General features: G+C 42.5%; 4 protein-coding genes across 7 annotated transcripts; 2 read left to right on the plus strand and 2 right to left on the minus strand.

The window, feature by feature from the left end:
- Window positions 1–1,260: 1,260 nt before the first annotated feature.
- CCT2 (chaperonin containing TCP1 subunit 2) lies at window positions 1,261–14,625 on the plus strand. The gene is made up of 16 exons (XM_035335991.1): window positions 1,261–1,435; window positions 2,290–2,364; window positions 2,823–2,888; window positions 2,987–3,098; window positions 4,025–4,101; window positions 4,948–5,060; window positions 6,267–6,469; window positions 6,669–6,769; window positions 6,856–6,983; window positions 8,318–8,421; window positions 10,185–10,304; window positions 10,939–11,067; window positions 11,156–11,259; window positions 12,134–12,233; window positions 13,590–13,731; window positions 14,347–14,625. Exons 1-16 carry the CDS (start codon window positions 1,433–1,435, stop codon window positions 14,375–14,377), a joined length of 1,608 nt encoding a protein of 535 aa, XP_035191882.1. The 5' UTR covers window positions 1,261–1,432; the 3' UTR covers window positions 14,378–14,625.
- Window positions 14,626–17,461: 2,836 nt separating this feature from the next.
- On the minus strand, window positions 17,462–18,295 carry LRRC10 (leucine rich repeat containing 10). Its single transcript, XM_035336011.1, has one exon. The coding sequence runs from the start codon at window positions 18,293–18,295 to the stop codon at window positions 17,462–17,464; it is 834 nt and encodes a 277-aa protein (XP_035191902.1).
- A 5,430-nt stretch (window positions 18,296–23,725) lies between these two features.
- LOC118172227 (cathepsin E-like) lies at window positions 23,726–30,996 on the plus strand. Its single transcript, XM_035335997.1, has 9 exons — window positions 23,726–23,885; window positions 24,034–24,211; window positions 25,334–25,451; window positions 25,817–25,935; window positions 26,110–26,309; window positions 26,969–27,091; window positions 27,761–27,905; window positions 29,756–29,854; window positions 29,939–30,996. The coding sequence occupies exons 1-9, from the start codon at window positions 23,830–23,832 to the stop codon at window positions 30,116–30,118; spliced, it is 1,218 nt and encodes a 405-aa protein (XP_035191888.1). The 5' UTR covers window positions 23,726–23,829; the 3' UTR covers window positions 30,119–30,996.
- A 1,553-nt stretch (window positions 30,997–32,549) lies between these two features.
- Window positions 32,550–54,615, minus strand: BEST3 (bestrophin 3). Of its 4 annotated transcripts, XM_035335957.1 has the most exons (10): window positions 54,401–54,609; window positions 50,896–51,065; window positions 49,088–49,182; window positions 48,303–48,536; window positions 42,912–43,066; window positions 42,110–42,187; window positions 41,561–41,713; window positions 38,628–38,708; window positions 37,419–37,570; window positions 32,550–35,252 (listed from the first exon to the last, which is right to left on the minus strand). In XM_035335957.1, exons 2-10 carry the CDS (start codon window positions 51,045–51,047, stop codon window positions 34,346–34,348), a joined length of 2,007 nt encoding a protein of 668 aa, XP_035191848.1. In that variant the 5' UTR covers window positions 51,048–51,065; window positions 54,401–54,609; the 3' UTR covers window positions 32,550–34,345. The 4 variants fall into 4 exon arrangements, with proteins under 4 accessions (XP_035191848.1, XP_035191855.1, XP_035191865.1 ...); XM_035335964.1 differs by lacking the exon at window positions 41,561–41,713 and having other exon boundaries at window positions 54,401–54,615; XM_035335974.1 differs by lacking the exons at window positions 41,561–41,713; window positions 42,110–42,187 and having other exon boundaries at window positions 54,401–54,612.
- Between the last annotated feature and the right edge of the window lie 11,956 nt (window positions 54,616–66,571).

Here is a 66,571-nt window from a genome sequence, read left to right on the forward strand (position 1 = left end):
TAGCCAACAAATTAATAAATCCCTGGAAATTTCGGGAGTTGTTTTGTTTACAGAATCTCTGAAGAAACGTTTCTCCAGCTGTGCCTTTGTGAAAGGCTTTGTTATATTAACCCAAGAAGAAATTATAGATACTACAACTCCAGTCACCGGCACAAATACTTGCACAGGATATTTTTAAGTATCTGGGAGCCAGCAGAGGAATACCAGTTGGAATTAATTCCCGAGGGACATGTCATACAAACCATTTTTAAATTTTTTTTGGTATGACCAGGTAACAGATAATTTGTGTGCGGAGAAACCAGGAGGACCAGGTTTGTATGTGATCCCACACATCTGCAGTACCAGACACGTATGTCATACCCAGAGCATTGGCAGCAGATTTTTTTTTATGTCTTTTAATGTGAAAACAAGATTTTATTGAGTGGAAGAGTGCAGGGCTCGCAGGTCTAACTCTGCTCCCTTTTGAAGTGTTCAATTTCAGTTTTGGGCCCCTCGCTACAAGAAGGACATGGAGGTGCTCGAGCGAGTCCAGAGAAGGGCTACGAAGCTGGTGAGGGGCCTGGAGAACAAGTCTTACGAGGAGCGGCTGAGGGAGCTGGGCTTGTTCAGCCTGGAGAAAAGGAGGCTCAGGGGTGACCTTATTGCACTCTACAGATACCTGAAAGGAGGCTGTAGCGAGGTGGAGGTTGGCCTGTTCTCCCACGTGCCTGGTGACAGGACGAGGGGGAATGGGCTAAGGTTGCGCCAGAGGAGGTTTAGGTTGGACATTAGGAAGAACTTCCTTACCAAAGGGGTTGTTAGGCATTGGAATGGGCTGCCCAGGGAAGTGGTTGAGTCACCATCCGTGGAGGTCCTTAAAAGACGTTTAGATGTAGAGCTTAGGGATATGGTTTAGTGGAGGACTTAGTGTTCGGCCAGAGGTTGGACTCGGTCATCTTGGAGGTCTCTTCCAACCTAGATGGTTCTGTGACTCTGTGATCTGGGTGATGCCATAGCACAAGTCCCGGAGGGGCTGTGAAGCTCACTGGACACCAGAAACTGAATTTAAAGTTTTTGGTACTAAATTTCATTTGAATTTAAAGTTTTTGCCCTGTTCAAGAGCTGACATCCAGGAACTCGACAATTTTTTTTAAACTGGGGCGACCACAAACTGCTTTGGGGCAGGGTCAAGTTTGCCTAGAAAACCGTTTTTTATACAAATACAACGGAAATGCGAACGGAAGCCGCAGCTCTCGGCAGGCAGGTTTGCAAGGCGCAGCGGCAGAGACCCGGCGCTAATCACAAGCGGTTAATTAGCGCCCCTGGGGCGCGGACTACATCTCCCAGCGTGCCGCGCGGCGCCTGCCCGGGACGCCATTTCCTGCGGGCGGCCGGGGCGCGGCGGGGCTGTGCGGCGTGGTGCGATCGCTCTGCGGCGGGGACCGGCGGCGCCATGGTGAGCGCCGGCCGCGGGGACGGGGCCCGGGGCCGGCCGGGAAAAGAGGGAAGGGAAGGGGCGTGGAGGGAACGGCGGGGGCGGCCTCGTGCCCTGCCCGCGCCGTGGGGGGAGCGGGGGCGGCGCCGCCGCCGCCTTGGGCATGGAAGGTTCCAGAGCGCGGCCGTTGGGGGGGTGGCTCCTGGCGGGGCGCTGCCCGGGGGGGGTGTGGGGGCTGTGGGGGTGCTCGCAGCCCGCCGTGTGCCGTCATGCGCGGCGAGATCGGGGGGAGGCTGCTGGTCTGCAGAGGGCCCTGCCAGCCTCGGCCGTCCTGCGGCTCTGTGGAGAACCGCGGGGGCCGGTCCCGGCTCGTTTAGGGCCTTGGGTTCTTTGATGATGCCACTCTATACTCTCAAACCACGTGTTTGATACTCCTATAACATAATTTGCAACGAAAAGCCTGAAAAAAAAATGAGGGCCTAACACAAATATTCAAGTACTAAAATCCTCGTTGTGCACACTGACCAGATTTATTGGGTTCCCCTGGCCATCAGCACAGACACTGCCACAAAGTAATGTGCTTGCAACGTCCTTTCAGGCCTGGAGATGTAATTACCAGACAACACGGTGTGCAGTCCTGTGGTAAATTACAGTCTACCTTACAGTCTCTCCGTTACATGAACAGATTTTTAAGAAAATGTCAAACTGTTCACCTCAGATAGATTTTCCAGCACTGTTCCCCTTGAATATCAAAACCAAATGGGGTATGAAAATAAATCATTTCAATAGCACAGGCATTGTTTAGGTTGCTAGTGACAGATGTTTGCTTTTAAAATGAAGTGATCTATTAAAGAAGTATTCTGATGCTGTTTTAGGCATCCATTTCCCTTGCACCCGTGAACATTTTCAAGGCAGGTGCTGATGAAGAAAAGGCAGAAACAGCTCGGCTGGTGAGTTTACTGTCTAAGAAATCAGTGATGCCCTGGGTAATTCAGTTTTGTGGGTTCTTTTGTTAAATGTTTTCCCATTAAATGTACTTACAGTTCATACTGATGTAGAGCTTTCTTTGTCTCTTTGCGTTTTTTCTTGTTGCATGTTTCTGAACAGAAGGTAGGAGAACTGTTTGTATGTACAAAGTAGCTATATATAGCTCAGAAGGTTATTTGTTGGAAGGCTTTTTGTTCAGCCATGAGACATGGCTTTATGGTTACTGTGAAAATTAAGTGTGTATGATCTGCTTACCAAAATACAGCCCTTTAGAAGTAGGGGTTGGGCCAGGTGGGCTCCAGAGGGCCCTGCTGGCCTCAGCCATTCTGGGATTCCCCTTGGAAGATAATGGTCTAGTGTTAACTACTTATATTAAAGTAGAAATGAATCATTTTCTAATATATATTTGCTTTCATTTCAGTCATCCTTTGTTGGTGCAATTGCTATTGGTGACCTAGTCAAGAGCACTCTGGGGCCTAAAGGCATGGTAAGATAGCTGCACGTTCTCAGTGGTCATACTTGTTAATTTAGTTTTAATAGGTATAGTACACTTTCAAACACTGTTCTGTATCTTGCATCATGTAGGACAAGATTCTGCTAAGTACTGGGAGAGACAGCACGGTGACAGTGACCAATGATGGTGCAACCATCCTGAAAGCTATTGGAGTTGACAACCCAGCTGCCAAGGTCTTGGTTGGTGAGTTTTTAACAGCTTGTCATTGTTGCACTTGGAACTTCTTCATTTGCAACTTTATGTGTAGTTCTTACTTGTTTGTAGAAAAGTATTCTTTACATGGTATGCAAAAATGAGGGGAGGGGGAGAAAAAGCCCTGAAATAGGGAGACTGAGATGTTGCAAGAGTTGTGGGACTCTGAAAAATAAATTTGAGGTATGTGCTGCTCGCAAAACTATTCTGATGTCTCCTTATTTTCCCTCAACCCTTGTTTGTCCCTGGAGCCAAAAGGGATGGCAGACAGCTGTGTCTGTCTTAGGAATCACAGAATGGCTCGGGTTGGAAGGGACCTTAAAGCCCACCCAGCTCCAGCCCCCCACTGTGGGCAGGGACACCTCCCACCAGACCAGGTTGCCCAAAGCCCCATCCAGCCTGGCCTTGAGCACCTCCAGGGATGGGGCATTCACAGCAACCTGTGCCAGTGCCTCACCACCCTCTGACTAAAGAATTTCCTCCTTGTATCTAGTCTAAACCTACCCTCTTTTGGCTTAAAGACATTCCCCTTTGTCCTATCACTCTACTCCCTGACAGAGTCCCTCCCCAGCTTTCCTGCCGGCCCCCTTTAGGTACCGGAAGGCTGCTGTAAGGTCTCCCTGGAGCCTTCCCTTTTCCAGTCCTCAGGCATGGGGAGAGAGGGGCATAGCTCTTGTCCATTGACAGGCTGGTAGTGGTGTCCATTGCAAATGACGATAAGGAATTTCATGGATGTTGAATCTGAATTCATCTCAGGTTTTTCTGACTTACAGTTTGACAACCTCTTTATTGAGGAGTAAGGTGTTTTTTTTTTTTTTTTGTTCCTTAAACTAACATGAGATAAAAACACTTGTACTTTATAGCAGTTAGAATGGTATTTTGAATCAAAACATGAATACAATTACTTCCTCTTTTAGATATGTCAAAGGTTCAAGATGATGAAGTTGGTGATGGAACTACGTCTGTCACAGTGTTGGCAGCTGAATTACTGAGGGTGATGTATTAAATTTTTCCAAATGTTTTTATATCTGGCAGTGTAGTTCTATGACTACACCATCCTGAAACATGGAAGTGTTGTTCTGTTACAGGTCATTTTCTGGATTTTGCCCTAAGCAGTATACAGCACTGCTTAACTGTGAGGTTCAGTCCTCTGAAATCCTTTTCCACAACGTTAAGGGGAAAAAAAGGCTTGTTAAATTCTGCTGTTGTGCTCACAAGACTTGAATTCATAATGTTCCTTTAAACACCACGTACTGAAGACTGCCAAACTCTAAATTGGAAATTACTATGAAAGAGATATGTCAGAAGCAAGGAGCTCAACAAGGCTGTGCCAATGAATCTATGATCACAGTTCCTAGATCTGAGATGAAGAAGTCTGAGAAATTATCCCATCAGCTTACCAAGTTCCTCACAAAAGTTTTGAAGGAAAAAAAAAAAAAAAAAAAAAAAAAAAAACACTTGAAGATGTTTTGTTTGTTTCCCCACAACTACATCTTAACTTGCAGTTATAAGTGAACATGAAACGGATCTCAAACATGAAGTGAGAATTCACTTCAAGTATGTGTCTGGTTACTGTTCGTATTGGAGCTAAGATTTTTTTATTAATCAAAAATTCTAGAAGGTATTCCAAAGGCAGATCGTATTTGCCTAGATTGGAGGAAAAAAAAAAGTGCCAGTATGGTGGCTAGAATTTTCTCCCTTTTTTAGGTCTTCACTTTAATTTGATTGTTACAGTTCTTGTGCTTTTGGTGGCATTCAGAATTTTCTGATTGTAAGTGCCTTTCCTAGTTAGTGTAAACGTGCTGCGGAAGAAAGCTAATTATTTATTTTATTTAAATAGGAGGCAGAATTGCTGATTTCTAGGAAGATTCATCCTCAGACCATCATTGCAGGTTGGAGAGCAGCCACAAAAGCTTCAAGAGAGGCACTTTTGAAAGCAGCTGTGGATCATGGGTTAGTAACGTACATTGGCAGTAACTCTTTATAACCATTTGAGATTAAAACTCACTGGAGAGAATTACATAGCATTGGAAAATTCTTTGTGGTCTTTTAAGCTGAATGTATGAATTCAACCGTTACTGAAAAGAAGGCTACTTTTGAGTTAGATGAACTACAGAAGCTGTATGAAATTATTTAAAATTGCTTGCAACATGCAGAATCAGAAAATAAGCAGTAATTTTCTTCTTAGGACAAAAGTCTGAGCTGTTATTTTTGATTTCATACTCTGATTTTAACTACGTCTATTTTCTGTGCGTGACAGAGAGCATAGACTTTTTCAAAGCCGAGTGGAAAGGTTTTGTCCTTAGAACAGTTGATCTAAACTACTTTGTAGTCAAATTACACATCACAGAGTACTAGTTCAGTTGTGTAGTGCAAATGGTAGAAGGTACTATGAAACAGAATTTCTTTAAAGCTTTAGTATGGCAGAGAAGAAGCATCAATGTCTAGTTACATAATCTAGTCTCAAAATCTGAGGAAGCAGTTCCCTGGTATCTGACTGAGTTGTGCAATTTCTTATTCTGCCAGGAAGATGTGTAGATTAAATGTTTTGCTGTATTTCATAGCCAGAAATCTTAGAGATACCATCTTGACATACCAACTTGCTGATAGAATGCCTGTTATCGTGGTATTTGACCAAAATGGCAAAAAGCAGGTATGTCATTGTAAAACTGAATTGATTTTGTTCATTGTTGGTTGTCCTTAATTTCACAAAATACTATCTCAACAAAAATGAGGTTAAAATCTAATTAAAGTCAGCATCAAAAAATACTTCACCTGTGGTTTCTTCAGCTTCAGTATGAGTATGGATCTTCTGCTTAGTGTTTTGAGATAGGCATATTTGTTTGCCTCTGTGTCATTTAGGAAAAATGCAGGTGTCAGAATGTCATCCCTTAAGCACATAAACCTGTACGATGTCTGACTCCCAGGAAATAAACCTCTTCTCACAAGGAACTCCTAATCTAACCGGGGTTTCAATAGAATGTTGTTTCTTGGGACACTGGAGGAATTTTGTCATTCCTCAGAACGGAACACAGTACAGATCTGGTACAGATACCTGTGGGTCAGGAGGAGTAGGGAGAGACTCACGGTGCTAGGAGAGTGATATTGGGGGCTTTCAGACCCAGACCTGCCCATATAAGTGTACTGGCTTTGTTGTAGTGATGATGAAGCAAAGTTCCGTGAAGACTTGATGAACATTGCGGGAACGACTCTCTCATCAAAGCTACTTACTCATCATAAAGATCACTTTGTCAAGCTGGCTGTAGAAGCTGTTCTTAGGTTGAAAGGTTCTGGTAATTTGGAGGCTATCCACGTCATTAAGAAACTTGGTGGAAGTTTGGCTGATTCTTACTTAGATGAAGGTAAGTCTTTGTATATTTGCTGGAAGTGTGCTTAAGAAATGAAATTGTTAAAAGTTGTACATGTCTATACAAATTTGTTCTAGAAAACATTGTTATTACTAAAATGAATAATAATGCTACTAATTCTTTTGCAATAATTTAAATGAACTGTTCTCCTTTTTTAATACGAAGTCTTAAAAATCGTTTTCTAACTATACAGGGTTTTTACTTGACAAGAAGATTGGTGTAAACCAGCCAAAAAGAATTGAAAATGCAAAGATTCTTATTGCAAATACTGGCATGGATACAGATAAGATTAAGGTATGTGACAGAATGACTGTCGTGAAACAATATTTTCGTACATGGAATTCATTTTTTTTTAACTGAATTTGTTTTCTTTGGTTTAGATTTTTGGCTCTCGTGTCAGAGTGGACTCTACAGCAAAGGTAGCAGAAATAGAACAGGCAGAAAAAGAAAAAATGAAGGAGAAAGTAGAGCGTATTCTTAAGCATGGAATAAACTGCTTTATTAACAGGTATGTGTTCTTGAAAAAGGGCTAGAATTTATAATGCAGTTGCAGAATAACAAGATCTTAACATTGTATGTGTGTGAAGAAGTTTATTTATGCCCGTTATCCCTAAAATTAGGTGATCTTACCCAATACTTCATGGAGTCATTTCAGTGAGGCCAGAGTTTTTTTCACATTCCCTCAAGTGCGGTGCAGTGTCATCCCTACCCACTGCTGCTTTTTTATTTTTTTTTAAGGCAGAAGTGGTGTTATTTCATCAGGGATCCATGTTTAAGTCCAGTGAACGTCACAATCTAAACTACATGTTTTTGATAACAATGCACTTCTCTTTTAAACTGTCACAGTGCAAAGCATTCACGTATTTAATAATGTGAGAAATGATTTTGCCTTTCAGTAATTCTCATTTGAGTGGTCCTGTAGTCTGCTAGGAAGCTGGTTAATTAGCACCACATCAAAGGATAGGAATATAAAAGTTGCACTGTTTACAACAGTAGCAAAGATTCACACTTACGGGATACTGCACATCTTAGAACTCCAAAATCTGTGTTAACAGTTTGTAAGAACTAGTGATGGATTTATAAATCTGTCTCTTCATCTGTGTTGTGTTTCATTCATGTACATGGTGTTGTAGTGCAAAGTGAGTGAGGAGATGCTTGACAGGATGCTCTATGGATCTAAAGTAGAATCTTCTCCATACATAATCGGCAATGCTAACTGTCCCTTTGAAGGTAGATTAGGAGCATCTTTCAGACAAGGGGTGTCCGGGTTCAGCTAAATTTCTGTTAGCACCCAGTCTCTAATTTGGAGGGGAAAAATAATTTGGTCATTGACCCTGCTTTGGGGAGAGTGGAATACATACAAAGAAGCACATGCTCTTCTCTGTGGCCCGCTCTCTATGTTACAAGACTGGCCATTTATTGTTCCCACAGAGCTGTATCCTGTTTGGATTTTATGTTGGTAGGGAATAAAAGAAGTTACTTTACATGTTGTAGTGAGTCCTGCTAGGATAGGCAACTAAGTGGCTAGCGGGCACTTAGGATTGAAGAACTCAGAATTTTAAGCATTAATGGCGTGTCTTTGAGGCAGTGTATTTCAAGGCTACAGTAAGTTGAAATTTTTTGTAGCTTATGTTTTCCTGTCACTGCTGTTGGTTTGCTTCTGTGTGGGTGTAACTGTCATGTGGCTGGTGCCTCACAAATGGACTGTTTGGGCAGCTTGCAGAAAACTATGTCCATATTACTGAGCATCAGGTGTCTTTTGTTACTCTGGTAGCAAAGGTTTTAGTCTTTTCAAAGGTTTGTTCTTTCTGCAGTGTGAAGATGTGACTGTTTTAATTGCAGGCAGTTGATCTACAACTACCCTGAGCAACTCTTTGGGGCTGCTGGTGTCATGGCAATTGAGCACGCAGACTTTGCTGGTGTGGAGCGCCTGGCTCTTGTTACAGGTTCGTGGAGTACCTTACTGGGTGCAACTTGGAGGGGCACGTTATTTATTTGGCCTTTAGTAAATGCTAATGGTTGATCACCTAAGTTTTACTTCCTTCTTACTACTAAGCTGATCTGTGAGTGTGAAATGTATTTAGCATAAGCTTTAATTTAGAGGACTTAAATACAAACATATATGGAAGATTCTATGAAATTAACCATAAGTAACTTGGAAATTAAGCTGTTGATTTAACTACTGTGTAACTGTTAGTATTTCAGGAGCAGGTATAACTTGTTTTCTATCTTCAGTGTATTAGACTTGACTTGTAAAATGTCTTTTTCGATTCTGAATCTTCCCTGCACAATGATTTAAACACGTTTTGTCTAGCAACTGTGAATGAAGTAACATCTTACTAACTGGAAAATAAAGTTTATCCAGTTAGTATTTTTCTTTCCTGTTTTAACAATACTTTATGATTAAGTCCCAGCTTGATAAACTTTTGAAATGTTTGTTTTTCTAGGGAAAAGATAAAAGCTAGCCACAGAAAATGTAGGATGATAAACCAACAAATTAATTTATGCCATCTTGATATAAAGGGCTGTTGTTTGATTGTAGTACCAGAGGAGACTAAAGAGTCATGCTCTGTTAAAATTGTGGGCCTGAGTCATCAACTTGAGGTGGACCTCAAATAACATAAGCAACTTGGACACTTTTAGTAGTGGTCAGTGTAAATGTGACTTTAAGAACTGATCAAAATGAAACAAGTTCTGGAATGCTACAGATGATCCTTATTGCCTGAATTCCAGTTAGAGGTAGTTAGCTGGAACATATTAAAAAGAACTAATTATGGTAGTGATCAGTAGAATGGAGTTTACGTTGCAGGGAGAAAGGAAAAGATACTGACTAGTTTAGGATAGCAAAACTAAAGTTGCAGTTGTGTGCAGCTGTCTGTAGGTACCTTGACATTAGTGAGAGAAATGTTGCTTATGTTCTGGAACAAATTCAAAACAAATTTTATAGGTAGAACAGGTGGACTGTATTGGACCACACTGCATCAAATAGAATAGCTGAAAAAATGTGACAAGCTCGTAGTAAGGACAAACTCAACTGCAAATCTGATGTTTCCTTGTAGAGCTACAGCTAAAGCAACGCTATTAAGCTAATATGGGTTAATAGACCGTCCATGGGGAATGGATACACGTAAATGGTTTTCTAATGGGAATAGGAAAGTACTAGAACAGTATTTCATCCAGGGACATTCTGCTCTTTGTAGTGTCTATTTTCTTTATGACATGGGAGTTTACAAATGGTGCATAGCATGGCTGCTCTGACATGCTGCAAGATTAATGATTCGGGAGAGTGATGGCCAGTCATTTTCAGCTGCGTAATCAGGAAGGCAGAATTAATGCTAGCACAAGCACAAGTTTCAAAACAACAAATTTTGATTTAGTAGTTTATGAACACTTAATGAGTAAATAGTTTTAAAACTTTAAACAGATTTACATTTTAATACCATCACAACAACAAATATTCTCTTATCTGGGCAGAACTCAAAAGCATTACAGCTACTGCAGTTCTTGTGACATAAAACAAAACATTGGTGGTTTAAGAACTTGTCAACATCAGTAAGAAGTTGACATACTTTGACGTTGGAAAAATATGGTTTATTACTATTGTTACCTTGAATTTATTTTTGTGTAATTACAATGACTTTTTTCCTTAATTAGCCCTTTCTTCACAAGATGCTTTCATTTTGACACTTCAATAATCTAACACTTGTAGGTGGTGAAATTGCATCAACCTTTGATCACCCTGAGCTGGTAAAACTAGGAAGTTGCAAGCTTATTGAAGAAGTCATGATTGGAGAAGATAAACTCATTCATTTCTCTGGTGTGGCAATGGGTGAGTGTTTTACCAGGAATGGCACACTGTAATATCTGTGTTAATGCTTTGCTAACGCTGTTCAGTTACCAGGATGGCATAGGTAATTTGTAATCATTCAGGTAGCCATTTTTCTGAAAGCCTTGCTCTTCAGAGAAACACTAAACCTTCAAAGATAGGTGTTCGTTGTTGAAATTGTTCATTTACGTAATGTTCAACATTTTCATAAATACTTGCAGGGGTGGGACCCAAAATTTCTGCTTTGTGTGATTGATGAGGAAAAGTAGCAACCCATTGTACTTTGAGAACTTGATAGCTTGTTCTAATAAATGTGAATAGTGTAAGCGTCTCAAAACTACACCTTGGGGGGAAAAAAAAATAATTTTCTACTCAATTAAAGAAGATATTTTATAGCAGTTCACTGATAAAAGCAATAGCGTAAGGTACATTGCTTCATTCTACCTGTGAAATGTCATCATGCTTCCGTGCTTCTTCCTCCACAAAGTGATCTCTTTATGTAAAACTTGACTGCAGTGATAGCAAACCTGTTACTAATGCTTTGTGGACGCCTGTCATGTTAACATTCTTGGTCTGGCTCTTGTTTTGCTTGGTTTGTTTGTTTGTTATAAATCTTCTTGCATTTGAACTTCTTTAGGTGAAGCTTGCACCATAGTTCTGCGTGGCGCAACACAGCAGATTCTAGATGAAGCAGAGAGGTCTTTGCATGATGCTCTCTGTGTTCTTGCTCAGACTGTGAAGGATACCAGAACTGTTTATGGTGGAGGTGAGTGTTAGTTTCTTAACACGATGTCTATTATGGCCATAGTGTAATTATTCAACTCATAAAACACTTGATTGTCTTCAATGAATAGGTTGTTCAGAGATGCTGATGGCTAACGCTGTTGCAGAACTTGCCATCAGAACACCTGGCAAAGAATCTGTTGCAATGGAGTCCTTTGCTAAGGCTTTGCGAATGGTAAGTTTATTCAGTCAGATTGCTGGACTAATACATGTAAAATTTCAAGAGCCAATTGATTTACTAACTTCTGACATGAGGTGGTTGCTTCCCTCTCCAACTTTAGGTTTTCTAAAACTAAAGAAGTGAAATTTAGCAATGTACAGATGGATGAATGATGGAAAAAAAGTTACTGTTTTCTATCTGAGGAATAAAGTATTGGTATTTTAATAGTAGTCCTATAAAAGTCCTTGGTTCTGTTTAATTGTATTCATTCTCTAGTACTTTCTAGAGTTTTCTAGACTTGTATTGGAAGTTATATCTTAGCAGAAAATAGAATACCACAAGAAAAGAAGTTTATAGAATCTTACTGTGCTAACAACAGACTGTCAATTTGAGGAAAATGGCCTTCCAGCTTCTCTATTTTAAATTAGGGAAAACCTTCCTTAGGAAATTAAAGACTGTAAGAAAGCATTTCTCTTAAGAAAATTAAAGAGTGTAGTAAGCCTTGGCAGCATGTGCAGTTTTTATTAACAGAACAATCTGCTGGTTAATGCTAACCAGCAAGCTATGGTCTGAAAGTAAATCCTCCAGTTGTAGTCTGAAACGATCAACAGAGACAATTTCTTTCTGTCCATGTAAAACAAGGTGACAAATCTGCTAACAGGCTCTCCTCTACTGTCTTACAGGGCCTTAAACAAAAGGGAATAACATCCTTAGAAGGGCAGTTTGATTGTTTTTTCTAACTTCTGTTCAGTGTAACAGATCATATCATGTTGTTGATACTTACTCTTCTTGAAACTGAGTAGTACAATAGCAATATCAAAGTGTGTGTGTGATGCAAAATAGGGATCAGTGTCTGTTAATGAAAACCAACCTGTGTTTATCCCCTTAGATCCCAACGATAATAGCGGATAACGCTGGCTATGACAGCGCTGATTTGGTGGCTCAGCTCAGGGCTGCGCACAGTGAAGGGAAGACTACTTACGGACTTGGTAAGGAGTTTGATACTTCTGTTACTGGGTTGCTCTTTGTGGGGGGGGGGTAGATTGACTAAGCTTGGTGTGGTTTAACCCAGCTGGCAGCTAAACACCACATAGCTGTTCGCTCACCCTCCCCCCTCCCTCTCTGGGGTGGGGGAGAAAAACGGGAAAGTGAAGCCTGTGAGTTGAGATAAAGACAGTTTATTACGATAGGAAATAATAATAATAACAGTGTTTACGAAACAAGTGATGCACAATGCAACTGCTCACCACCCGCTGACCGATGCCCAGCCTATCCCCGAGCAGCCATCCCCCCCACCCCGGCTAGCCACCCCTATACATTGTTTAGCATGACGCCAGATGGTGTGGAATGCCCCTTTGGCCAGTTTGGGTCAGCTGTCCTGGGTCTGTCCCCTCCCAGCTCTTGCTGCACCCCCAGCCTGCCCGTGGGCAGGACAGAGTGAGGAGCTGAAAAGTCCTTGGTTTGGTGTAAGCACTGCTCTGTAACAAAACATCAGCATGTTATCAGCACTCTTCTCATCCTAATCCCAAACATAGCACCCTACCAGCTACCAGGAGGAAAATTAACTCTGTCCTAACTGAAACCAGGACACTTGGTCACATCTGTTTCCCACTAACATACTCAGCTGAAAGTATGTTGAGTATGTGTGAGTATGTTGATGCCACAGTGCATGCCTACCTTCTGTATTCTTCTAAAGTCTGTATTACTTAGTTGCACTCCTGTTGCTCTCTTTGATTATTTTCTTCATGAATTTTTGACTCTTTTTGATTAATTCTGTTTTCTTGGCGACAGAAGCCACTGTGCATATAAGTTAATTGAGAGGTACTTAAACTTCTACTTGCCTGTGTTACAGAACAGGGTGATGGTTATGATGGCTTATTTCTGTTTGCTTTGCATGGAACATAGCCATACAATGTTACATTCCTTTATCATTCTATCAGGCGTTTCATGGTGGGGTGAATTTGTTCAGGAAGGGGGTGGTTTCCACCCATAAAACCACATGCTTTAATTGCATTGGGCCTAATTGTATGAAGTTCAAAAAGAAAGACATATTTAAAAATATATATATATTGCAGAGAAGAATTCTGAAGTTGATATACATAAAGAAATGGTTCTGAGAGCCCCATTGGTCTCATCTCCTCTTCCCAGTGTGGTGTTTTCATCATTAATTTTTTGTCTGTAATTGCCAAGATGCTAGGCCTTGAAGTGAACTAATTTTAAAAATATTTCCTCTACTATCAGTATGGTTAATTTGAGGAGGTAAGCTACCATATTGTCAGCTTCTTGTAATTTCCTTTAAAATAAACAAGGAGAAAAAAGACTTCTTAATGCATCTCTTTTTAAAGATATGAAAGCGGGTACCATTGGAGACATGGCAGTCTTGGGAGTGACGGAAAGCTTCCAAGTCAAGAGACAAGTTTTGCTGAGTGCAGCTGAAGCAGCAGAAATGATTCTTCGTGTAGATGACATTATTAAAGCAGCACCAAGGTATGGCTACCTGTGTTGGGCAGTTACAATGGTATAAAGTAATCTGCATCAATGGAAGGGTAACTGCCTTGTGATAAAAATACCTTATCTGAAACAAAGACAGACATCCGACATGCTAATATTCATTTTGTATGATTTCTTTCGCATTAGTATGACCAGGCCTTCAGAGCCATCAGTGCGCTTACAGTAGCATGTCTGAGAACTGCCTAGTGAAGTCACCAGCTACTCAAATGCCACTTGCAATACTAAAACATTGCAAAAGTGGCTGACCAAAATGTATGGGATTTTTCTTTTGGGGAACTTTTTAGTTAACTGCTTCTGAAGTGGAATCTGCAGCTAGAACAAAATTACTTTTGTTATTAAGTATGGGAAGAAATCCCACTTGTTGGCAGATTATCCTCTGTGTGCCCACTACAAGGTAGTTTGTGCTGCGTTGTGAATCACTTTCTTACCACGCAGAGCTGTTGTATTATCACAATAGGCAGCGCCATCTCAAAGCTGTGAGATAAAACTAGTACTGAAAGAAAAATAACAACTGAAAATTAAAGGCAGGTGGGGGGAAGCTGGTTGACCTCAGTGTTTTCCGAGTTTTCTGATTTTTCTTTTTCTCAACAGGAAACGCGTCCCAGACCATCGCCCATGTTAAATTTTCTCCAATACCTGAGGATGTGTGGACCAGATCTCACTGAGCAGTTTTTTAAGTGATTTTTGTGAGGTTATGGAACAGAAACTTGAGATGAGCAGCTCCATCAACGGCAAGAAGTAACTGCCTTCAGCTGATTTTAACTTATTTCAGTTTACATGTGTTGGGGGGAAGATTTAATTGTACAACCCCTGTTCCTTTCCAGCTTCCACCTAAAATACACTGAAATAAATAAAATCATACTCATCAAAGTTGTACTTGTCTTTGTGTAGAACTAAGAAGTGCAGTTACATTAGAGAGGGAGATGCAGTTTGGGAGAGAGATCACATCCTGAGCCGAATAGTCCATGTGTTTGTCTGTCAGGTACCAGACTGGGGCTGTCTTTACAACTACGGGTTGTTACAACAGGAGGGCAGCTGGTGAGAGATGTGCCACGCTGCATCACATTCCTTTTTCTCTTCTCCCTTGCCTTCCCCTCATGCCTCTTGAGACCTATCTCTATATTCCTTCCTATTCCAGTAGCTCCTTCAGTGCTAATGTGTTTATCCCACTATCAGGAACTTGGACTGTGATGAAGTCTGATTCCTGCAGCAGTCTTCAGGTAGATTTTTGATAATTCTGAGCAAAGAGGAGTGGAGATGCCCCCATCTGAGTGCTAGGCTGTAGAGAGTTGCTGTGACCCCTGGGTGCTATGACCCCACTGGCCCTTCCCGGTGCGCTGCAGCACCTTGGCGAACAGCAGGGGCAGTCTGCTAAAGCAGGAAGATTAATCTGCAAGCACCAACCGTATCCTGGGGTGCATCAAGCACGACATTGTTAGTTGGTCAAGGGAATGAATTGTCCAGCTCTGCTCTGCGCTGGTGCGCCCTCACCTCGAGTACTGTGCGCAGTTCTAGGCACCACAGTACAAAAAGGATGTGAAAATGTTGGAGCTTCCAGAGGATGGGGATGAAGATGGCAAAGGGCCTTGAGGGGAAGATATATGAGGAGCGGCTGAGGTCACTGGGCCTGTTCAGCCTGGAGAAGAGGAGGCTGAGGGGGGACACCTCATCTCAGCCTACAGCTTCCTCACAAGGGGGAGTGGAGAGGTGGGTGACCTATTCTCCGTAATCACCAGTGATAGGACCCATGGGAATGGTGTTAAGCTGAGGCAGGGGAAGTTTAGGCTGGACATTAGGAAGAGGTTCTTCACCGAGAGGGTGGTTGCACACTGGAACAGGCTCCCTGGCGAAGTAGTCACTGCACCAAGCCTGTCTGAATTTAAGAAGCGTTTGGACTGTGCACTTAGTCACGTGGTCTAAACTTTTGGGCAGACCTGTGCCAGGAGTTGCACTTGATGATCCTTATGGGTCCCTTCCAACTCGGGATATTCTATGGTTGTGAAATTGGAAAGTATCTGTGCAAACGTTTTTATTCCTGAAGTGAAACGAATCTGCTTATGGGAAGCTCCTCCAAACCCAAAAGAGACTCTTCTAATTACACAAAGAGAAAATACTGCTTTAAGAGCAGTGTTAAAAACAAACCTTTAAAAAGCAGGTGAAAGTGTATCTTCTTCCACCTTCTCAGATAAATAGTACCAAGTTAATTCCACAGGAAATGAAACACTGAATGTTGATGTTAAGAAAGCCCCAAATTCTCATCCTGTTGAATAATTTCCTTTGTAGAAAGAAATTGTTGGAAAAAGCTTAGATAAAGAGCTTGGAAAGTTAGGTCCAAAGAAAGACAATTTAACTCAGTGAGAATCTCGTACACTTTATTTAATTTAATGAATGTAGCGAGTACACTGTGTGGGTACCAACCAGATCCAAGCTCGCACCTCATTTAACAAGGCAGCCAGCGCTAACGGAGCCTATATATTTCCAGAGAAATTTTCAAGAATGTAAATGACATTAAGCAGTCGCAAACTGGCATTGACTCAAACCTTTTATGGGAAGCCAAACTGTCACTTCTGCGTGCCGTGCTGGAAAGACAGTTCCACTTGACAGGAGGGAGAGGGGGAAGTGGTTGCGCTGCGCCACCAAGGGCTCCCCACCCTTCCCTAAAAGCTGCCTTCCACCAAACCCAACGCTCAGTGCTATGGAATCAAAAGCTAAAAATGTAAAGTCACTCTGAGCCAGGTTTCTCTTCTGTGCTACACCATTAAAAGCAAAACATTCTTAAAAGTTCAGTGCATTTCCAAGGAAATCTGAACAGATCTGAGGTTTGCAAGCTACAGCAGCACCCTGCTGGAGTTCACTTGGTAAAGTTTGCCTCAACTTCAGTTTCTGAAGACGCAGGCTTCCAGCCGTAGGTTTCCTTCACGCATGTTACCTCTGCAATTGTGGTTCTCCCATTTTAGTCAAGGCTTTTTGCTACTGCATCAAAACTCAGCACGTACAGCTGCCCTTACAGGCAGTGCGGTTGGCTATGTAAGACCAAGCAGAAAAAAAAAAAAAAAAGAAAAAAAAAAAGAGCATGTAGCTTTCCTCACTGTCATTTAAAATGCTAATTAGCAATAACAAAACCAGAGTGGTCACAAATTTTCCAGGAAGAAGACAGCAGCTGTAAGAGGACAGTTCTCTGGTCCGCGCTGCTTCCTTGATAGTGCAGCCAGGGCTCCGCTGCCGCGTACCACGTGGTGGGCAGGGAAACCTTCGAGCTGCTGCCTTCCAAACAAGTCACTGAGACAAGTGCCGTGGGTTACTTTAAAGCTGCAGCTCCCAGCAGTGATCCTCACCGTGCATGGTGGCTTCCAGCTGGGCTCGGACACCTCAGCAAGGGGGAAGGAGGGAAGGTGAGCCCACAGGGTTCCCGTGGGTGGAGATCAGTGAGCCCGTATGTGCTCTGCACAACCCACCATGGGAAACATAAACCCCGCTGTGAGCTCCGAGTGGTCCCCGCAGGGGGGAGAGGGAGAAGTCTTCGCTCTGGAGAGCCTGCAGAAGAGGGTGGCTGTAGAAGAGTGTTTTGCTCTGAACTGATGCACCTACCCTGAGCTCTACCAGGTGGCACGATGCCCTCTCGAAACCAGCAAGCGAGGGAGGGGCAGAATCTGGGCAGCACCGTGGGTGTGCTGCCACCCCTGCTGGTGGAGGTAGCTGAGCAGCATCAGGACTCGGCTTCTGGCTCGGGCTTGTCGGTGGGAGGTGGCGACGGTCTCTCATCAAGCGTGATTTCTATCACTGCCCCCGACCGCTTGCGGGGTTCGGGGCTCTCCTCCGACCACCTCCCCACCCTGCGCACCCCTTTGGCCACTTTGGGTGCATTCCTGCAGGGATTGTGGTCGTAGATCACCAGCTTCAGGCCGGGGAGGTGAGCCAGGCTGGGGAAGAAGCGGATGGCGTTGCGATCCACGTCGATCACCTCCAGGAAAGGCATGTGCAGGAGCACGGGGGGGAACTCGGACAGCAGGTTGCCCGAGAGCCAGATGGTGCGCAGCTCCTGCAGGCCCCGCAGCTGGGCGGGGAGCGTGCGCAGCGCGTTGGAGCCGGCGTGCAGGGTCTTGAGCAGGCTGAGCTCGCACACCACCTCGGGCAGGTGCTGCAGGCAGTTGGACTCGATCCAGAGGGTCTTGAGGTTCTGCAGGAGCCGGAGCTCGAGGGGCAGGCTGCAGAGCTTGTTGTTGCCCAGGTAGAGGATGCAGAGCTGCTTCAGCGTGCACACCACCAGGGGCAGCGCCTTGAAGTTGTTGAAGTCCAGCGCCAGGATCTGGAGGTTCTGCAACTGCTCCAGCTCGGGAGGGAGGTGGTTCAGGTTGTTGTCGCTCAGGTACAGCTTGACCAGCTCCCTGAAAGAGCAGATGTGCAGAGGCAGCCTCCTCAGCTGTCTGCCACTCAGATCCACCATCTTGTCCACCGGCATCTCTTCCAGGTCTTCCAGGAGGTATTTCTGGCACTCGTCGGAGGGCACAAAAGCAACTATGGCTTTCAGGCTGTTGCCCATCCTGGGACCTTCTTTGTGCAGAGACTGACGGGGCTGTGAGGGACGAGGCCAGCCTTGGTTTCCTGCTGCTGTGCACTGGCCTGCTGGTAACTCTGTCTTCCCAATATAAGGCTCTGTTTACATGGCACCAGGCATTAATCTCAAGGGCTCTGAAATGTTTCTGATAACTGAATGAGTGTTCCGTGATGGGGATTACGGACATGATGGCTGCGAGCACAGGTCTCCCTCCCTGCCTCTCACACACGCTCAGGCCCACTTGGCTCTCCCAGAAAACATCCCATCTTCCCTCTTCCTCCATGCTGTCGACGTTCTCCAGTTTTGCCTCAAACTCTTGCCTTGATGGAAACCTTGCTCCTCTTGGTTTGCTGTGGTTGTTCTGTCTGTGCAGCCGGTGCTGGTGGTGGGGATTGGCTGGAGAAAGCAAACACCCGAGAAGACCAAATTTTTAAACTAAAAGGATTAGCTTTAATTACACTTTCAGTGGAAATGTCAGCTGTAATCTAATTGTTGTTTAAAATACCTGTCAAGACTTGACCGACTTTCCAGACGAGTGGCACTTTTATGGCTTTGCTTTGCAAGGTGCCAAATACATTATTTAACAGTGTTACTTGCCACCCAGTACTTATCTCAAACCTTTAACAGAAATACTTGGCAATCTGCTATCTTTAGCTGCTGCAGTATTTGTGTTCCTAATTTAACTGTGTCTACTATAGCCTCCGGCACCCTTAACTGCGTAGGGCCTTCTTCATTAGATCATGTTTTGCTTCTTGTCTGAATCCCAGTTTAATACCCTCGCTGTCACAGCTGGCCAAGGCTGCCTTCCAGACACCTTCCAACCGTGCTACTGCAATCCCCAGACTAAAACTGATGGGAAAGTGCCAAGGATTTAATTACAGCCAGACCTGTCCCAGTGACTGGACAAAGGGAACCATCACTCCCATTTTTACAAGGAGTAGGAAGGAGGACCTGGGGAACTACAGACCGGTGAGCCTCACCTCTGTGCCTGGCAAGATCATGGAACAGATCCTCCTGGAAGCAATGCCAAGGCACATGCAAGACATGGAGGTGATCCAAGACAGCCAGCATGGCTTCACCAAGGGCAAATCCTGCCTGACCTAGCTGGTGGCCTTCTGTGATGGAGAGACTGTATCAGTCAACAAGGGCAGACCGACCAGTGTCATCTACCTGGACATCTGTAAGGCCTTTTACGTGGTCCCACACAACATTCCTGTGTCTAAATTGGAGAGATACTGCAGTGAAGGGTGGACCATTCAGTGGATAAAGAATTGGCTGGATGGCTGCACCCAGAGAGAAGGGGTCAGGGCTCTATGTTTGGGGTGAGGCCAGTGATGAACAGTGTCCCTCAGGGGTCTGTCTTGGGACCAGTGCTGTTTAATATCATTACCAATGACATAGACAGTGGGACTGAGTGCACCCTCAGCAGGTTTGCAGATGACACCAAGCTGAGTGGTGCAGTCGATACACCAGAAGGAAGAGATGCCATCCAAAGGACCTGGGCAGGCTGGAGAAGTGGGCCCATGTGAACCTAATGAGGTTCAACAAGGCCAAGTGCAAGGTGCTGCACCTGTGTTGGGGCAATCCCACACATGAATAAAGGCTGGGAGAGGAACTCATTGGGAGCAGTCTTGCAGAGAAGGACCTGAAAGTTCTGGTGGACAAAAAGCTCAACATGAGCCAGCAGTGCATGCTTGCAGCCCAGAAGGCCAACTGCATCCTGGGCTGCATCAACAGAGGGGTGGACAGCAGGGCAAGGGAGGGGATTGTGCCCCTCTGCACGTGGAGTGCTCTGTCCAGGTCTGGGGCCCCAAGCACAAGGAGGATGTGGATCTGTTAGAGCGAGTCCTTAGGAGGGCCATGAAAATGCTCAGAGGGATGGAGCACCTCTCCTACAAAGACAGGCTGAGAGAGCTAGAGAGCTGGGGATGTTCAGCCTGGAGAAGAAAAGGCTCCAGGGAGACCTCATTGCAGCCGTCTTTATACTACAAAAAAGATGGAGAGTGACTTTTTACATGGGCAGATAGTGGGAGGACAAAGAGGAACAGTTTTAAACTAAAAGAGGGAAGATTAGATTAGAGGTTAGGAGGAAATTCTTTACAGTAAGGGTGGTGAGGCCCTGGCACAGGCTGCCCAGAGCAGCTGTGGATGCCCCATCCCTGGAGGTGCTCAAGGCCAGGCTGGATGGGGCTTTGGGCATCCTGGTCTGGTGGGAGGTGTCCCTGCCCATGGCAGGGGGCTGGAGCTGGGTGGGCTTTAAGGTCCTTTCCAACCCAAATCATTCTGTGATTCTGTGAAATATGAGGATAAAGCTGTGACTATTTAGATGTTACTGTGCTGTGTGAGCTGTTCTCCTTATTCTCAGCAAGACACATACCATTCAGGTTGGGAACACTTTTGTTTTTTCAGAGCAACCTTCCCATCTCTTGTGCTTTGACCTCTTGTGCTGCTTCTGATTTAAGCTTTCTTGTGGATTGTCCCACAAGTGTGTCATCCATGGCTATGTCATGGTCTTTGGATTTGAAAGCTGGCAGTGTTTATTTAATGTTGAAGCAGCCTTTCCAGTAGCTGGCTGTTGTCTTTGATATCTGCAGCTCATTGCTGTCATTTTTCACACTTACCATAATTTAGGGAGGATATTTTCTTCAAGCAGTCTGCAGTCACTTTCCAGGAGTGCTACACGGTTGAAATACATGCTTGCTGGTATTCTTGGAACAACAAAATGCAGAACAAACAGAAGATTGAGAAAAAGGCAGTATCAAACAGTTAAGGTGGCCTCATGATCTCTGGTCAAATCTGACGATGCAGAGCTCTCCAATCACTCACTTTTAAATGTAAAACAGCTCTTAAGTATAAATTGGGTACAGGCTATAGGATGTTTTCTAGTGTGTGTGCTGTGCAGATGTGATGGCATGAAGCGTATGGAGGATTATGGGGGGGGGGGGGGGGCGAGAGCAAAAGAGAGGGCAGGTGGGGACCAGCATTGCAGTGGGATGGGGAACAGCACCCTGAGGGCTGTAAAACAGCGCAGGGAAGCTGGGCAGCATATCAACCCTGGAGAACAAAGATGCATTGCAGTTGCCCGTGGCCTTGCTGTGGAAGAGTGGTGTTGAAAATCCTCTCTCTAAAAAGGGCTGAATAGTAAAATTTACACCCCTAACAGAGACATGTCCCGTAGGCAAATCCCTTCAGATATCCTGCTGATCACAACAGCATAAAACTCTAGGTAAGAGGATGTTACTAATGTAGTTTAGGTATGTTTTTCTTAATAATCCATGTATAGAGAAACAACTTTGCAATTTACCTTATGTCTACAAACACACACACACACATATATATATTCCTACTTGAATTATTTCTACTTAATGAACCTTTTAAGCTCCGGGAAATTATTTCTTAGGTATCCTCTGCATTGTTGTTTAATCATTATTCCAGTTTATCAAAAAAAGTCACGATGACCTTTTGTTGCTGCATTTTGTACCTCTGTTGGCTAAATGAAAGCGTGTTTGGAACATGTTGTGAGATCAGTGTACTTGGGAAAAAATAACCTTCATGTTGTGGGATAATAAAGGCCTACATTTGCAATAAAATGAACAGTCTTGATTCTTCTGAGAATTAGTGACTTTGTGGAGGACATGAGGCAGAGACAGTCCCCTCTGCAGACCCAGAGCAGTATTTTGAAAGTCACTTCATGTCTTCAGAGTCACTCCTGATGCCCTACAACACGAGTATTAATGACCTCCGAGAAGCATTTGTGGCATTTGAGGAAAAGTTCAAGCGATAAAGGCGCTCAGCACAGACGCTGCCTTGCTCTTGTCAAAGTGACAGTGCCGTACCAGAGGGCACGACATCAGCTCTGCTTCACAGAAGGGTTTCTGTGGGTTTCTTCAGAAATGCTGCTGCTTTCTGAAAGCTCACTGATGGCCACATCTCTTGCTCTGTGTGGATCTTCACTCTCTTCTCATCTGAAGCACGAAGGCCCTGTAGCCCAGTGGCTGGGATGGCTGCTGGACAGAAAGCACAGCTGCTTCTTGACAACTTCTGTAAAATGGCTGAGTTGAGAAAGAACAGGGAATCCTGATCAAAACCAGACAGCTCAGAAACATCACAATAAAATGTAATTCAATATAAAAGTTGTATGTTACTATTGCATTTTTGAGACTTTTTTTTTTTTTTTTTTTTTTTTTTTTTTTTTCATTTTAAACCAAGGATTAGAATAGAAATCCTGCTGCTTTCTCAGAGCCAAAGCTCTGCACACAGCTGTAGGATTATTCCCAGCTCAGCCTTTGCTGAGAATGGCTTTTGTAGACAAATTTTGGAGGTAAGTTTGAAAAAGCAAAACATGTATTTCAAAATCCATAAAAAGTGAAATCTACATTTATTAATTTTAAGGCTCTCATGCCTCTCTTTAGTTAACTTGACATAGTAAGTCAAGGAACTTAAAGGAACAATTTTTTAAAAATGTCTTTACTCATGCTGAGAATTACTTGGTACACATTTATTTAAATTCTGTGACAGGCATTTAGGCCCCTTCTGTGCTTGTGTTTGTTCTTTTTTTTTTTCTTTCCTTTACTGGAACATCAGTACTAGAGCGGGTGATGACTCCTTATTTTGCATGTCGTTGCCATTCATTCTTTGTAGCACGCTTTCAAAAGATTCAAAAAGTCTCATAAGCAAGTTGTAGGCTCAGTGCTGAGCCTCCTCCTAGAGGGCTAATGGGCTTTGCTTTGCCACTTGTCAGATCAGAGACTCTTTTTGACACCACTACTTTTCTGCCAGGTGACACGAACCCAGATGCCAGGCAGGGGTGGGAACGGTGAACCTCAGGAAACTCTTGGGTAAATCGACCCAAGCGAGTGCTTCCAAACATCCTGCTGAAACATGCACAGCAGAGCCTCAGCTAGAAACAACCTCAGCAGCTGTGTGATGGGAGAAAAACACTGGCTGTTTATTACTGTGTTGCAGACTCATCTTTTTGACTTAGAAGATGTTTTTTGTTATTTTTTTGGGTGGCAATCACACAGTTCAGACCAGAACTCACACATAAATGGAGAATTCATCTTCAGTTTTTTGGGGATGGCTTCTTACAACCCGACCAAACATCCACGTGCTGAGTCCTGTTGAAATGTCTCCATGTAAAAGTGAAACACGTGTATATATTTGTGCCTTGTACACTTCTGGGCTACTAAAGCAAGCTTGAAAAGCAGCTTACACTCTTTGCCATGCTAACAGGAGCCAAACTTCCCCTTTTTATTATATTTATGTGAAAGAAACTAAAGATTGTTGGTAAAATGTATTTTTGGTCTAGACTGTGTCCTGGTTATCAGTGCCCAGCTTCGCTGAGCACCAATATTTACGCAATCCAGCAGTCGCTCTGAGAACAAATTCATCAACTTGCTGCCAAAGCTCTGACCTCCTGTAATTGATTGACCTGGCGAACGGCCCTCTGCTAGTGACGAGGTATAAAAAAGAGAATTCCAAGTAAATGAGTGTCATTGGACTCGGAGCTGGCTGAAGACATGAGGGTGATACTGCTGGCTGTGGTTTACATCCCCTTCGCTGTGGCTGTGGAACGGTAAGAGCTCGTGTCTCAGCTGGCTGCCTGGGGTGACCCATGCTCAGTGCTACCTGAGGTCTCTGAAAAGATACCAAGGAAAAATAGTGTATGAGAACTCTAGAAAGGAGATCCAGCTAGACTTTGTGTATTTCTTTTATTTGCATAGAGTCCCGCTCATTCGATTCAAATCTATCAAGAAACAACTTAAAGAAAAGGGAGAATTAGAAGAATTCTGGAAGAATCACCACCCCGATATTTTTGCTCGGAGGTACCTGCATTGCTTCCCTGCAGATATTACTCTATCGGTAGGAACCGCTTCAGAAAGGCTGTATGATTACATGAATGTAAGTACGGTTATGGTAATGCAATCATACGAACTCTGTTCTGTTGAAGGCAGATTTTTTCCCCCAGCACATTTGAAATCAAGTCTCTCAAAGAAATTGTAGAACTTGAGATGGGAGGCTCATTTTAAATACTAGATCATCAAAAAATAGTGTACTACTTTGCAAAATACAAAATAGATAGATCTAGGTTAGCATGGGACCTGGGCAAGAAAGCTGATGTAATCTAGCAGTGGTAGTCCTCTGACAAGTTTAATTTTTGGCTGGATCTCTATTGGTCTTCAGTGGGTCTCCAAAAAAATGTGGAATTTTTCTCTCTATCTTTGCGTTTTATAAAATCCCCCAAATCTCATTTATTTGATCACATGGGGTAATAAATCAGTGATAACAGAGGCCCATGTAGAATTTTTATTTTTCTGTGTTTGCTATTTTGTTGTTTTTTTTGACCAAAGTGACATAGAGCTGTTTTACTTAACAGATTAATCAATAAATGTTTGATATAGTGAGGAATAGCATCCTGCTCTATTGCTGTTACATGGCACACATGCTTGCATTCTGGTTATCTCATTCATGTAAACTCTGGGGTCAGAAACTATATTCAGTGTATTAATTAACAAGCATGCACTTGAAGATACATATTCAAATATTTGTATCGCTACAAACGACTTGGCACTGGGTAGTGCTTTTCTATCTCCCTTTGAATTCCAGAAATGCTTCTTCCTAAAAATAGGTCTCTTAATGCTGAAGTGCTCTTTCATGGCCAGATATGGGCACTTAGACACTTGCAGGCTGGATGTTGATAAGCTCTTCACTTCAGCATTCACGTGCCCGCAGATTATCTTCAGCTGATGTCCAAGGGCAGTCAGTGATTCCTTTATCCTCCGGATGAACTTTGCTCACTACATCAGATCCAACCTGTGGAATAGAGTTCATTTTTCCTTTGAAAAGTGAAAGCCAGCCCCAGAAATGGTTTCCCTCCTGGCAGAGGCAATGTGTGCTCACGTTTAGATGAACTGGCACTGCAGAACTCGAGGAGGTGCCGCACCGTGCGCCAGGGCCCGTCTGCTCCTCAGCAGCAGCTGCCGGGGGAGCAGCGCGGGGCTGACTACTTTGTCCCCCCCCCAGGCACAATATTACGGAGTTGTGAGCGTGGGCACACCGCCTCAGAGGTTCACCGTGGTGTTTGACACCGGCTCGTCCAATTTTTGGGTCCCTTCTGCCTATTGCATCAGCGAAGCATGCCGTAAGAAAACCTTTTACCATCCCTCGCGCTCCTCATGTTCTGGGTAGATTGGCTGCAGCCGAGCACAAACATAACTGGCAATTTGTTTATTTTTATATTTATGCCACCTGTGAGCAAAATTTGGGAAAAGTCCAAAAGGTTGCTCTCTGAAATTGTCGGGATTTTGGGAGGGGAGGGTCTGGGACAGCTCCGAAGGCCTCCCTCGTCCCGCCAGCTTGCTCCTGCACTGCTGCCGCCCGGCCTCTCTCTGCACCATGCATGAAAGCCAAATCTGCCTCGCCTGCATCTCGGCCAGTTCTGTACAGGGGAGTGGGTGAGTGGCCAGGACCTTCTCTCGGGGCACAGGTATCGTCTGTTCTGTGCAGGGGTGCACCAGAAATTCAAGTCCTTTCTGTCGGACTCGTATGAGCACGGCGGGGAAGCCTTCTCCCTGCAGTACGGCACCGGAGAGCTGCTGGGCATCGCTGCCAAGGACACGCTGCAGGTGAGCATCCAGCCGGGAGGGGTGTCAGCCTGCAGGGCAACACCAGGCTACTCAGGCTCTCTGCACTATGTATAATAAATGTAACAAATTAATCAAAATGGACCTGAAACATCTCTAATTCCTTGGAACCGATGGTGCCCTTACTTCTGCTTGTTCTTTTTTAATGCTGGACAGATCAGTAACATCTCCATCAAGGGACAGGACTTTGGCGAGTCTGTGTTCGAGCCAGGAACAACCTTTGCCCTTGCCCACTTCGATGGTGTGCTGGGCTTGGGATACCCCTCCTTAGCAGTGGGCAATGCTCTGCCCGTGTTTGACAGCATCATGAACCAGAAGCTGGTGGAGGAGCCGGTCTTCTCCTTCTATCTGAAAAGGTCAGTCTTAAATTGACAGTGCCAAACGAGAAGCAAATGTACTCTGGTTGTTGATGGAGACAACAGTGCAGCTGTATAAGTCTTCCATTCCAGAAAGTAATTTCCCTTTTTTTTTTTTTTTTTTTTTTTTTTTTTTTTTTTTTAAATGGAATGAAAGGGAAAACTGTGTTGGGAGGGGATTATCAGTTTTTGGACAGACAGTTCTTCTTGCTGGAGCTGGCCATAGACAAAAGAAAAGTTCCCAGCTCAGACTTGAAGCGTTCTGAGCTGCTGGAGGTTTCCTTATTGCCAGAGGAGATGAAGAGAAATGCAGTGCTACACCCAAGTGGCCACATTTCAGAACAGAAATGTTCCCTAATCTGAACCTAGCTGTAACTCCACCAATTTATCTAGAGTTTATTCTGAGGTGAGAGCAGTAACTGGCTCAACCTGCTCCTAGTGCCTGCCTTCAGCCCTTGGCAGCCTGCAGTAACTTTTTTGAGATTGCTTGGAGGCTCCGAACCGGGATATATTCAGTTACAATTTGGAAGTAATCAGGTTCAGACATCCATACCTGAATTTAGAAAGGTCTGTGGTTTGTCCTTTGCTTTTTAAGTGTAATCTTGTTGGTGTACGCTGACATACTCCCATGTCCCTGCTAACGTGTGTTCTGCTTCCAGAGGAGATGACACTGAGAATGGTGGTGAGCTGATCCTGGGGGGGATAGACCATTCCCTCTACAAAGGCTCAATTCACTGGGTCCCAGTCACCGAGAAAAGCTACTGGCAAATACATCTGAACAAGTATGTATGTTTGTGTGAAATATGTGGTGAAATTCACCTCCCCAGGTAAAGCACACAGAGGCAAAAACACCTAGCAATACAGATGCAGGAGGACTTACCTGGCTGCAGAGTTTCACCTTTGAGGCCCTCAAAGGGGGTGCTTAACAGGATGGGTCTGAGGATTACTGGCTCTCCAAATCTGCTGTGACAAGGGTAGCTGGTCTCTGGGAGAGCATTTTAAAATGTTTTAAAATGATTCACCAATGTCCAAATTGACTCTTGGTGGACTATTCAGTGAAGTGGATGTGAAACCAGGAAACTGAATCCAGCTCTAGGTCCTGTTCTCATCTTTCCACGGTCAAAGTAGTTGGTGTCCCTTTGCTTGTGCTTCATAAAAAACACGAGGATACACACCTCATCTTGGGTGGGGACAAGTTCATCAGCAGGCAGCAAATGGTTGGGGCTGCAGGAGTCCGGAGAGAGAGAGAAGTGGGCCCACAAATGAGAAGTCTTCCTAATGCTACTTGCTTTCTTTAATTTTCTTTTAATGACATTCTTGACTTTTAAGATTGGGAAAGCTTGGTATCTGGTTTTAACTGCAGTCTGTACTTCTGTTAGCAATGATGTGTTGCTCCAGTCCCAGTGTGACAGTCACGATTTGTTTAAAGATGCTTTGTTTTTTGCTTGCAGTATAAAAATCCAGGGCCAGGTGGCATTTTGCTCCCATGGTTGTGAAGCCATCGTTGATTCAGGCACTTCTCTCATCACCGGCCCCTCTTCACAAATCAGGAAACTCCAGGAGTATATTGGGGCAAGTCCATCACATACTGGAGAGGTAAGCGCTATGCAGCCAGAGAAGAGACAGAGAAGAAGAGAAACTGGTATTTGGTGCAAAGAGCTTATAGGGTGGAAAATAACTGAAGTAATGGATCAGAAAAGTCAGAAAAGGCCCACACCTGCAGTCCTTGGCTCCCCACACCCCTTTCTGGAGGTGTTGCATCAGCTGAGGTGCTCGAGGTGGGGCTGGTCACAGGGATGTCTCTGTGCTGCCCGTCGTATCCTCTTGGTGTTAATTTTCTGCTCCCTGGCAATATCTAAAGTACCGAGGTAATGAGCCTGAGATGACTAAACTGACCCATCTCCAGGGAGGGGACAGCTTATTTTTGCAGTGCATTACTGCTGGTCTTTTGCTGACTCCCACAGTTAATACTACCTTACTGTGGCTCCAGGACATACAGTTCTTGTTAACTTCGCTGACTCAAAATTGCACTTTGGAGAAAATTAAGAGTGTTACTTTTGCCCAGTGCACCGGGCAAAGATGAGAGAGAAAGTAAGCTTCCAATCTGCCTCCCTTTGAAAGAGGAAGGCCTGGAGTTACTTCTGTTTAACTTATGAGGCTTCTGACTTCTTTTTCAATGAAATGTTAAATTTTGTTTCCATTCAAATTTTCAGATACATGTTAAGTTTGTTTGATAACAAGTTATAATGGTACATACTCATGGACATAGATAAAATATGTATTTCCAAAGCAGTTATATTAATATAATATAAACAAGAAGCAAGTCCTTGCTGTATACAGTTATCTACTCCAATGCTGAAGTAATAGCACTTAGCTGGCATCTCAGATGCTGCAAAATGGAACCTGAAAGCAATACTTTATGTGACTGTTTTTGTGGCAATGACGGACAGGCTAAGTATACTGGCTCAAATGTATCCTGGTGTAAGTGGGTGCATCTGTCAATGATTTTACCAGAACTTTTATCTCTTTCCAGCAAGGATTAATTTGCTCTGAACATACTAGCTATGTAAATGAATTATGTCTTGCTTCTCACATCCTACAAACCATTGTATTGGCTCTGTTACCCTTATCCTCTGTATCCCATGGTTTATTTTATACTAATGGTCTGACACCTGCTAGGTATACAAAAGATTTAGGACTCAGTTTTCTTTAAGCAGACTTAACAACAAAAACCAAAGTAGATTCTTCCTTATAGGAAGCCCCTAAAACAAGGACTTTAAACTATACAGTTTGCAGCAAAGATCCCTCTGGGGCTTGGAGCATTCTGCAGTGCCAGTTGTTTCATAAAATAGCTAGAAAGACCAGGAAACAATCTGCTCTGTTACTGTAAGTGAATGTATTATTTATAGAAATTAATGGACATGTCAGAGTTTAATTCTTATTCTGTTCTTTAAATCCCACTCCAGGGCACAGTAGAGTATAAAGTGCTATGTTCCTCATGGGCTTTCTGGATAGGTTCTTTTTTTTCTCTCTAAAACTGTGATATTACTGGAGAGAGTGCATGGTACCCAGTCCCAGCCAGGGCATTGGAGGAGTTTTGCTCAGCAGACCTTGCTTATTTCTTCTTCACTGGGGACAAACATCTTGGTTTTGCTTCCAAATTGTAAGGGAGAACATCAGAGTACCCCTTTACCCCTTTGGAGCTTGCAATGATTTTCATCTTCCCTAAGTCCCCGGGGGCATTGGTGCCAGTGATCTAGGCTGCTAGACTGGTTTGACCCAGTGCGAGACCTGCAAAGCTGGAGGGCAGTGTTGGGCTGTAAGTCAGCCTGATTTTGTTTCTCTGTGGTAGCTTCATGATCAGCTGCAGCAAAAAGCTCGAATGCAAAGGACAGTGTTTCATAAAAGCCAAACCAATCACATGTCAACCAGTGTGTTGCTCACAGTTTCTTGTAGACTGCAGAAGAATGTCCAGCTTGCCCCACATCAGCTTCACCATCGGGCACCACGAGTACAAGCTGACAGCAGAGCAATACGTCGTGAAGGTGCGTATCCTCCCAGCTCCTGGCTCCCAGCTCCCAAGCTGGGGCTGGAAGAGACACTGCAAGGAAATGTGCTTTCCCTTCCAGGAGTCTATCGATGACCAAACCTTCTGCATGAGCGGCTTTCAGTCTCTTGACATCACCACTCGCTCTGGCCCGCTCTGGATTTTAGGAGATGTCTTTATGTCCGCCTTTTACTGCATTTTTGACCGCGGGAATGACAGAGTGGGATTTGCAAAAGCTGCTCATAGGAAGGATTATTACTGAGTTGCAGTAACATTTATTCTTCCTCAACCTGAATGCTGATGTCATGATCTTCAGCAGACCTGTGAAAAAAGACTGTAACTGAAACTCTGAACCAGAATGTAGCCACCCCTCCCCAAGATTTAAGGGTTTGGGATGATCCTTGTCCCAGATTACATAGTTTGGTTCAATCTCTATATTTACAACCAAGACATATTTTCTTCCTGAATAACTGATGAACGCCACAGCTCTCTAAATGAAGAGAGCTCATCACAGCTCATCGCACAGACCTGCAAGAGGGCATGAAGGATAAAAATACTTAACGGTGCAGGACCAACAAGATGGCAGTTAAGAATGGGGTGAAACTAAACCTAGTCTGATCTGTTCAGGGTACTGTTGCTTCTTCTTGTGTCCTGTTTCCACCTCATTTCCCAATGACTTTATTTTCTTCATTATGTTCCTAGTTTTGACAACCTTGTTTCCTTCTATATAAATTCTCTTTATATAGGCTTGCTCCAACCATTTTATATGAAGAGTTGGACTGATTCCTGAGTGATCACCATGCTTTCCCCTACCCTTGTAGACAACTTCCTCTCAAACCTGCTTTTCCCCTGGGTTTGTTCTCTCTTGACTCTTCTTCTCTTTGGGGTCTTAGTGTTCAGTGTTGCCTGACACCTCTGCCCTTTGGCGGTTCAGGGAGCTAGGAGCAGCATCTATCTTCATTGCAAAAAATGGATCGCAGTCCATGCAAGGGGAGCTGTTGAGCTTTCTACAGATGATTGAGCCAAAGAAGATCCACCTGAATGATACCCACTGAGATACTTGTTTTGGTTGTTAAAACCAATGCTGCCCCTGTTCATGTGAATAAAATTTCACCAAGCAAAATTCTGCTTTCCACTCAACACTGCCTTGTTTTTCATTTTCTTGCAGTGGTTTCTGCACTGCCAGGGCTGCCTGTGCCGAGGGAGATGAGAGGGTCAACAGCAATTACATTGCCAGTTTGCTTGGTGTCCTGGTGTGGGGAGATGGGATGTGTTGGGGCTGCTCTTCTGTCCCTAAAGCTGAACAATGTCTGTGTGTGGAAAGCTCTGGGCAAGTTTACTGGGCTGGTGGAAGAGGCCATGACTTGAAGGCCTGGACATGAAGGATCAAGTCCTCTCCATCAGGCCCAAATGGCACCTTATCTCCCACCTCCTCTCACAACTAGGCCTGATGTGAGGTGAGGGATGTCAGGAGGCAGCAGTGGTGGCAGACATGGCCAGTGTCCCTGGGCTGCATCTGTGGTGGCTCTCGGGCAACCCCAGCCCTGAGCATCGGGCACCTCCCTGGGGACATGGGCCCATGGTTTGGGATCATCTGGGTGGAGGCCGTGGCTGAGCAGGGCCATGGGACACTGGGGACAGGCTCTGCTTCAGCATCCCTGAGGCAGTGACTGATGGCCTCAGTTGCCACGTGTCTGGATGTGGTCAACAGAGCCAGCGCTCTGCCCATTGCAGGCCTTGGCAGAGTTACCATCATGGGGTCTTAGGTTTTAAGGCTTCAGTTGTAAGACTCAGTAAATATAAACAAAGATAGGTGGTTTGTGTGTTGGTATCTCTGAAATATTGATCCTGCCTTCAGGTGTGGAGTGCTTTCTCTCTCTGGTGCATGTTTTCACAGCTCTGTATTTGCAACTACATCGTGTTAGACATCTGGTATCACAGCTATCAACCTGCAGCAACAACAACTCATCTGCCATTTGTTTCTTTTTACAGAAAAGATTAAACTGTATGAAGTTACCATTTATTTCAGGATTATGTTGTCTTATCCTCTCTTTATCCAGATCATTCTTAAAGAACAGAGTGACCATAAGCAAACTCCTTTGTCTAGAAAACTTCTTTTTCAGGGTGTGTGTATGTGTGTGATATACGAAGGCAAACAAACATCTATGAACATGTATCACTCATTTAATAGCAGCTGGGTATTTCTGTTTTCCTGTTACACAGCTGACTTACCGTTCTGGTACATTTCCATTATTTCCAAAATACATACATATTCCTCAAACAGGAAATTGCAGGAAGAGTTAGAGATCTATTATTTATGACTGAGAATTCTCAGGGTGGTAGGATGTGTCCCTGCAGTGTGAACACTGACAGCTTGGCTCTGTGAATCCTGGCATAGAGCACAAACACATCCTAGAAATATGTGGAAAGTCAGGCTGAGTGTGCAGGGACCATCCCTCTTTATTCTGATGTATCTTATCTCTTTTAAGATTAACACCTCTTGCTGGGCGCAAGCTGTTGTTCTGACATATTTATCTTTCCTGGCCCTGTTATCTCCTCAGTCTTTTCCAGCTTTGCCCACTTCTGTAGGGTTTCCTCTCTGGTCCTAGTAGACATCAAGCTGACTTTGCATGGTGGGTCAAACGTTTGCCAGAAGTGTTTCTTGACAGTTCAGTACGGTCAAGACAACTGCATTTCTCAAAATATCTTTATTCATGCAATAATTCTATATTGTTCACATTGCCAGTGAATGTGAATTGTAAATTGTTGGGGTAGATAAAATAGTCCGTTTACCATGCTAAGGCAAATAGCTCACCAAAGAAGTGCCTAAAAGAGCATTTAATTCCAAAAGACAATTTAATACAAGTCAGAACCCGCAGATGTTTGCAAAAGTGAGATAACAGACTAAATGAGGGGAAATTTTTCTGATAACTCAGCCCAGCAGTAGTTCTTTTTTATTATATTTATATTATAGCTAACCCGGAGCTGGCCTGCTGTGTGTGAAATGTTATTTGCTTATTGCAGAATATACTGTGGGACTTCAGATCTGTCGTTCCTAATTTAACATACATCTGTGTGTAATAGACACCTCTGTGGGACTTAATTGAAGCTTATCCTCTCGGTGGTTACTGGACAGCTTCCTTTGGCTTCCATTGAAGAATGGACACTGATGCTGGGCCAGGGAGCGCTGGCAGAATGAGTGGGAGAAGCAGAAAAATCATTGCTCATGTCATGCTTAATGGCCTGGCTGAAAGCATGAGTGTGTACCCTAGGTAGCAGCCAGGCCAAGAGGAAAATGATGGAAGCTGAGCAGAGCTGGACAATGAGAAGCTGGGAAGGCTTTTGCAGGCCTAGGTGTGCTGAGATAAAACCCGTTGATGTCTGGGTTGGGGAGGATGAGCATTCTGCTCCCACAACTTTAACCCTAGTGGAAGCTGTGTGAAGGAGGAGATTGAGTAGGTGTGGTGGGACCAGATCCTCTGTGAGGATTTGTAGAAAAGTCATCTCTAATTTCTGGCTTAAATCCCCTTTCAGAGGGAAAAACAGTACCTCAAGCTCATGGTCTGTGAGGACAGAGTTATATAAGAAGCCAGATTTTCTCCATAGCTGCTGAAAATCCTTCCTATATATGCCAGCAAAAAATCCCTACAAGAGTGGGGGAATGAGATCAGTTGCCTCTGCAGCTCTCTACCTCTTGAGAGAGTGCTACAGCCCCTGGGCAAGCTACATACATTCTCCAAGGAGCAGAAACCAAGGCTCAAAGCTCCAATGCCCAGTCATCAGAAGATTTACATCCTCTACATCTTCTCTTTTTCTTAATTAAGTTAAATATTAAATCCTTTTTTCCTTTTTTTTTTTTTTTTTTGTCCCCCTCCATTCTGTAGTGGCATAGCTTCAGCAGGAGCAGAGCAGGCTCCTGCTCCCACAAGCCACAAACAAGGAGCCTGATTTTTCAAGCATCCCTCCAGGCAGTGGGAGATACTAGACTGAATCTCTCCAGGCTGAGGAGGGAATTGAGCCCACACCTCCCCTTCCAGCTGCTTGACTAGAAATCAAAACTGTTGGTGATCTTGCAAGGATTAATTAACAGGCTTAAATCTGAAAGAATGGCCATCAGATTAGATGGCAGTGTTCAGGGTGGATCCAAAGTGTACAAAGCCACCTCTGCTTTTCTTTACCTTAGTGTTTCCTCTAGGTGAACCTATACATCTCACTGCTGTGTGTGCTGCCTGGTTTACATCCACTCCTGAGGCTCTCAGTTCTTTCCATAAGTGTTTTCCCCACAGGGTCACAGATTTGAAGCAAGTGACCAAATGGCTTAAAGCATGTCACCACAGTGCCTCCTGTTTAGGTGCCCAAATCCTCTATTGGAACTTACTCAGGACTTGTCTGAGCAGCATGCCTGCCTTTCTGCACTTTCCAACAAATCTGTGTGAGTACCATTTTCAAGAAAAGACAGGAAGTTCAGCCAGACCCAGAAGAAGCACTGTCAAAGTTTTCTTTCACTTTTCTCATTAGAAAATTCTACTATGGCTGTTTCTTTTGTGTCCAGGTTACCCAATAAGTGGTACATTTCAAATGTCTCTGGAGCAGCAGCAGAAGTAACATTTTTTCCATCACTTAAGGTCTTTTGCTGTGAAGTTGTCCCAGGATCTGTTACAGGAGGTGCAGAGTCAGCATTTGACATTGTACTGGGACTATGGAAGCTCGGTAAACTCCATCTCTGGAGGTTTCCCTCATGATCTGTTACAAAACCGGCTATGTTACTACTATGGGGCTCATATTTGGGCTCCCCTATCACGCTAGGAAGTGACTGATGCATGTCAGAGTCTGGGAGGTATGTGGTCATTTCTGGGGGGAAGAAAGGAAGGTCCAGAAGAGTCACGTCTGCCTCAGTTAGGCTCCTTTGGAGCTTCTCTTCTGGCATGCCTGGGGTGCTCTCTGTTTGCAGAGATGGTTTGCCCAGCACATCAGGTGCTTTCTCCTCAACTTCAGAGATGATGACCTCGGGAACTGGCTTGCTTGTCTCAGATGAGGTGTCACTGTCATTGAACTGTGTCTCATTCCTCGAGGTTTCAGTTATAGGTCCTAGATCTCTGCTACTGTGAAGTCTGTTACTTCTTTCAGCTCCTTCATGTTTCTTCCTGAAGCTTGAGGTAGAATGTCTCCCTCTTGTGTGCATTTCTTGCAGCCTTCTGATGTGCCCCTTTTCATCTGCTGGGAAAAACACCGAATTCTCACTCGTCTGCCGATTGTAGCGCCGGTGAGCAGGGGATGAAGGACTCTCATGGACGCTGAGAAATCTCTTGACTCTTCTCAGCACTGAATGTTGTCTTCGGTGTTTCTCCTCTTCCCAGGGCCACTCTTCCCCATAGAGGAATTCGGTGTCAGCCAGCCTGCCAAATAATCCAGGTGGTAGGTGTTACTTACGCACAGGAAGTGTTGCAGTCTGCATGCACTGCAACTCTTCTGCATATATCCCACTGTCTTGGCAGGAAGAAAGCAATGAGGGAGGGGTTAGGAACCAAATCTCTCATGTGTCGCTCAGGAAGGGCATGGAAGGGAAAATTTGGGTCAGGAGCCAGGGCAGCCCAGCGAGGCTGCTCCACTCAATACTTGGTGGCAGCCCCTGCAGCAGCTCCACATGGTCAGTTTGCGCTTAGTATGAGGGTAAGGGGGGAAAGAAACCCTGCACAGTGCTGTAGATCAGGAGAAGCCTTCAGGCAAATGAGAACAACTTCTGGTTAATGAGAACAACCATTGTTTCATCTGCCAGGCCATTCACTACACAGTAGAGACCCAGTGCATCCCAGAAGACAAGTCAAATTAGCCTGGTTATCTGTCCTAAGGGCAAGGATTGCAAAAGGACTTGGGCCAAACCTGAGGCAAGGAACTCAGGGAGGAAACACTAACCCAGAAGGACAGAGGAAGTGTCATTCTGCATTTGTGAAGATGTTAGTTTAGGGGACTGAAAAGAACTTGGATTTCGGTTCAAGATTTATATATATATTTGCTTTGGATTTGGATGACCCATCAGACCTTGTTTTTGGAGTCTGCAAAAACTAGTTCTTCTTTAGAGAGTTGAATGCAGAAATATTTCAGAGTGGAAAACAGTTAATAAGAGAAGCTGTTTGCATTTCATTGGGGCTAACATGAAACTATTCTTCATCTACTACCCCTCATTTTTGTGGAGTGTTTCTTATTAAAAATGTTCTCATACTTAATAATGTTTCTTCTTATATTTTTCATTTTTTTCTTGTGGTAATTACAGTAAAATAAATTATATTCTATGGATTTTTCTTCTTCTCTTTTGGCTATCTAATAGTTTTTCCAGAATGAAAGAACTTCTGAAAAGGCCGTGTGTGATAAAAGGAAGTGATATAAAGCTTTGTTCTTTGTATTACAAGGCAAGCAAAAATGGAAAAATAAGAGGAATAAAAATGAGAAAACATCAATTTCCTTTCCAAGACCAAATGAAGCAAAACAAAGCAAAATAAATCCACTTTTTGTTTTGTTTTGTTTTGATGAAGGCTGGAAATTTTTGAAAAAGTTGAAAACTTTTTGAGATATACTTTAAAGCTACAAAAAGATACTGAAGTTTTTAAAAAAAGATTTTCAGATAAAAATGTATACTTGTCCTGGTATGTGCTTAGGCAGGATGGTATTTACACCTACTGCCTTGTTTTATATTAGAGCATGTCACAAGTGTCTAAACTTAACACCCTCTAAGCTGACTGCCCTATCACTGCTGTCTAATATAGATCCTGACAACACCTGGCAATCCTATTGACTCCTAACACTTCTTTATAACAAGGGTTACTGTGTTGGTCTTGGCAAATAACTCCTCTTCTTTATCCCCTCACAAAATCTGACCACTCCAGTTTACTTGCCTAGATTATTAGTCAATGAAAAGCCATACAACATTTAAGATGACTTCTTGTTTATCTTCACAAAAATTTGGACTAATTTAATCCAACAAGGTAAAAGGCATCATCTGCTAATTGAACAGGCAAATGAATAGCTATTTGTGGGTGTATGAATAAGCTGTAGTAAATAAAAAAATATTAACACAGTTTGTCACTGTCTTCAGGTGCCGTCCTGTACTCAGCGACTATCAGCAAGCCCCCCCTCCCCCCCAGTGTAATCTGTTCATTAATTAGACAACGTGTGCTATGGGTGCACAGTTTGTATGAGCACGTGGATTGCTGAGGACATCACCCCGTCAGCACCAGCTGTCCACCCCCTCCCAGTAACTTCATTTCCCATCTCAGTCTTCCTCATTCACAATATCATCACATCCTTAAGTCCCATGCCTCTTTATCACATTCCCACAAAGGAAATGGTCTTAATCAGGTGTTACAAACTGGAACTCCCAAGGCAGCTGCTCCATATGAGCGTTAGCAGGGAGAACCAGCCTTTGGGGACCGGTGAAGGTCCCCAAAGTGTACAAGCCACTGGTGCCAGCCTGCAGCCCTGTGCTGAGTGTCCATCAGCCAACAGAGGTGTTGGGCTGCCCTGGTGGTAATCTTTCTTATGGCATTAAGGACTTCAGTGCCACTCACCCCATTTCAATAGTCGATCCAAGGAATGACGGAATGCAGTAATCAGCAGCTGCTTTTGTGTAGGGCGGCCGGGCAGAAGAGTCATTCCAGTAAATATCTTTCTCCATCCTCGGTAAGTTCATGTGCATCTCATCCACCGCCAGAAGCGAGACCTTAGATATTTTTTGTATAAATTATGTCACGTTCAATATATTACAGCATACAAAATAATCTGCTTTGAACTCCCTGACTCAATATTTCTTTCAAAACCCTTTAAAGTAAGCCATGTATGGTGCCCTGGGCATTGTGAAGAGACTCAGTGTTATTAAAATACATCCCAAATACCCTCCTATACCCATGAAATTCTACATTTTATTGTAAATTGAGTCTTCTGTGCTGTGAAGATATTCCTTTGGGATTGAAGTCCTTTCCTCACAAACCACGTGGTTAAATGGACTTGTAGTCCTCTATGTGCTATGGGCAGTCTGTGCAGGGTGTTAATTGTGCTTCTTAAAATGTTCCACAAGTTGAGGGTTTTTTTGATAGGCCTTGTCCACATTTTAACACCTGCAGAATCAAGAGTGTGACCATCCTGATTTAGGGCCTTGTAATATATTTCATAAAAAGGGCTCTCTGTCACACTTGCAAAAGGAGCCTGAGGTAGTGTTAAGCCAGACACCATCTCTGGCAGGTGTGAAGGCCTTTCCCACTTCTGCGCACGCTTGAATTGCTTGGTTTGCTTCATATTCAGGTTTGCTTTTCCTGCCCTTGCTGCCCCTAAAAACAGTCTCTGAAGTCCCCAGCACTGAGATTATATATATATAGGTATTTTATTATTATTATTATTTTTAAGGAAGATTAATATATATTGTAATCATTAGACATTCAGATCAGCAGAACATGTTTTTGTCTAGATGGGAATAGATGGCTTTTGTATTTTGCGGATTAAATGACATTATTTGTTTTTCCTGGCATAAAGTGAGCTTAAAGTCGGAGGTAGTTTGTTTGTGTGGTTAGTCAGGCAGCAAGCAATGCCAAATACCAAAATTAGGGTGCATTAGATTATGAAAATAAAACCTGGGGATTATAGCTATAGGTACACCTTCAGGGAAGGAGTTTGTTTTGATGACGCTTGTTGCCCTTAATTTGTACCTCGATGTAAGAAATGGGATTAAATGTGATGATGATCTATAATACGGTAAAGCTGGAAGTAGAAATAACAACAGTAACCTGTAAGTTTCGATCGATGCACCAATTAGTTTCAAAATCATCATCATCTTCTCCAAATGGATTAATAAGTTGCTCTGCGACCTGAAAGAGAAACGAGACCGTGTGAATAGAGGTTGGCATGCAATGTCAGGACTGCTGCTTCAGAGAAAATATGATCTGATTTTTCTCTCCCTCCCTGCCTGTCACTTGCAATCATAACACGGGCTCCAGTGTGATGTTTTTGCCAGTCGAGTGAAGGAACAGCTTGGTTTCCCCATGGATGCAGCCCCTGGTGTCTCGTTCGTGCTGTCAGTCATGATTGTCAGCACTGGTCTACAGGATTTGAGAAATGTCCGGGCCACTGTGATTGTCACAAAAGATATTCCTTACCTTCCCTCACTGCTGTCTTGGGCTGATTTAAATTAATGATTTAGCTGCTGAAGGCTCTGTTATTTCATTATGGGCTTCGATACTCCACCGGCCCATTCAGTTAATATTTCCCAGCAATGCAGCTGAAGCCTTCTGGAAGGCATACATCTGTCTTTCGAACCCAGGCTTAGATGCCAGCCCCTGGCCGCTCCCTATTTACCTAAGGTCATGCTAACTGCATCTCTCTGACTGTTTTTGAGGAAAAGCAGCCCACAAAAATCCTCAAATCTAGTGAAAGCTGTGTGTCATGCTAGCCAAAGCCAAGATCCTGGAGATGGCCAGGGCCATGCAGGGAGCAGTGGTGAGGTCCCAGCTTCAACACAGCATTTGGCAAAGAGGCTGCAGGGTTAAACAGCCCTGCTTGTGAAACTTGCTATGGGCTGCTGTGATCTAAATAACTTATAATAGCAAGGCAGTCACTCTGTGGTTATTTATTCACATGTGCCTCATGATTAAAGACCTCTCAGCTGCAACATTAGCTAATCACTTGCTGACTCTCCTAGGCCAGCAGTGGAAGGTGAGGAATGAACTGCTGAGAAGACCAACACTATGAAAACCCCACTGAAGGCAGGAGGAGTGAAAAGCAGACGGGGCAGCTCTGCTCACACCTGTTGGTGTGCCCCGGGGCCCTGGATTTCAGATACGGCGATGTAGCTGCTGGAATCGTAGTGTGCCAGAGCACAGGTGGTGCTGTAGCTCTCCAGGTAAGACACTGGATCAGTTTGGTGTTAACCCAGGAATCACTGCCCCAAAATCCACTGCAAAACCTGTCACATGAGCTAAAAAAGCACAATGACCATGGTCAGGACAGAGGGAACAGCAGCAATGGCCTTTTCCTGGCCACTGGCTGCTGTTGTCTGGAAAGGAATGTAATGCTAGACAGCTAAGACCTGTATTTGGATGGCTTGTCTATTACAGTAATGAAAACTGGGATTTAGCAATGTCTCACGTGACGGGAAACTTTGTCCCTGTATTGCAGGTATAACAGATCAGGCCTGAAGCCAAGGAATGAGCTCAGTTTCGCCATCATTTCTGAGGAACTGCCAAGTTACTGGAAGTCGATAGTGCTGAGCCCTTTACACAATCTGGCAGCCGAAGCCCAATGCACTCAGCAGGAAACGGGCTTTAACCTTCAGAACAGAAATACCCCGACTCTGTGGCACTGCAGGTCTGAGGGAGCAATGCCGATTTTAAATCTGCTTTTTAAAAGCTGCTTCTCCTCCCTTTCATTGTCTTATGCAGAAAATTTCTCAGTTATTATGACATCCCACACCTGCTGTTGCCTGGAGTTGGCTGGGAGTCTCAAGCCTAACTGGAAAAGATGCTACTGATAGCCTTGGGTGTTGATGGAGGGGAAGGCATTGGACAGGGGAGTCAGGAAGAACAGCATCCAGTTTTGTAACTCACTAGTAAAACCCTGAAAGGCAGTGCCTAGAGATAAAGCCTCTCATCTGCAACTTCAAAGAAAGTCCGTGATGAATGCACTTTAAAAAGATAGGAATTTAAGGTCTGTAGGCATCTACCCTGCTATTAAATATCTGCAGTCCTTGCAAAACCCTTGCAATACACCAGCTTGGTATGCTGCCTTCTTTTGCCCAGCCTTTGTGAGGTGGCTGTGGGACGAGGGTTCTAAAAATGGGGGCTTTAATGGGAAGAGGGCTCGAAATGGCCAATTTTGTGCCATTTATTTCCTAACAAAAGTAAGCTCAAAGTTTCCCACTATGATTATTAATCCCAAAAGGAAACCTAATGTACAAATTTGCTTTTCATTCATTTTCTTTTTTTCAATTAGTCTACCTTGATACTCACTGCAGAGGAAAGGATCAGTGTGAGGTGTGTGCCTTAATTACTCATCTATCAGATTGATGACGGTATGTTAACTGACCAGGCATCAATGGGACGATGGGTAGCATCCAAGTCCTTCCATAACTTTTTTAATTAATGTTTTTATGCAATGGGATTGTAGATAATATTAGCTACAGTGTTTGATAGCCATCTGAAACTGGAGACCTTCAATTGCCTGCATCTGATTAGTTAACAGTAGACACTAAAGGCAGGCCTTGATCCTAAGAAGCAAGTATGATTTAGTCCCTTTCAGCTCATGCCAGGTCTGCAACATTATTTCCCCACTGCACAGCTGAGGGGGAGAAACTTTTTTTTATTATTTTATTATTTTTTTATTATTATTTTTTCCTGTTATTTTATAGTCCAAGTCCTGGGATTGGATTTTGCTGGAGTAATGCTTCCTTGGGGAGCTGTCACTGCACTATTAATAAAATGGGCTCTTTCAGGTTCCCAACAATTTCTCACAGTAAGATCTGTTGAGTAAAATTAAAAATGTATCAGATGACTTTTTCTTTATGACCACAGGACACTCTGGGCTGAATCCTGCTTTGGTGTAATTCCATTGATACTTGGTGATTTTATAGTGTGCCCTGAATCTGACGCCTTGACTTTGGCTCTGATACCTTCACCAGCTCACCCAGGGAGGGTTCCCCCATCACCTTCCCAGAAAACTAGTTTACCTTGAGCCATCCTGCGTAGAAGAAGAACTGTAACAGTGTGAAGATTGGAATGTAAAGATCTAAGTCATGTCCCTGATACCCTTGGTCAGTATCCAAAAATTGGCGCCCTATCAGGCAGGCAAAGAAAAAAGTATAGACTGCAAGAGTAACAACCTGCAAAGAACAAAACTTAATTGGAAACATGTAATAATACAGTCTTATGCATAAGGCATCACATATCCAAAGGCCTCTGACTGCCTTTCGTAATACTATTTACAGATCTGTAGAAAAATGTTACAAATAAAGAGGCCACATGAGTAATTATGGCTGGGAAGTAGACCCAGGAAACAAGCATTTTGGTGCTTCCCCGCTCTCCAAATTATGCAAGGACTTCAAAACATCTCCACATTAAACATGACTTATATATTTAGCCAGGCGTCCATAATCCAGTGGGACTCAGGGAGTGCCCAACAGCTTGTAGCAGCCAGTCAAGTCTATGGACATTTGACACAAAACTCCCCTTTTATGGAAACCGTGTTTCAAATTTTGTGAAAGATGACATCTCAGTACCTGTGTATAGACCAGTGGAATTCCAACCCAGTCATAGCCAAACAAAAGGCTACACCAGGACCGGTACTTATTCATCTCCTGAATGGGAGGGGAAAAAAAGGAAAAAAAAAGAGAAATAAACCCCAGAGAACTTAAATGGCATCAATTCTGAATGATAAACATTTTGTTACAGTTCATTTTTATACATGCAAAAGGACTTGAGGCAAGAAAGTGTAGTATAAATCGATTAAATGATTATATCTGGCAGCTCATTGCCATGCTTGAATATTCACTTAATTTATGGAGTTTAAATGCTTTAGTATGATATCTATTTCTTCACAAATTATATTTTGTTTCTATCTTATCTACCATTTAGTTATATATAAAATAGAACATGTTATATCATATAAAGGATGTTTGACCACGTAATAAAATATTCAGGGAGATTATTGTTCCTGAAACTGATATTAAAATTTTCAAAATGCCAAATAATTCTTAGATATTTATTTATTTATTTATTTATTTTTTATTTTCCTGCAGCAATGAACCAAGTATAAATTTACAGTGAGGCTAGAAGAAATCTTTACTCATCGAATTGTTGTTTCAGGTAATACCTCCTTAGTCATATAAATACAATCCCAGTGCACTGCTGCTGTGTGTGCCTGAGCGTACAGTGGTACACAGAGAAAAGCGGTATAGACTTTGAGTAAGATCATTTAGATGACTCTGGAGAGTTGTGTGCACTAAATCGAATTGTGTAAGTGAAAAGCTACCGCATAGTAATTTAATACTAGTTTTCTGTAGATTTACTTTTTCTGCTTACATTCATTAGCGTCTGCAGATCCACACTGTCTCGAATTCTACCCTCTTTCCGTGCCTTCGATGCCAAATTTCCAAACCAGACAAAGGGAACCCAGTATTTTAGGTGGGGAGACTTAAGGTCATCAAATATTTTTCTTTCATATCTTGTCATAAAACCTGTTTACAAACAACAGGAACAACAACAAAAAAAAGAGTTGATTTATTCTGTGCAGACAGTGCCATTTATGTTATATATTTTGGATATGATTATGTTCATAAGATATTTCCATAGAACTATGCAAAACACTAATTATAATAGCCTCCTTTTTTTAAAAAAAATAAAAAATAAAAAAAATAAAAAATTCCAGGATGATTCTTGCTTAAAACAACTTATTTCTGCACTAAGTATCTGAAAAACAATCTGTCTTGATCAATATATGCAGCAATTTGCTATAGCTCTGTTTTCCTATGCGAGTGCTGAAATACTGTAGATACAGATAGTACTAAGTATTGTACAGATCACTCTCCAGTTTCATATTCTACTTTTAGAAAAGCAAGGAACTGGATAACATCAGTCAATAAACTATCACTTTTCAGCAGTGATGGCTTTTAGCAAGATGTCATTATACGTTGCAAGACAGCCCAGCGACTTTCTGAACCTGATAATTTTTTGGTAAATCTGCAATGAAGTGAGCAAGCCAGGGAGGGCTCAGGCATGTACATGAAACATAGCAGAGCAGAGAGTGCGCCTTCTGCCAGTGAAATGCTCCTCTGCCAGCCTGTGATTTATCTTAGGGGTTATGCAGGTGAGTGAGGAGAAGGAAGAGGAGCCATGCAGAGAAATCCCGCGGCTCGCAGTGCACCGGGCCATGCTCTGGGGCTGCAGGCTGAAGGCGTGCTGCACTCTGCCTGGCCGCCTGCCTGGCCCTGGTGCTGGCATTATGTTTCCTGCAGAGATAGCCTGGCCTTGTGAAGTCCTGTTTCCCTCCGTGGTGAGAAGCTCCAAGGGCAGCCAGGGATGTGTCTGACAAAATCTGCGCTGCCTGGGACTGGCATGGGGGCAGCTGGCTTTTGGAGCAACACCTCAACCCCCTTGGGCCTTGTGGGTCGGAAAGTTCTGGTCTGGTGTGCTGTCCTCCTTCCACCTGTGCCTTTGAGAAAAACAACCCCAGAAATTTAATGAAGGGGAACATCACACTTTCTTTTGGCTGACTCCTAGATTTTCTAGTATTGGAGCAACCTTTAGGTTTGAGGACCTTAGTTTTTGCTCAGGTGGGTATAAGGCTTCTTTTATTGTGTTGATTTTAGATCTGAAACAGGACAAAGATAGTAACAAAGCAGCTCCAAAATAAGTAGCTCATCCATTAACTACAAGTTTAACAATAGATGGAGTGCTGTAAATTCAGTTTTGGGGAACTGAGAATGGAAGTGTTTTTTTCCTAGTCCTCTAGCTTGTAAGTCTAGTCCTTTTTCTATGCCTTTAGCTAGTAAGTGTTGATCTGCTCTTACTAACATTGGTGATGATACATGAAGCTGTGAAAAAGAAATATGTGAAAAAGAAATGTATACAAACTTCCACAGCTTTTTTTTTTTTTTTTTTTTTTTTTTTTTTTTTTAATGTGAATAAGGTAAGAGCACATTTGTTAAACAAGGCGACCTTCATAAACACTCTGTTGTTGACACTGCTGTACATTTGCAATAGTATAACACAGGAGGTATGAACACTGCAAGTACTTAGAAGGAGCACAAGGACAGCACACATTGCTGTTGGGCTAGAAGAAAAACAGTTCAGCAGCAAGATACAGTATTCCTGCAGAATCCTGGAACTTCAGAACAGAGTAACACACAATTTTTAGAAGGTCCCTGTGTGGTTTGCAGCCAGCTCTCATAATCAGTTGTACAGAAATAATCAGGTAACTGATTATTGACCTGCTAGCCACAAGTCCTCCTGACTCCTGAAAGTCAGTCTTTAAGGCTGCTTTTGATTTTTTGGCCAGATTTCTTATTATAGGACAGCAAAAGGCGTTTCTCTCATGCTGAAACCGAAGGAATATAAAAACAAATGTCAGTCTGGAGTATGCAGTTCCCTGGATTGGTTCTAGGAAGTCATTATTGAGAAGGGCACAGCCTGAGGGGTTCATGGAGAAAAGCGAAGCTCCAAGAATCAGTGCAGTTCTCCACTTAAACTGGGTACCTTTTTGTTGAGAAAAAAATAAACATCACTGCTCTTTTCAAAGTAACATTCAAGTTGCCATTATTTCTAAAGTTAAGGCATTCGTGTTTATACTAATTAAATATTGTCTTTGATGGACATTAATAATACCTAGAATACTTATCACAGAAAATATTAAATATTTCCTGCTGGTAAATGTTACAGCACCACGAGCAATACACAATACAGAATTGCTTGTTGTAGTTGCAGGGGTAAGAAAACACCTTATATTCCACGAATTACAGGAGAGGATATTAAACCTCTATTATTAAAATTAAACGGTGTCTAAATATGTTCATCTTATTTTTATTTAAGTGTATTTAAAGAATTAACTGACAAACTCTCTGAACAAGAACATTGGAACTGGAAGACTGGAGCAGTTCCAGAAAATTGAAAATATTTGGCAAATACTCTGCCAACATCTTGAAAAGGGTGATCTAAGGAGTGACAGGGCACTGAATCCTTGCAAAAATATGAAAAGCTTGACACGGGATACAATCAATAAAGAATGAAAAGACAATAATGTGAAGAGCATTAGCCAAAGTGGTCTTATGGAAAAAGTATTAATGAGAACACAAGTCTGGCTGGAAAAAGTCAGTAGTGCTCTCCCTGAAACAATTCATGGGGTATTCAGGGCTCCCGTCAAAATGGAATGGATTGAGGCAAGACTGGTTCAGGGTACCCATGTCAAATGATGTAATGGCTAGAGGTTAGAAGAAGGAACTGATTGGTGGACATCTCCCACGAAGTGTGCTAACAACAATCAAATATATATGTTTCATTTTATGTTTCTCTATTCTCATCTGAGAAAGAATTACTTAGGTAGGTACTTCATCCTAGTGGTGGGTCTGGGACTGTGAACTTCAGTCAACTGCAGGTAGCCATGTTACCGGGTTCTAACCTCACGTTTCTCTTCAGCACCTCCTGTTTGGTTTGGGTGGCTCTCTGCCCAGCGGTTGACTCATGTTTTTCAAGATTCATGTTCTTGAGCATCCACCTTTCCTTTCACACCTTGCAACAAACAGGATTTGAAAATTAAGGACTGCCAGGCATTTGATGCTTATGGCGTACGTGCTGCAGTACTCAGCATCGTGATGTCATGCGTCTATGTGAAATGACTGCCTACAGTTCAATAAAGAATGGTAAAAATGAAAGGAAAAGCTTAGAAAATAGTTATGAGGAAGACCCAGAGCTGAAAACCATACCTTGCAGGATGAGACTAAGGAAGATGAAGCTCATATTTTTTTTAAGCCTCTATGCATTCTGCTAATAGGTAGTTATTGAGAGAAAATGGTGTTTTCAACTAACTAACTAACTAACTAAAAACAAAACAAAACAAAACAAAACAAAACAAAAAAAAAAACAAAAAAAAACAACCAAAACCATTTAAAAATCCAGAGAATAGAAAATGATTTTATGCAAGTTGAGACTCCGAATGGAATTCCACTTTTCAACAGTGAGTTCACTGTTGTGAATGCCAGCTCTGCGGTGTATTCTCCATTGTAATCAGCTGAATTTTAAATCAGGGCTGCTTAGATTCCTAGAAGGTATTACAGTTCAGTCAGAAATTGCAACTTGATAAAGGAGGTTGTGAGTAAGCTTTTATGCCGTGTGTTGTGGATGAGTCAGGATAGATTATCATTGTCCTGCTCTCAGATTTAAAATCTATGAATTTAAGCAGTTCATTTGCTGAAAAGGGAGATGTGTAGCAGTAGTTACACTATGGCAGTTCTCAGTTTGAGGGCAAAATGCAGAATCGGCACAAGTTGTTTCAGTGATGCCTGCTCTGTAAGTATCAGATTCTGCCATTCACGTTCATATTAAATGTTGCCCTCCCATGCAGCCTGTTATATAATGCCGTAGGGAATTAGGGAGGGGATAATTGCAGAGTGCTGTCATAATCACTGGATGCTCGTAGTAGCAAAATATACCCTCAAGTGCTCAATACCGCATCAACAAAAATTCTGTGGCACAATGTGTATAAGGACCCACACAATCTGTACTGAAATCCACGGAGCTGCCTGCCAATACGTAGTTATGTAGTGTATAGTAGAATGTTTTCCACTGTGCAGAAAAAAAAGAAATTTGTTTTCCAGTCTACAATTTTTGTACAATGCTGTGACATTTTGTCTCTTTCGGAACAGATTGTCTTTAGCAATAGGGAGGCAGAGCTGGATTAGCCTGCTGGAAATGTGGTAATTTTCCAGTACATGCTAGAAACAGATTGCTTGGAGAGCATGACAGAAGCTTCCTTGACCTCTCACAGGCTCAGGTAAACAATATTTTTGAAAAGCACATGGAAGAGAACTACAAAATTCAACTGAATTTTGGAGAAAAGGGTGACAACGCAAATGATTTTTTTTTGGAAAGATCAGTGCATTCTGCATGGATTTTTTTTCTCAACATCCAAAGCTTCTTACACATATTTGAATGTGTATATGTATATACACACTGCATATTTTAACTTGCTACAACTTTGCTTACTAATGCATGCCACAGGAATAATTTTAAGAAAAGTAAAATGTTCAGTAAAAACATATCTCCTATTTGGAAGAAATCACCCACTCTCTACGCTGAGAGAATAAAGACATGTTCAATACTTAGTATATCTATCCTTGAAAAACTAAGTTTAAGGTGAGGTTGTAAATTCAAAGAAAAAAGCCCTGGATTTTGGGATATTCAGAGTGTATCCCAACCAACATGCGACCTATTCTATCTATTCAGAAATAATTGAGATGAAACATTCTTTGTGATGTGTCTGTGGAAACCAGCCCCTGATGCACTAGACCCTAGACACCGAGACAGTGTTGGATAACAAGTCAGCACTCCTACTGCATTATATGACATCACAACTACTTCGGTTTTCACACCTTGGAAAACTTTGTACCTGCTCCACATGCTCGTTTTCTGGGGGCAGAGCTATTGCCTCCACAATGTCTGCAAAAAGATCCACGTGAGAGTCTCCAACTCATTCTGCTTTCTGTAGTGCCACCAGATGAAGTCTTGAAGAACACTAAAGATGGCCATCTAAAGGCACTTCAATTAAGTCAGTGGCAAAAAAGGGACATCTTTGACAAGGGTTAGTGTGACAGACACATGGGGCCAAAGAGGAGAGAAAACATGAAGGTGGCTCCTTCCTTCCCTGTGCCCCTACCCATGAGGGAAAGAACAAGAAATTCTGGGAGAAGGACGCAGCAGTACCTGCACCCACCACATGGTCCATGGTGGGAAACCTTTTGTACACGGCTGTGCTCACGGAGCGAAAGATCAGCAGAGAAGTTAAATTCACGTAGCGCATTAGAGTCCTCCTGAGCAAGCGGCCGTATTCATCTCTTCCCTGGACACAGCTGGAGATCAAGAACATCAGTCGGTCTGGCCATGGCAAATTCACAAACTGGTTCCACCACCGGTTCACCACCAGTGTGACATAGAAACCTGTGGGTTAGAAGAAGAAAAAGGTCCGGTGCCTATCAGGGCTTCTGTTTAGCTTACCTTGATTTACATTATAGGGTATTATTCATATCACTACTCTGCTACGTTTCCCAGAATAAATGCAGTAAGTCATGTCAAAATCAGTATGTAATCAATACTTAATTAATAGACACTGCGACTTAATGACCTATTACATCTGAATATCTCTTATAATCTTAACACAAACTTCAAAATTTCCTTTTCTGTAGTAAACTTTGAGTGACTTCAGTGCTTTGCAAGGTCAGGCAGAACGTACCAGGGTTAGTGGGCACTATATATATTTTTATATATATTAAAATGCTCTTTTGTTGGAATGTTAAGAACTTGAGCATAAATGTTGATGTGACAAAAGGAAAATGATTTTAAGGAAACCTGCTGGAAGCTGATGACTTTATTGTGAGCCTCTAATCTCCCATATACCCCTCAGCTCTGCAATGCTTCCTTGCACATACACTTACAAGATACTTGGACAGAGACAGTGTTGGAGAATAATTTCACGTGTAACCAGTACTTACCAAGCACAAAAGTTACTGGGATTTGTTCAGCATATTTGTCACAGTAAATTGATAATTTTTCAAAGAACCGTTTTTGGCTTCCTGTAAGAAAAAATCTGCAGCAAAAATAAAATGTATATGTCCTTTTGTAATACTCTGGCACAACAAAGTGCAAATACATACAAATGATCACATAGTAGTATTTGGGAGCAAGCTTGGCTAACGTCTTCAAGAAGATTCTTAAAGTGCTGAATACTTGTACCATGTAATAAAGAAGCTACAGAAGACTATTATTCTCATGTCTTTGCTGTTTTCTCATGACTAATTCGACTGGCACTGCTAATTAGAGTCAATACACCTTTAGAATTAGCATGCTATCTCATCCAGACCAATGATGATAATAAAGTAAGTGACCAAGCAGAGCTTGCTCTCAATTTCCAGAGGGCTACTTAACCAAAATGCTTAGGTCTGTCTGGAGTGCAAAAAGTTGCCAATTTCTACTCACTGTTATTTGAAAAAGCCACAATGTAGTAGTTTTTGTTCTTACTCCTACAAAATTATCCACAAAATGAAAAACACAACTGTATCCATCTTGTAGTGGGGAAAATAGGCATCAGATGGTAGAAAATTAGTGGAGCACAGCAACTTATTCCCATGGAGGGATATATCTAATGAAATACAGCAGGCTTAAATACAAACAATTATTTTATTTGGGTATATAGGTATTACAGTTATTCTTTGATTTCATTTAAAAGGAACACGTGACAAATATTTGGTGGAATTTGCTTACAATCATGTAGTAAAAACTGTTGTATATGTGAAATGCTTTTCATGTCATATTTACTACAGTCTTTAATTGCCTAACTTTTCAGTGAAACTAGATTAATTTAAATGAATGTCTGACTTCATTTTTTCTTACATGTTAATACTGTAATTTTCTTTCTGAATGTACAGGTATAGATCACTGAACATTGTGCAAAGTTGGTCATTAATCACAAACAAACTGAAGCTATTTATCTTGGTTACACATAAAAAGAAAACACCAGGGACGAATTACAGATCGAGGTAAGATCTGAATCATGGTTTTGATACTCATGTGTAGTGCACTTCATCAATTAAAAGGCTCACTACATTAATTGATGCATTGCTTCTGTTTAATTCACACCTTGGTGGAAGCAGTAGCTCTCCTTCTGGCCTGGCCCTCCCAGGTGCTGTGTTGCACCCAGGTAATAACCACAGCTGCTTTCCAGCTAGTCTTGCTTGTCCCTTTGCAAGCTTAGGTCCTTAAAAATAGTTAGTCACTCTCTTCTACCTTTAAGGATAATTTCACCTTTCCTGAGAAAAGACTATATAACCCGGCCCTTAATTTATTCACTTCAGTGTCATCAGTGAAATTACCTCTGAGCAACTGAAGACCCAATTCTGCAAACAAGAAATGTCTATACTCATAATTCAAAGCAGAGAGGCGCACAGTGCCAGAACGATAAAGCCTAGATATCACGGGCTACTTATGGGTGTTTATTTAGCCTAACTAAGTAATTTAGGCTAACTTATTTAGCCCAACTTCAGCAGAAGCGCTGCTCAACATTGGCAGGAGACTGAGAGTAGAATCAGTGGAGTATGATAGACCATATTTTATTTACACTCTGCATGCTTCCTCTGGATCTATAAAGTAACTTGTGGAAATTAAAGGAGATTAGAAAAGGTTCAAGGAAAGGACAACAATTACGTGGCACCCCCCACCCCAACCGGTCACTCATCAGCCTAATGCTACCAAGTGTGAAACTTCAGTATAACATTTAATGAGATGTGAATTGGAAAGAGTGTACCTGTATAATACACTTATCGCTGTGTAAAGAGTAGCAAAAACAATAAATTCTCTGTACAGCAATTTGTAGATGCTGCCTTTCCACTTTAGGAGTAATCTGTGAAATCCAAAGAAAGTGGCATTTGCTACTTTGCTGGAATAAGTGACTGTCATCGTCTTGGCAGGCTGTGCCTAGAAACAGCAGAAGAGAAGCAGGAAACCAATAACATTTTAGACAGTGTATCCTAACCTGAACGCACCCATGTATAGACATACACAGATATACACGCACAAATACACATATGATAGTATAAATAAACACATGCTGTGTGTTTCTATATGTAAAAAGAGAGAAAAATGGGAAGATGTTGTGGCTACAAGCCCTGCTGAGCTGCAGGTTGAGGGATGCAATGCTGCACTTGGGGTTGGCCCCAGCCACCACCCTAAAGCAGCAGCCAGTGCCAGATGTGGCTGCCCACCTGGGTGGCACTGGCAGTGTCAACGGGGACACATTACACCTCTGAAGGCTCTGCTTACTCCCAGTTTGCCCCAGTCTGGTGCAAGCAAAGAAAAGGAAGCAAATTTGCCTGAAAATTTTCCCAAACTCTGTCAGAGCTCCAGCAGCAGAAGCAAAGCTGAATTCACCAATGCACCTTCCTCCCCAGCTGGTATTTTTAGCTGGCTTTGGTAATTACACTCATCGAGAAGCAAATGAGATCCGGAGACAGCCTCTTTCATTAACAGTTACGACAGCAGCTGAGATCAGCTGGGGAACCCTGTTATTTTTCTCCTTGGCAGCTAGACACACGCATCACCACACTGGTGCTTCAGCGCTGCATGGCCATGCAAAAAAAGCCATGGGGTTGCTCAGGTAGACAGCATGCAACGCCACATAATTAAAGCAGTGCTAGAAGCATACTGGCAAGTATTTTACACTGTTTTGCTTGCTTGCTTGGTGTAGGGATGCTACAGCAACTTTTCTGTGCTTGCAGGGAATTTAACTCCAAATACAGATGAAAGCACTTCTGTACAGCATTCAAGAAAAGGAACAAACAAGACAAGCACAAAGCCTCAGGGTAGTTATTGTGTAAGACACTAGCCTAAATATTGTTCTTGTACGGATTTTCTTGGTGCCAGTGTAGGTCATTTACTCTCAGAAAGAAATATGAACCCACAGTTAATAGATGGCTTGATAGTGTTTTATGTAACTTGGCTACATCTATGCAGAGCATAAAAACAAGCCATTAAAATTCAGCTGTAAAAGTGCCACTTTTTCTTTTAGTCGCCATGGGAATCAGCAGGGAAAAGACACCATAAGCCTCCTATTACTGACAGACTGTCTCTTCCCATGTGCTGAATGTCTGCTTGAGGTTTGCCAGCTTGAGCTCTGAGACTTTTGTTTTGGTATTATTATTTTTTTTTGAGATGCATGTTTTTTATTCCTTAGCATCCAAATTCAAATGTTAGTTTTTTCTGCTTCTGAGACTGGACACATCCCTTTAAATGTTGTTGTTGTTGTAGTCAGTGAACTCCCAAAAGTTAAATTCAGGAGCCGAACTGACTGGCTGGCATGCAGCAGTGCAGCCCTGCCTGCTGGAAAGCCTGTGGTCAGGATGCAACATTAAAAAACTGGAGGCAGAGATTTCCATTCCCAGCAGAAATGGGGCTTTAAATGCAAGGAGAGGTCAGTGGCTAGGCCATAGGGTGGGAATGGGGTAGAAAGATGTTGTCAGCAGCACACTGAGTCTCCTAGGACAGCTGTAGGAGGCTTTAACCTTGCCCATTAATGCCAGGCGGTGTGTGTGTTCAAACAATACAGTGAAGAGGTGTCCACCAGGATCACCTCTCATCAGCACTGGCACCGTGTTAGCTGCAGGGCTGTGTTTCTTCCCCCAGCTCCCTCCCCAGTTACTGAGATCTGTGTGCTTAGTGAGTTCCCCCAGGTTTTCCTCTACAGCATCAGTGCCTACCTACATGGTGCCAGAAATCGACACTAGCTCAGCAGGACAAAATGGGTTCACCTCCTCTAAGGACCCGCAGCAAATCCTGCCTGGAAATGCTGGTGGGTGGATTTTGGCTACAACTGCAGAGCTGTAATGATAATAGGATTCCGGATTATGAATATTTCCCCTGACATTAAGCTGGGAGAGGGGAGTTTTCTCCATGAAGTGCAATTTGCCTGCTTAAGTTGAAGAGCTACATTTCACTTAATCAGATTCCTGCCATCTCTCTTAGCACTTTGCTTGAAGTCCTTGGCTGTGAGTGGAAAATCTTCACATGAATGTGGGAGGCACGGGGCACCAGTGGCTTTTTCTTTCTGCCTCGGAAATAGGGCAAATAAAAGTGGGGCTCTCACAGCAGTTTCAGGCTGTGCTGCCTTGGTTTTCTTGCCTTGCCTTGCCTGGGATGCTCTGTATTTTATTTTCCTGCTAAGCAAATGTGTTATTGAATGTTGATCACTGGTTTCATACAGGGGTTTCAGGGTGAAATGTAATGTCCCAAAATACACATTAGGTCAGGTTAGGTGACCTGAGATCACTTTAGACTATAGGAACAATGACAGACAGCGATGTGTCCATCTGGTTAGACTTACAACATAGCAAGTTAGATTTAAGTCTGCACTTGTGTTTTTCCTCTGTGAACAGCTTCCACCACTGGGGTACAGCACACGCACATCTAGGCAGCAAATTTTTGCATAAATCCTGGTGCTGTGGCTGATTCCTGTGCAGTGGTCCCAAGCCTTTGGGGCATGGGCAGTGCTTGCCTGAGAGTCCTTCCAGCTTTACTCATGGTCACAGGAAATTAAAAAGCTGGAGCTGAGGCTGACAGGAAGAGCAAAGGATCACGATGCCCCCAGCACATTCCTGCCTGTCTTGGCTGGGGCCACAGAAGGACAGGGCACTGGATCGGACACCGCGGTAACTGCTGCCATGCAAGACTTTCCTATTAATCGCCTTGCCCCGGGCTTCATTAGCAGATACGGGGCTAGGCTTTCTGCTGGTTTGGATTTGTGAGTTCTGACGACGTGACACAAGTTATACCCATTTTGTGCCTGCAGAAACTTTGGCTCACATCCGTGACATTGCTTTTCCTTTGGCTCAGTGTTTGCTCCCTCTCCGAAACTTTCTCCAGCCTAGACCGAAACATGAGGAATATATCACTCCACTTTTGCTAAGATCATCAGATGTCCTTAGACATAAATGCCTAAAAATAAAAGATCTTTTTCCCTGCTAATATTGAGCCCAATTGTAAATAGGATTTTTGCCTGGCTGAGAATTTCAGGATGCATTAGAGTTCAGAGAGAAACCACAGTAAAAAATAACAGCAATCAGCATTCCCTAACTGACCATTAAAGAGACATCACAGAACATATAAATAAATAGTGCCTCTGCACAGACCTACCCTTTGTCATTGTGTTATCTGATTTATTTGTTTATGGTATATTAGAGAAAGCAAGCGAGCGAGCGAGAGAGATCGGAGCTAAGTCAGACACAAAAGTACATCGAGCACGCTCCATGCCCACTGACCTGCTATTTGGATCTGGCAATCCAAGCACGAAGGCAAATCCCGGACCCTTCCTCTTGCTCAGACGTCCCAAACAGGGCACCCCTCGGGGCTGGTGTAATCCCGGGGCTCTTCCCTTAACCTGAAGCAGGGGATTGCTTCCACCGAGCCCCGGGAGGAGAGGACTGACAAGCACAGGGGTTAAAATGTCTTTCCACTTCTGGAAGGCTGTTTTTGCCAAGTCCTCTGTCCTGTCAGTTACACAGGGAACAAACGCAAGCAGCAGCAGCAGCAGCAGCTGCTGATCTTGCTCTTTTCTAGTCTATAATTATAACGCCGCTTGCCGTCGGAAGGACCCCTTTCATTTGGATGTGGAGCCTTGCCACGGTTTGGCTGGCACCTCCACTCTTCTCCATTTTACTTCCTGTCCCCAAACTGGGAAAGGCGAGGAGCATTTTCATCTGGGACCTTAGAAGAGTCGCCTCCTTAGACCTAGCCCTGCGAATGGCACTGACTGCATCTAACCAGGAAGACCAGACAACCCAGACAAATTTGGGACAAATTTGGGGATGTGCCCCAGCTGCACCTGGTTCCCACCCTGGAGCACATTGCTGCTATCCTGCTGCCTTGAACTGGGAAATGAGGACAGCAGGGCAGGCTGCAGAAGCCTCCAATCCCTCACAATAAGTGCATTCGCTGTTACGAGAAGTCCCATCGGGCTCAGTGAACCTGTTCATGACAGCACATTTGAGGCTTTGTGTGACTGGAGGGAACTTCTTCCTCTCTTCCCCTTTGTATGACGAGATGGACTCCCTCTTTTATGACTCATGGCATTAAGAGGGAGCTGTAAAAGGTGACAGACTGTGAAAGCCCAGGAGAGGCCGTATAATGTTGCCATAAATCTCTATGGAGAATGAAATAGTGTGACTGTGAAATAAATAAATAAATAAATAAAAATTCCAGGGGGAGAGAGTGAGCAAGATTTATGGATTTAATATGTTTTATGATGAAAGGTTTTTTTTCCCCTGCCTTCACCCCATTATAAGGTACAAAGCTATCTGAGAGCACTTATTTAATTAGAACTCTCTCTGAAAGCAAATCAGCCGCTGTCATTGTTTGCCTTTCTTCCCATTGGCAATCGCAGAAGGAAGACACTTTGATGTCAAAGCAGGCGAGACACGAGACTGTGGCATGTGTGTGTCAGGCAGCGGCCTGCAGTGAAAGATGACAAATCATTTTAACATTCGGTGACTTGGCGTGAAGAAACGTGCTGCCCGATCCTATTACAGTGACTGCCCGCCCCGAGAAGACTCCTAACGACACGGATCTTCTAAGGTCATTGTTAAAATAATTACTCAGACCTCAGATTCAGACCCCACAGGCTGCCTCCATCCACCTGAACGCGGAGGAAGGCAGGGAGGGAAGCGTTGTGGCTTGTAACTGCTACTGGGAGTCCCTGCTTAAGGAGCTTGTTACATTTTCTAGCTGATGCCAATATCTGTGTTAGCATGAGCGGAGACCTTTGCTGTAAATTTTAAGGTAGTCTTACATTTTAATTCAGCTCTTTTCTTTGTGTTTATATTGGTATCTCGAATGCACAACGTGAACAGCACATTGGTGGGGGACTACAAAGGCTCAGTTATTAGAGAAGGGTCGTGAAACTACCACCATCATTTCTTTGTCCTTCATTTCACTAAGGACTGGCTACAGAGCTCTGCAAAAATCTTTTTATTCATGACATTAGAAGCTGCCTTCTGCTTTAAGGGCAGGCAAGAAAGAAGGGGAACTTGGGAGGAAGAAAACAGCAGCAAAAGCTGTTTCCCATCTCCGACAAAGTGTCAGCGATGTCAGCTAGGGCTAAGGACTCAGAAAACATTGGTCAGTTCTGCTTTGCTCTTGGGGGATGCTGACACAGTTGTGACAGTCCTGCTGTATACAAAAAGCCTGCCACCTGTGACCTGCTATTTGAAACTAGAACTGATCTCTCGTACTTTCTTACAACCTTGTTGTTCTGCCAAATTCGTTGAATGAGTAAATCTAACCTACAAGGAACCTCCTGAGCAATCTGAGCGATCTTCTGGCCCTTTAATACACTGGTTAGCAAACATTAAGTTCCAACAGGGTGCCAACTGATTAACTGGTTAATAAGCAGCTGATGTGTACAACATAATAGAGGGAACAAACAAATATGTACATTTTGTGGAATTAAAAAGAAAATTTTCTGTAAGGATTTGTATTTGTATTGTCTCCCCTCTGCTATGTAACTCTTTCCACCGTAAGATGCATGAGTGGTCATCACTATTTATTAGATTTTTAAATGTAATTAAGTCCACTGCAGCAAATGAAGTTTTATAGCAAACTCTTAAAATCTCATAATAATGACTAAGGGCCTGCAAAGTATTGCTGGAGCTCCAGTGATCTCTGTGCTATAAACCATTAATTATTTCACCTTCGTATTCGAGGAATGATTCTGCAGACCCTGCAGACCTTCTAAAGCCTATATGGAGTCTTATCACAGATCATTAATCCAAATGAAAGTATCTTCAAGACATGATAAGTAATACTTTGAGATATTCACACCTTCACTATCACAAGCAACTATTTTTAACAGGTGTCATATGCCTGATAGCATGTAGAAATTCTGTTTGTACACAGTATGTTTCTAAAAGGTCATCCAAAAAGGATAGATGTTTGAAGTGTGTAAAACAGTATTTCACATTTGCAATGAATGGTTTAATTTTATCACTTCTTGTTCTTTTTCAGATCCTTCAGGATGGACTTCCTTATCATCATTGACAAACAAGGGCAAAGGAGGTGCTTTGTTTTTACAAACATATACAGAAGGCAAGAATTTGAGAGGTCTCATCTGCAAAACTAATTTTCAGAAGTTCCTCTAGATGTGGAACTCCACTGGTGGTCACTACTAATGGTGTATTTTGCATCCACGTTCTCTTGATGAGTTTTGGACACATATAAATTGCAAAGGGACAAAAATATTTTTGTGCTGTGTAACTAGACAGGTTTCTGCTGTTACCATCAATGGGTGTTTAACAAGACAATGCAGTGCAGCAGATGGTAGGAATCTATCAAATACAAGTTATATCATTTCTTGGTCCTTCCTGCTCCTCTTATTTTCTCTTGATTTTCTTTTAGTTTTCCAGTCTTCTACACTGGAAGATTTCTGTAAGAAAGTAATTCATATTGCATGTTAGTGAAGCTTCGAGCAAACATGTCAGTATCTGTAACAACAATACATTATGCCAATACCCAATGAAATGCCATAATAACAAGGCTAAAATATGGTATGAACAACATGAAAGAATCTTCTCGTTGAAAAGAAGTGAATAATTAAAATGTTGAGAAGACGGTGGTGTTAAAGAAGCTGCTGTCAGATTTTCTCAGACAAGAATGGATTGGGTTTTGCTTTATTTTTCTACTTACTGTCACCAGCTGCTAGAATTCCTGTCTTAAACAAATGAACAAATTAACATAAAATGTCCTCTGACCTTAGGAGGAACCTGTGGAGAGCTGTTGTGATATCTTACAGTCTCTTTCATGAGAGAAACGACAATAATTAAAAGTTAATCTACTGTGAGAGATACCACCAGACTTAGCATCACTCAGTGTGGGTTGTGGAAATATACTTTAAAGCAGGCTGTTTTATCTCTGGAAGTCACATGGTAGGACACTTCGGAGGATTACAAATGAATTTGTCTGCAGCATAAAGCTGGCTGCAGATTCATTCTGAGTCCTGTAAGACTGTATTCAGAAACACTTCGTTTTGCAACTTCCTTGTAATGAAATAAACAACATTTTTTTCCATGGTAGTGCTGGGTTTGTTATTAGGAATATTGTTATGACTGTGATTGCTGTCAGGCTCAACAATCCTTTTACTGCTGGAAGGTGCACACACACCACAGCGAACTGATGGCACAGCACGGGACCTGTCAGATGGAGATGGGATGGACGAAGCACCATGAGTAAGGTGTCCAGGAGCTGGACTCAAAGGCCAATACCTGGAACAACTTTCTCATGACTTAAAATAGAGCTAATTGCATAGCCGGGCATAACCAGTCTTTTTTACTTGGGGGATCCTGCAAAGCTCTACTGTCTTTTTTTCTTTTTAATGAAAAAATACATTAACAGAATTTGGTATAATAGTGGACACTGAAGAGTACTGATTGTTGATCGTCTGTGCTTTATAATGTTCATTAATGTCTCTATCTCTCCTTGTTCCCTGCACAGAAACATACTAAAAATACCACATAACACTGGATAATATGCTTAATAGTATAACTGAACCGCTATTCCTCCCGTTTAATAATTATGAGGGTAACTTCGCTTATTCTTTGAAGAAATTCTCTCTATGGATGTATTTTGATTTTGGTATATGAAAAATTATTTGTGAGAATAGAGATCTGGATTAGTGCATGACCTGAAGAGAAACGCACTGTGCATTCATGACTGACGTAAAGCTGAGGTGCAAGATATTGCCTTTGTTAGAGGTGTGATTAAACCACACTGCTGCAACTAATGGAAGAAGCTATACCCTTCCTTACCTGTAAATGTAGAGGCATGTTACCACTGAATCCATCTGGGACTGTAAGTGCAAGGGATTTTCTTGAGCTGCATCATGGGCAGAGAGGTTTGTGCAAGTGTCTGACTGAGTGAAAAAGGGAAAAATGAGGCAGAAGACATTCAAAGAATGATCCGGAGACTAAAGACAGAGAGAAAAGTGTCTGCAGGAAAAAGTGTTTAGAAAAAGCAAGTTATTTTGCTTTAGATGTTTTCTGAAAAGGATTTGGAACCACAAATTATCCATTGCTGCTGCACTTTGGAGAATAGGGTTATTGGTATTTGTGTATAAAAAAGAATTGCATTAGGATGGCTGACTACCACCCATTTCTCTTTGTAAGGGGAAAAACTGACAAGAGGTCTTTTTCTTATTTACCTGATTCTAGCTTAAAAAAAAAAAAAAAAAAAAAAAAGAAACAACCACCACCGCCAAAAACAAAACACAAAGAAACCCTAACAATACTTACTGCTGTTAAAAGAAGTCACTTGATAAACACATGAAAAGCATAAAACTGAGGACTTAGTGACCCAGACAGTCCTGCTAGTCCTGCCTTAAAGCCATTTCTGGTTTTCCTCCCTAGCATACTTCAATGCTAAACATTTCTCTCAGAACCGTTGTTGTTTTGCAGATGTTGATTAAAAGTAAAAAAAAAAAAAAAAAAAAAAAAAAAAAAGAGTATAAGAAGAGAAAGTAGCATCCAGGAAAAAAGAATAGTGAATTAAATAGCAAGTTTAGTGAACTGACATAGACAAATGCAACCAGCCTTCCCTTTTTCTGTTTCCACCTGAGCTGCAACAAATCCTCTTCTCTGCTTTCTGCAACTTTTTGGTTAAAAATGCCTAAATACCCTTAGAAGCTTTTGCAAAATACTCATTATGCTGTTTGTTTACCTTGGTTCAGAATTGAAAGTCTCATTGCTCCCCCAGACATGAGTTTCAGTCTGTGAGCCAGGAGTGGATGGACTAAGCCCCAGGCTGGCTGGAAAGGGGGGGAAGCTTGCTGGGTTGCTGCCCAGCCAGATGACACATGGGTATGGCACGCTGCTAGTTGGGGGATTTATTCTTCACACTCCTCTGGGTAAATCCTCGCTTTGACTATTTTAGTGAGGTGGGGGAAAGCTTTTCCTGCCATGGTGAGTGTGGGTACATCCCAACTCAATGTATGTAAATATTCATGGAGACAAGAGTCTTGGGAGCAGCTGGCACTTTGGAGGCCACTTTGCTTCGGTCTGTTACAGGCATAGCAGAGTAATCCTTCTCTTTTTTAGAACTGAAACAGTTCTTGTTTCCATACCACATCAGCTTTTTTACCATCTATGGGACTGAAGAAAGGATTTCAGAAAAGCCTCTCTGTTCTGCTGCTCCAATCTCACAAAGCATTGCTGCCATGGGCAGGTCAGCTCAGGAGACAGGGAGAAAAGGCCACCGGGAATCATTCCTATGCCTAGTGGAGTGATGTCCATACAGACTAGAAAATGCTGGACAGAAGAAGAATAAAACAGCATTTCTGTCATGTGGGGAAATGGTTGGTAACTGCAAAAGCTTTCCTGTAAGACCAGTTTTACTCCTCAGAACATGGCAATAACTGGCAGCCTTTGTTCAAGTAGGTTTCTGAATCTCTGTGTCACTGAGCAAAAATAATAGAAAAATCTGTCCAGTAAACTTTGGTCTGAAAAAAATGAAGACTTCTGAAACATTTGTTTTCTAAATGTTATAATAGGGCCACATGTTACAGGGAAGGAGGAAGAAGTCTCAGGAATTTCAGTTTAGAGATGGATAAATCAAAGCACAGTGAGGGTATCCTGCTCCAAAACAGAACTGTGAATAAAACATGGGATTCCTGAATCCTTACCCTATGTTTTTCACTGTTACTAGCTGGAGTATTTAGTGGAAATATTTTTGGAATCTCCTCAGGTAAAAGGATTCTTGAGTTTTGCAAATAGATTTATCAGGATTACAAAGTTTGGCTTTCAGGGTGTTAAGTTTCAGGTGAGAATGCATTTAATATTTTTATTTTCTGATTTCTGAGTTCAGTTTTGGCATCTCTGCCATTTTCCAGCTAGGGATGAACATGGTGTACTATTTTTAATTGCACTCAGGATCTGTCCCTGGCTTGCTTCTAAAGATAAACGAGACCACATGTCAGCCCTTACATAAGTTGCTAAGGCCATTTCAGTCTTTTGTTTCTTCCGTTTAGTATTGAATTGCATTTATAAGCACCTTCAAAAAACCTAGAAGAATTATTTATTTTATAAGCAGCAGAATCTGACTAGTTCAGCAACTTGTTTGCAGAATCAGTCCTATGGTCAAAGTGGACAATTTTGAACTAGCGTGCTCAAAGGGGAGGTTAATCCTTATTACTTAATAGTTGCTTTGTAGCCTTGAAAATAAGAACTGTTATTCTTTATTCATGTGTATTTTCCCTAATTAGGGTGGGTTCTGTGTAGTCATATAGAGGTATCTTTTTTTTTGAACACAGCTAAGAATTTGCCATTCTCGTTATATTGTGTCAGTGAGCGAGTTCTACAGGTTGTGTATAGATACATGACATGTACTTATAATTAAGCAATACAAGTCTTTAATGAACATTCACTTTTTAGACACCATTTTGAAGCCCTTAATTTCTCATGTTGATTTATTATGTTGACAAGTCTAACAGAGGAGAGGACTATGAAGTGGTTTGAGGTTTTGATTCTGCAACAGATTGGTTATGTGATTTGAGCAAACCATTTGAGTCATTCCATGATAAATGCAAAAGAAGCAATATATGTGCTATAGACAGCTTTGGTGAGGCTTTTGAAATTCCTTCCTATGACGTCATTAAAATGTGAGGGAAACACTGGCTTGCATGAACTACTGCAAGACAGTACATGACTGATATAAAAACCATGTTCAAAACACAGTTTTGAAAGGCCAGTTGTTAAAGCATGTCATCTCAGAGGATCATGATGGCTCTGACAACAGGCAATACTTTAACCAATGACTTGGCTGATGGAACAGCAAGCGCACTTACTAAATTTGCAAGATATGAAGGGCCAGAATCTTTCCAGATTTTTTTTTTTTTTTTTTTTTTTCCAGAATGGGGTTAGAATTCAGTAAGATCCACTGTACATAGAAATAAGTTCACAAGTTAAGTCATACACAAGTTGGGAGGAAGACTGGTTAAGCAACATTCTGCTGTTGAAAGAAAGAAAGAAAGCCTTTTGCTGGGATATATGAGCAGGCATGTACTATGTAGAAGCCAGTACTGAAAAGACCTCAGCTGGAGTGCTGTGCTCAGACTTCAGTACAGCTCTTCTACAAAGCTGAAGACCAATGGGAAGAATTCTGGAGAGAATAATAAAAACTGGAGATCTAAAAAACATGACCCATGAGGAAAGATTAAAATAACTGTTTAGTCTTTGAGAAAATGGAGGGGATAAATGAAGATGATGCCATCAAATACAGTAAAGATTGTTGTTTCCTATAACCACTGAGACAAGCTCATTACCTCTTGTCCTACACTGCAGCAAAGAAGATTATGTTAGACTTTATGAAGTATTCCTGGCTTGAGGATAGTTGGCACTGGAAGGCACTGCATAGGGAGGCTGTGCAGCAATCTCTACCACTGGAAGTTTGGAGAAAGAGTAAACATCAGTCTTGTCTATTTGCCTTTTTTTTTTTCTTTTTTCTTTTTTCTTTTTTCTTTTTTTTTTTTTTCTGTGTATAAATTTGAATAAAAATACAGCCCTCATTGGTTTAATGTTATACCAATAAGACTCACATAAGTTGTGTGGTTACTTATGCCAGTGTACCAATTAAACTTGCTTTCCTAATGAGTAGGTAAAATATTGAAGAAATATACTTGACTGGGGAATTCTTGTCTGTGCTGTGGTTCTTCAAACTCTCTAACTGGTTCAGTTGAACTAGTAGAAGGAAAAAAAAAAAGTCTTTAGAATAGAGAAAAGTTACAGCCTCTGAACCTTTTTTGTACATAACCAAACATTTGTTTCTTTACACCGTGCCATGGGGTTGCAACATATGTGGGACTTCTATGAGTATATTCATCCTTTGGTTTGCTTGAGTTTATTGTTTTATAACATCTTCTTTGAGATGGAAGAAATAATTACAGTTTATTCAATATTAAAAACCAATAAAAGAAACCAGCAAAAAATACCAAAGGCAAGTAAAAACAAGATTTCAAAGTTCATCTGTTTTATTTACCTGTGAAATTTTTGAGACATCCTTCCATACTGGACACAAACATCTGTTAAGAAAAGAACCATCTCCCTCGTTTTTTCCTCCCAACCTTTAGGAGAAAAGATTTGATTAGCTGGCATTTGTGCATATATGCAACAAATTTTAAATCAATTCAAGTCAGACCAAAGAAAAATGCTGCTCTTGGTTTCTTTAAAGTGCTGCAGAAATTCTTGCCTTCAACAGAGAAGACTGCGATATCCTGGGCCTGATTTTTGTGAAACACCTTTGTCTCTTCTGCTTTTTCTTCCCTGAAACAGGTTTCTTAAGGTCCAGTGGGTTGTAACCACTAGTGAAAGACGCAGACACATATGAAGACACTGTCAAACAGATGGTTTAAATGCGGTAGAAGACCTGGGCAGACAAAGGTGGCATAGTTAGGGGGACTTTAAGCAGTGAGAGAACTATTTGCAATGATGTTTGCCACTTTTTGTTCAACATTGATGGGACAGAAGCTACACTGATGAGACCATCACTCATTAGTATATAGATTGCCATGGCCAAGTCTGACACTGCCAAGATATCTATCTGGCTTTCTACCTAGCTGGAGAATGGGGGTTTCTGATTTGGGGCATTTAACCACACTGAGGAGTCCATATGGGACACATGAATTGATTTAACAAGCCGAGTGAATAGATATGATGGGAGCAGCAAATCCTAGTGGCCTTTATAAAAAACAGAGTTTCAGCAAAGTCCATCCTCCAGATAATACATATTGTGTGTTTTTGCTCAATGGTCCTGTCAGACTGCATCTATTTAATCAGAGACACCATCCATGGCATATCCTATCCCACCAAAACTGCGAACTGCATACCCATCGCTTTCTACTGGCAGGAGTGACTCTGCTCATTTAGAACAAGAGGCTTGTGTTTCTAATATGGCTTCCAGTTTTCCTGATTGCCAGGGCCTTAAGGGGCTTAAGTGCCCCTTCTCAGCCTCAGCTGGGGCCCCCAGCCAGGCTCCTTCCCACAGTGGGAAGGGGCTCCAGGGCTCCATTTAAATTCCCAGGCCACCAGGACTTGTTTGTGCCTTGTCTTGGGTGAGCTTCTCTTGGTTGTTACCTCCTTGGATGAACCTCGGACCTGTGCTATAGGTGCCTTTGTCTCTAGTGCTGTCTCTTGCTCTTCCTGACAAGATTTCTTAGTTGAATCCTGGACCTGATTTGATATCTCGTCTTACATGGTCACAAAGCCTGTTGCTGTCACCAGCTCTGGACTGTGCCCTTGCCGGTGGGGTTGCCTGTGGCTCCCAGCTCATGATGCCTGGAGGAATAACACTCTGACACGGAAATACACCTCGGGAAACAGCCAAGGGTTGAATAAAAGTACTCCTTAAAACAAATATTTACTTTTCCTTTTTATGTCTCTGAATTTAATCCAAATGATTTTGACTTTAGGATTTTAACCATGTAAATTATATTTCCTGTAGTTTGTTGCTGTCTGACTTCTTAAAGTATTATATACAGCAAAATACAGGAATATTCAGACAAAATAAATCTGTTGGTGATTAATTTTAGCACAGTCAAATGTCTTTGAAACTGTATTCCTTTTATTTCTTGAAATGCAAGATGTCTAATCTGGTTAAGACAGCAGATTGTCATGCCAAGTACAGTCATGTACAGGATTAAGAACTATAGGATTACAGATCCTAATTATAGACTCTTGTCAGTTTACTATGTCTTAATACATTGTTTTCAACCTCTGATTCCACTTGTCATGTCTTCTTTGCAATCATGTTTTTAATGAACTTCCTGACACATCTTCTAATTTGGCAAACCTGTATTCTGATAGCACTGCATGGGTTCTATTGCATAGCAATACTAGGGATTTAAATAATTTTAAAGGTCAAAGCTCTTCAAACTGAACGTTTCCGTTCTATGAGGCTTCTTGCAACAAACTTCAAGTTACATTGCTATCTGAATAGTCTACTTTTTGCACCACTCAGTTTCTCGGTTTTCCAATTACTTCCAGAAACGCTATGGGTGATGATTCTCTGCAGCCATTTTTGCTGTCTGAGCCCCATTGTAGTTTCACAGGCTGAGCCTCTATGTAGATTCACAGGCTGAAAAACAGTCGAGAATATATTACCGTTTATAGGTAATATATTTACTTTATGATGAATGGCATTGATGTTTGTCTTCTGACATCCTCTTTGTCATATTATTTTGCCCTTGATGAAGCTCTTGCTTGGCGGATGCTATGGTTAATGTGTCACGGAGAACATTATTTGTCTGTGGCAATGTCCTGAAGGACTGGTCAAACGGGATTCTTTCACATTTAGTGGAAAGCTGTCAAGATAATTAACATTTCAATTATTGACTGGAACATGGCCTAGATTCCTTAACTGATGAATGGGACAAGATCTTGTTTACATCTTTTTTTTTTTTTTTTTTTTTTTTTTTTTTTGCTAAAGTTCCTCACCAAAGTGCAGCATGCAGCCAACACGGCTGTCATTGGAAGCACATTTCTTGGCGACCGCAATGGACCGGTGGTGAAATGGAGCCCCGGTTACGGCAGCTTTCCAACATTTTGCCTACTGCTTCTAAAGACATATAAAACACAAAACAATGCAGACCCAGACTTCAAAAAAAAAAAAAAAAAAAAAAAAAAAAAAAAAAAGTGAAGAGTGCATTTTAATCTCTGAAAAGACGGAAAATTACCTATTGTGGTTGTATCAAGGTGGCCCTAACGAAGGCTAAGGACATAGGTAAACCGAGATTAGAAGCAGTAATCTCTCTTTATCGGACAAACTACCAGAGCTGGAAAAACAAATCTTTTTAGCGTGTGAGCTCTGTTTTAGCTGTATAAGTGACCTTATTTCACAAGTCTTGTGCATACAAGTTACAGTTCAATCTTCATTACATGCATTAGACAGGCTCTGGACCCAATCTGGGACACTGCATGCCCCATGAATGAAAAACCACTGCATAATGATGTGGTACACATTTCATTTTCTCGTTTTTAATTGTGTAACAAAGTGTCTTTGTTACTGTATATAACTAACCCCAGGATTATCAATTTCCTTGTGTTTTTCATGGTAACAGGCTTTAATAGCCCTGTCCTTGCGTGCCCTCGAACAAAAGTGGTGCTTCAACCCTCTCTTCCAGACCATGTGCAGAAGAACAAAGTGTCAATGGATCTCTCCTGAAGTTATGAGTCTGTCTGCAGTCTGTCTGTCCACACTCTGTCTTCTCACGAAGCACACTACCTGAAACCATTTGTTCAGCTGCCAGCCTCCACCACCCACCATGGCTGGCCTAAAACGACCAGCCAACGACACTTCGTGGCCTGTGCGTTCACCATGGGTGAGCAGCCCATGGCTCTGGCGATGCCACTGACTGACCTAACCTGTCCTTCCATGCCATGCCACCTCCTTCCCTCAGC

Source organism: Oxyura jamaicensis, chromosome 1 (assembly GCF_011077185.1).
Source record: "Oxyura jamaicensis isolate SHBP4307 breed ruddy duck chromosome 1, BPBGC_Ojam_1.0, whole genome shotgun sequence".
NCBI classification, from domain to species: domain Eukaryota; kingdom Metazoa; phylum Chordata; class Aves; order Anseriformes; family Anatidae; genus Oxyura; species Oxyura jamaicensis.

Bases quoted from the DNA above. Each gene is read 5' to 3' on its own strand.
- CCT2 (XM_035335991.1), top strand. The intron at 2,365-2,822 runs GTGAGTTTACTG...CTTTCATTTCAG, and splicing joins AGGCAGAAACAGCTCGGCTG to TCATCCTTTGTTGGTGCAAT. The intron at 10,305-10,938 runs GTGAGTGTTTTA...GAACTTCTTTAG, and splicing joins TTTCTCTGGTGTGGCAATGG to GTGAAGCTTGCACCATAGTT.
- LRRC10 (XM_035336011.1), bottom strand. From the start codon at position 18,295: ATGGGCAACAGCCTGAAAGCCATAGTTGCTTTTGTGCCCTCCGACGAG.
- LOC118172227 (XM_035335997.1), top strand. From the start codon at position 23,830: ATGAGGGTGATACTGCTGGCTGTGGTTTACATCCCCTTCGCTGTGGCT. The intron at 23,886-24,033 runs GTAAGAGCTCGT...TTATTTGCATAG, and splicing joins TTCGCTGTGGCTGTGGAACG to AGTCCCGCTCATTCGATTCA. The intron at 27,906-29,755 runs GTAAGCGCTATG...TGTTGCTCACAG, and splicing joins GTCCATCACATACTGGAGAG to TTTCTTGTAGACTGCAGAAG.
- BEST3 (XM_035335957.1), bottom strand. From the start codon at position 51,047: ATGACAGTCACTTATTCCAGCAAAGTAGCAAATGCCACTTTCTTTGGA. The intron at 43,067-48,302 runs GTACTGCTGCGT...GTTTGTAAACAG, and splicing joins GGACCATGTGGTGGGTGCAG to GTTTTATGACAAGATATGAA. The intron at 35,253-37,418 runs GTGAGTGGCACT...ATTATTTGGCAG, and splicing joins GGATCGACTATTGAAATGGG to GCTGGCTGACACCGAATTCC.